Source organism: Hyaena hyaena, unplaced genomic scaffold, assembly GCF_003009895.1.
Source record: "Hyaena hyaena isolate Hyena2069 unplaced genomic scaffold, ASM300989v1 scaffold_0, whole genome shotgun sequence".
Taxonomy (NCBI): Eukaryota; Metazoa; Chordata; class Mammalia; order Carnivora; family Hyaenidae; genus Hyaena; species Hyaena hyaena.
In genome coordinates, this window is record NW_024080632.1 from 8,123,713 (window position 1) to 8,193,035 (window position 69,323).

The window sequence follows — 69,323 nt, forward strand, 5'->3', positions numbered from 1 at the left end:
GGCGAATTGGGGGAGGAGAGGTGAAACATCCGAATAGTAGTCTCCCTCCATGGCCCCTTTGCACAGTTTGTTTGTGTGTGTGTGTGTGTGTGTGTGTGTGTGCGCGCGCGCGCGCCCCCTGACCCGTATTGGAAATCTTTCAAAAGGTAGTGGAGACGGAAAGGGATTGGGGCTCATCTGAAGTCAGCCAAGTGTCCACTCTGCGTTTTCTGTGAATTTCCTCATTCAATTTTCAGCCATTTTCCTGGCTAGGGAGGTTTTATGGTCATTTTTCAAGCGAGGGAAACTGAGGCTGACCCATGAGATCAGTTTCTCAGCCACCTTGTTGGAATTCACATCTAATTCGGAGCAAATCCTTTTCTGACAATAATTATTAGTTATGACTTAATGTAACATCATTAAATTCTTATGACAGCCACCTTTGCTAAGCAGCTATTATGTGCCGGCTGCTGTTGTAAGCCTTCTACTCGGTTACTTTTCCACGAATAACCTTGTATAGTACTTTTATGAGTGATGTACTTTCCACACGAAGGAGAGGAAAATCAAGGCACAGGGAAGCTGTCGCCTGCCCAAGTTCACACAGCAAGGAAGCGCGGGTGTCAGGATTTGAACTCGGGCACAGGCACCGTACCTGCCACTCTTCATGGCTTTGGAGAACTTTTCCCAACATTATTCTGAGTCCTGTGACAGACATCGCAGGCTTACTGACCCTAGGCTGTGTTTTCTTCCCCAGGGTCACTCGGGACAAACAGGAAGATGGGGGGGCAGCAAGGAGTTACGTAAGGCGGTGGCTTCAAAGGCCGCCACCACTGGGGTGCATAGCCTTGGCTCTGGGCAGCTAGCCAGGGCCACCAGTCTGCAAGCTAAGCGCTGTCCACCCTCTGTCCCCGGACCGACCCTACCTCCCCTTAGTCTGAGGGCTGAGCTGGCTGCGGAGCAGAGGAGCAGAGATTGAGAGCAGATCTGGGAGGGAGGCCTTGAACTTGGAAGAGGGGGAAACAGATCCAGTGTTGCTAATGAGAATATAAATAATAGGTGCGCCTGGGGGGCTCAGTCCGTTAAGCATCCAGCTTCGACTCAGGTCGTGCTCTCTGCTTTCCTGAATTCGAGCTCCGCATTGGGCTCTGTGCTGACAGTGGGATTCTCTCTCTCCTCCTCTCTCTCTCCCCTTCCCCCACCAGTGCTTTCTTTCTTTCTCAAATAAACTTAAAAATTAAAAAAAAAAATAATAGCAGCCAGCATTTAACACTTACTATACTACCCATGATACATAGTTCTTGTACATGAATGGCCCTATAGATAGGGATGTAGAGTTAGTTCCTTTAAGGGACACAGAGAGGTTAAGACATTTGTTAGAGTCACAGAGCCAGTAAAGTAGGGGGTACAGAACTTTTCTGGGGGGCCCTCAGTGGGCGCTCACTTCTGGCACATTCTGGTGGCAGTCACTTCTGACGGCCTCTGATAACTGGCTGCAAAACAGCATGAGAGGACCTCAGGGCAGGCATTCTAGCTGTCTTCCAAATGGGGAAACTGAGGCCTGGGGAGGGCGGAGCATGACGTGCAGTCCATGTCAAGTTAGGAGGGGAGACAAAAGTAGAACCCAAATGGACTGCCCCTCACCATCGCTCTCCTGGGCCAGGGGACCGGCCACACCTTTGAGGGAAGAAGCCGGGGAGGGGCCTGAGACAGACCTTGGTTTTCCTTCTCTCCTCCAATCATGGTGTGACTTACTGCAAGCCAGGCACCTCTCTGGGCCTTAGTTTCTCCAACTGCAAAATCGTGGCGGTACAGGGGGTTGGATTGTTTAATTACTAAGGCACTCAGTGATGTTCTGAGAAGCTCATGAGGCCATGGGCCAAAAAGAAGATCCAGAGCACAGCAGGACCCGCCCCCACACCCGTGGTTCTGTGAAATCAAGGTTCCCAGACTTCTGGAGGGTGGGGGGCAGTGGAGGCCCAACGGATTGCAGAAGAGACGGTCATTCTGGGGTGCCTGGAGGGTTCGGTGGGGTAAGCGTCAGACTCGGTTTCAACTCAGGTCATAATTTCACGGTTTTGTTAGTTCGAGCCCCGAGTTGGGCTCTGCGCTGATCGTGTGGAGCCTGCTTGGGATTCTCCGTCTCTCTGCCCCTCCCCCATGCGTGCTGTCTCTGTGTCTCTGTAATAAATAAAGAAACTTAAAAAAAATGAGATGTTTTTTCGCAGGCACCCCCAAGGCCTCTTGGCCCCAGCCCAAGGACGGACTTTCTGGGGCTTCCACGTAAGAAGTAGGTCATAGGGCACCCGAGTGGCTAGGGAGTTAGGCATCTGTGGCTCAGGTCACGATCTCACAGTGAGTTTGAGTCCCACATCGGGTGAGCTCGAGTCCCGCCTCGGGTGAGCCCTGCTTCTCTCTCCCTCTCTCCTCCTTTCTTTGCCCCTTGCTGACTTGCGCCCCTCCTTTCTCTCAAAAAAAAAAAAAAAAAAGTAGGTTATAACCATATCACTGGGATTCTTCCAGGCCTCTTTCTCATGGGGCCGCTGAGCCGAGGGTGGGGGGCTAGAGGGTGAAGGGCTTGGCCTGGGAGATTGCGGGCTGATGCCTGCATAAATATTCACTCAGAGCAGTACTGATCTTATATGCTCATAGATGTGGCTCACCCCACCCTCCTCCTCCTCCTCCCCATCTCCTTCTCTCCCCTCCTCCTTCTTTCTCATCTTCACTTTCTTTTTCTCCTTCTTCTTCATTTTTCCCCTCCGGCTCCTTTTTCTTCTTCATTATTATTATCAGTGCTGTGATTTTTTTTTTTTTTTTAATTTATTTCTAGGAGAGAGAGAGAGAGAGAGACAGCGTGAGCAGGGGAGGGTCAGAGAGGGAGGGAGATACAGACTCTGAAATAGGCTCCAGGCTCTGAGCTGGCAGTCAGCACAGAGCCCGACGCGGGGCTCGAACCCACGAACCGCGAGATCATGACCTAAGCGAGAGTCGGATGCTTAACCGACTAAGCCACTCAGGCGCCCCAGTGCTGTGATTTTTTTAATGTTTATTTTTGAGAGAGAGAGACAGAGTGTGAGCCAGGGAGGGGGGAAGAGAGAGAGAGGGAGACAGAGAATCCAAAGAGGCTCCAGGCTCTGAGCTGTCAGCACAGAGCCCGACGCGGGGCTTGAACCCACAGACCTTGAGATCATGACCTGAGCCGAAGTTGGACGCTTAACCGACTGAGTCCTCCAGACAGCCCTCTTACTGCTGTAACTTAATGGCTACACCTTCTTTAGCCCCTGCTACGTGCCAGTGTATAGTACTGCAGCTCCTCATCCTAAATCTAGCATGGAGCTGTATCACCCTTGACCCGATCACAGATCCCCAAAGCCAGAGTCCCAGGAAGGCCTTGTTCTGCCGGGACAGATGCTACCTATGCTGTGATCATTCGCTTCAGAAACGTGTAGATGAATGTCCTGGGGCTGATTTGTTGCGACTGACTCCATGCGGGAACAGAACTTTCCCTTACAGAAATTCCAGCCTTACCTCATCTGCTCTGGGAAATGGAAGGGTGGGCGAAGGATGCCCGGAAGGGGCTGGTGCCCACGGCAGCAGATGGAAGTGACCTGAAGGCCCCAGCTGGGAGGAGCCCCTCAGGAGACCTAAGTGTGGATTTCAGTCAAGGCATCAGCCACACTGGGAGGGAGCTGGGCACGTGGCCGGGGGCAGGGGGCCAAGGGACAGATGGCTGTATAAACCCTGGTCCCTCCATTTAGAATGGGGTGAGGCCCTTAGCATTGAGTAAAACTTCGGTTTGCGAGCATAATTCGTTCTAGAAACGGGCTTGTAATCCAAGGCACTCATCCATCAAAGGGAATTTCAGGGACCATTGGCTCAGTTGTGATCACGTGATCTTTGGCGTCGCGGACTACCTGTATCCCAAGACTTCACTCCCTTATCAAGTTAAAATGTGGTAGAAACATTTGCTCGTCTTGCGGAGCCCTCGCAGAACAAGTGCTTTGAGATCCAAGGTTTTGCTGGGTGTTACAGAGCCAGAGAGGGGCCTCCGAGGGCCTTGAACTTGACCTTACCCACACTGCAGGCTGCCTAATGGCCCAGGGGGTTGCGTGGAGGTGGTCCAGCTTTGACATTCAGCCTCAGCCTCCCTATGCCCGCGCGCCCGGGGCGGGTGCACATTTTTCCACGTTATGGGCGTTATGGGCGGGACAGACGTGCCTGGCTCTCAGGCCTGGGAAGGAGGAAGAGAAAGCAAGTCCAGGAGGGAGGGCGGCGCAGGGGAGGGAGCTGCGAACAAAGGGGCTTGCGCTGGATCAGGCAGGGCTGCTGAGTGACGATCCCCAGGCCCAGGCTTGGGGCCCGCTGCCAGGACGCATTGGAGGGGCGGGGAGGGAGATCCCGAGAGACAGACGCGCACTGGGGAGACCCAGACAGAGGTTGGGAGATAGACATAGTGAGATGGAGAGAGAAGAACAGCAGAAAGGAGAGACGGAGGCGGCTTTGGAGGTCGGCGGTTGGAGGGAGAGACACAGGGACAGAAGGAAGAAACGGCACACAGAGAGATCGAAAAGAGAGACGCGAAGTCTGCGGAGAAGGAGGGACAGGGAAATAGACCCAGAGAGACAGAGAGGGCCGCAGAACCGTGGGAGGGGGAGAGAAAGAAAACCGCAGGAAAAATAAAAGACCCAGAATTAATATGGAGACAGAGAAAAACAGACCGACCTAGAGAGAGACACACACAGACAGAGAGGGAGAGATCTAGAGAGTAAAGGGGCAGAGATGGATGAGACAGAGAACCAGTCAATATGATTTGTAGCCGACGGTGGACAGAAAACTAAATCAATGTAAATTCATTTCAGAGCAGGGATCTGAGATTATCTGGGTCCTTGACAGACCCGGCTCGATGGGTCCTGGGTCCAGGGACAGGTGCCTCTCGGGCCCCAGTGTAAGGGGGCCCTTGGCCACCGTCTGTAGCGGGCTTAGTTTCCTTTCCAGATGAAGTGGCGTTTACGAGTGGTCTCTGATACCTGCCAGCCCAGCCCGCCCCACGCCCAGTTTTCACCATTGGCTCCATCAGCTCTGGGTGGGCCCGGGGGGGAGGCGGGTATGCGCCGGCTTCTAGCAGCAGCTCACTGGGGACACAGAGAAGCCATGTGCAGCTGCAGGGATGTGTGTGTGCACACGTGTGTGCATGCACCGGGTCACACAACCTCCTCTAGATGCACACGCCCTCATGCACGTCCCCCAGACACACTCACTGTAGCACGCACGTGTGGACACACATGCATTCCACACTCGGAGAGCTGGGCTGGGCATTCAAGGTGGAAAGAAAGGGGAGAAAGTGAAGGGGCCTTTCTCAGGCTCCCCCTAGAGGTGGGGGTACCAGGGTGGATGGCGTGACCAGAGGTGGGGGGGCAGGGAGGGAGAGTGGGGGAGGGTTGGGTACTGGGACCATCCCTCAGCACCCAGGACACAGGGACCACCCCTCTGACTTTGGGAAATGTGTGGCATGGGAGAGGTGTTCATCTCGGTGCAGGTGAATTTGGCACCAGTCAGCTTCTCCGAATTTAGACTGTGACCTTTCCTCACCCTCGACCACTGATATGGGAAAGCAGAGGGCCGGGGGTCCTGTCCATCAAGTCTCAGACTGGGTCCGCATCCATATCAGTGTCTTTTGGGGAGTCGGACACAGGGGCCTGCCTGTCTCCACCCCTAAGTTGGGGACCCCAGCATCTACCCCAAAGGGGATATGCGGGGAGTCGGCAAAGAGGTCCGGTCTCCTTTTGTTTTGGCGCCCGGGTGCGGGCAGGACGCACATTTCCTTCAATCCGGGCTGAGGGTAATGACAATACCTGCTCCCGGTACCAGCTGGTCTTTCTTCTTTCATTTCATTTCAAACATCCCAATGACTGTAAGAACAGCTAGCGTTTACTGAGCACGCGCACCACACACAGGGTTCTGCGCTAAGCGCTTTGCCGAGATTGCCTCTTGAAGGCTCAAAACAGTCCTGGAACGTGGGGGTGGGGAATGACTGAATCCCATTGTACAGATGAAGAGACTGAGGCCAGTGGGGGGAGGGAGGAAGGCCCATGCCCCATATCACATGGCTAGAATCGACACCCAGACAGGCCGTCTCTCCAGAAGTCAAGCTTTTACCCAACATCCAGCCTTGGAGCAAATGGCCCTCATCTACTTCGGCAGCGTCCAGAAATGGACAAGATGTGTGTGTGTGTGAGCGAGCACATGTGCACGCACACGCATGGCTGTCATGGGTGGTGCAGATTCCAGGGGTCGGCCAGGAGCTGCCCCGGGCCTCACACAGCAGAGGCCCAGGCCAGGAAGAACCTTCCAGAAAAGCAGCCATTTCCGGACCGCAGAAAGGGCCGTCCTTGCCCAAGCCCACCGGTTCATTTAAGCTCCGCTTTGGCTCTGCTGCAGGATTGCAGAGTGGCCCGGCTCTGTGCCCAGCCTGCCTGCCGTGTAACAGGATCGTTTATATTATACCGCTGAGCAGAAATAAAACTACTGAGTCAAACATTGCAAACAGATGCCGCCGGCCGGAGCCCAGGGTCCGTGGCCAGACGCTGCTGTGGGCACCCTGGGAGGGGAGAGGCGGGGGGGGGGGGGTCTGGTCCCTCCAGAGCCTGCAGGTTGGGCTGGGGGCTGCCGCTGGAATTGGAAGTTTGGGGGCCCCGCTAAGGGGCTCTCGGAAATGGAGAGGGGAGGGAATAAAAGAAGGAAAGTGGGCCGATCTTTCCCCACACACATTCCACCCTTGTGATTCGGCCAGTTTGTAATTGTTCACGGCCCCAACTCGCATGAAGTGGTGAAGCCCAGAAAGCCTGCCTGAGACACCCCAAGTAAACACGCTCTAAGTCCCCGATACCTCTTTGAAGAAGACTCAGCCTCTGAGCTCACAAGAGAGTTCTCGACCTTCTACCCTCACACTAATGCACCTCTCCTGCCACCCCGGGAGACTTCATCTTCCAGACTGCAGCCCTCTGTGAGCCCCGTACTGATAAAGTCATACTCTTACTCCCACGCCTTCTGTGGCTCCCTGTTGCCCACAGTAGAGCTTCTCAAAGAGTAGCCTGAGGAGCGTGTGCATCTGAGTCCCCTGGGGCGGGGGGTGGGGGTGGGTTGCTGAAATGCAGATTGTAGCGCCCCCTCCCAAATCTGCCCCCTTTGGGGGCTAACAGTCTGCATCGTAAACAATCTGAAAACCTTTCCGGTAAGAGGCAAAGGGTTATTATTATTATTTTTTCCAAACGAGCCCGTTGTGGAATGATGAGGTCAGTACAGCCTTCCTCATTCGGTAGCCCCACATGTTGAGAGCACCTACTGTGTGCTGGGTGCAGGAGACACAGCGTGCGCAGAGGAAGCACGGGGCTCACAGTCTTGTATTTCCAAGGACTCCAGAGGAGGGACAGCTCGGTGATGTCTGGGTGGTTCCGGAAGACGTCCTGGGGGAGGGACCCGGCACTGGGTGTGATGGTGGATTAGCCTCCGGGGTTCCGTGGGCGCCCCAGTTGGAGGTCTGGTGGGTTTGCCAAAGCTCTGAGGCAGCAAATCGCAAAACAGGATGGAGGGCGCTGACCATTGAGCAGCATCGCAGACCTGGATGTGGGTGACAAACCCGAGGAAATGGGAGCCACTAGCTTTCTCATTCAGGGGAAACTCCCAAGGATGGGGTGGGGTTTTCTAGTCTTTTCTGGATCCCCCTGGAGGCAGGTGTCTGAGGCACCCTGGAAGTGTGGGTTGAATGGATGGAGGAAAGAAGGGTGGCTGGAGGGGAAGGCAGGGATAAAATACACAAAAGAGGAGAGGGAAGGACAGAAAGAATGAATGAGGAGATAGGAGAAGGGGAAGCAGGAAGCAGGAAGGAGCCCACTGTGTTGTTGACAAGCTCCAGAAGCTATTTGGAGGAAGGGAGAGACAGCGCAAGCAGCATCCCGGTGGGTGCTTCTGGGAAACCGAGGCATCACCGGGACGGGGACCAGGCTCCTACCCCACCTGCCATTCTGTCCCCAGTGGGATGGGGGAACCTGGTCAAGGGAGGCTGGTAGAAAATGCGGTGATGGTGGTGGTGTGGAGCTGGGGAGGCAGGGGGTTGATCTCAGGGTGGGCAGTCATGGGGCTTCCAGAGGAAAGGTGGTAGTGTGTGTGTGTGTGGGGGGGGGGGGTGGCAGAGACATTGAAAGCAATCAAAATACCCCTGATGAACACTCTCTCCCACCCCCTCCCTCCCAGATCCATTTCCTCCCAGCCAGAGGCCCGGGGCAGACACGTCTGACGGTAACCCTAAGAGGCAGGGGAAGCCTGAGCAATTATTTTTACACTAAAAAAAAAAAAAATTAAAAAAGAAAAGCCCCCAAAGATGCGCGCGTGCTCAGGGCCCAGCCAGCCTAGCCCTTTGAGACTCGGGGGAGGCCCTCCCCACCCCATCCTTGAGTATCCCTTCTCTCCCAGCCTCCATATGGTCTGGCCTCTATCTTTTGCCTGCCTGTGACAGACAGGCCAGGCGGCCCCCTCCCGCCGCCCCCTCCCCCTTGCCCCAGACCACCCCCTCCCCCACCCGGGGGCCTGTCCCCTCTGAAACTGATCCCTGGCCTTTGGATCTAATTTGTTTCTCTGTCTGCGGGGTTTGGGGGGGTCTTGCCTGGAGGCGCGGTGGTCACAGGTGACATCAATCATGTCTGCGTCTTCCGAGGGATGGGGATAGGATATCAGAGAGGTGACCAAGCATTTGCCACATGATTCAAATCATCTCAGCATTGATTAATTGGGTTCATCCTGAGATTCTGAATCATAACAACTGTTTTTCTCCTTCATGGAACATCAACAGGCCCTTAAAGGGGAAGGATCCATTTACCCAGCGCATGTGGCGCGTTAAGTTGATGAGCTCCTATTAAATGTTAAATGCTGGATGCATTTTAGACAAACTCGATTTGCTCAAGATACTTTTCAAAGGTTCTGTGATGATTAGACATCTCCTTCTGCCTGCCTCGCCTCTTCCTCTCTGGCTTTTCCTGGGACGTGTTTTGGCTTCAGCCTCTGACAGATGGGATGAGGGGGACGTGTGGGCTGATCGAGAGGGTCTTTTGGAGCGGGGTTTAGGGGGTGGGGGGGAGAGCCCCCACAGGCTGTTTAAAAGTGATACAGTTTCTGAAAAGTTTAACAAGGCAGAAAACCATCCCAGATGGCAGATTCGTCTTCCAAAAGCTAACTATACGGGAATGCCTCCTGGCCCTAAATAGAGGAGAAAACAGTATTTCCAAGCCAAAAAGAAAAAAAAAAAAGTGGTTTTCTAGAGAAGAGACATTCAGTTTCTGCAGGGGTACAGGATTCTGGAAGCGGAAATGAATGGATATGCTTGGCGTGGAAGCAAAAGTCAGTTCTAATGCAAATCAGGGATAACGGGGATGTGATGGGGGCTGGAATCAAAATTCAGGCAAATTTCCCATCCCCGTGAAAAGGACGCTTAGTAGGGCGCTCAACATACCGGTTGCGTTCCCTTGGGTAAGTTAGTGTATTACTGATCTGAATCTCAGTTGATAAGAATAGGAGAAATAAGGTTCACTGGCCTACGGGGAAGTATAACCTCAAAGAAAGGTTAATGAAATGTCTCCGCAATCACTGTGCTCCTGATAGACACTTGATAGATACGTGTGTTTTTTGGGGGGGGTGCTATCCCAGGGGGACCCTGGCCCTCCATATGCGTGGGTACGTTTGGTTCATAAAATTTCAAAGTGTAGCTGAGCTCTAAGGTTTAGCCAAAGGAACATTTAATTGGGCCGTGATCACCGGTGGAAACACCATCATTTAAGAGCCAGTTTGCAAGCCTGGGCTCCGCAGCCCCCAGCCATGTTGGAATAGTGAATTGGAAGCTGATGAGCACGTCTGGAAGGTTCTTGGGGACAGGGGAGGGTGCTCACATCCATGTACCAAACCTCCCCGGAATCCTCATCAGACGTTTTCTCTCCCGGTGGTGCATTCGGACACTGGGAATGACCTTGGTCCTCTGTAAGCCCGATGCATTCTCATCGACAGAGGGCAGACGGCTGAGGCTTTGGACAAGGTCCCCGGAACCTGTGTGCATCGGGTGAGCTCTGGGTTGGGGTGAATCGCACCAACCCAAGCCACAGGTTCGAGGCTGCGGCCGTCACCCTTGCCGAGCTGTTCTCGCTTTCCTGCGGGACAGGAGGGACCAGACAGACCACAAAGAGAGGCAGAGGTGGGAGTTGGGGGAGCCCAAAGAGAGACCGAAGGAGACAGAGAAAGGAAGGAAGGAGAGAAACAGGGAGTGAGGCAGAGAGAGAGGGACAGAAAGCTACTGCGAGCTGGACAGAGAGGAGAGAAGAAGCCAGAGGTTAAGAGTCTGGGACAGCAGAGACTGCAGAGGAGAGAGGGAGAGGCCGGGAAATGAGGGAAAGAGTCAGAAACAGAGAGGGAGGGAACGGGAGCGGGTCCGACGTACATACCAGACCACACGTGCAAAGAGAAACGGAAAAACAAAGACGCCGTCTCACAAGAGCGAGAAATGGGGAACGAGTGGGCAGATGTGATGCTGGAAACAGGGATATTGACTCTTTCTTCCTCCCCCGGAACATGGGACTCCCTGCCAGTGTCACCAGGCCTCCAAAGCCCCCCGCTAGCCCCCCCCCCGGGCTCACTCAGACGCTGCTGGGATATCGCAGATGAGGCATCAGGGCTGCGGGGCTGGATTGCGTCAGGGGAGGGACGGTCCATGGAGAAGATCAAAGGGAACCAGGGCCCTGGATTCATTGGCAGGACTCCCACAGGCCTGAATTCCAGGCCAAACCCCCAGGAAACATTCTGATGGGCAGATAGAGACACTCTAACTGCAGGCTGCCCCCTCCCTCTCGCTCTCCTCCTTCCTCTTCTCCCTCTTGCGTGTTGGTTGAAATCAGTGAGGCTTGGCCGGTGCTTAACTGAACCAGAGATGCCAAGACACGCTCCTTCGAGGCCCTCCCCCCAGCTGTTGAGCCTTCTAGTAACCCCCAGGGTCTGCCTGACGGAGCCGTCCAAAGACCCAGTGGAATGACGCTCAGTGCTCAGGGGGCAGAAGAGCGAGCTGATTTGGAGCAAGGCGACCTTGGGATGCAATCAGCCTACATTGCTCGAAACTTAGTCTTTTCGTCCATGACGTGGGGTGATCGGAACACCTCCGAGGGCCCTGAGCGTGCTCCCCGGGGCTGAGGATCTGAGAGCCCCGGCGCCCGGTGCCTAGTAACCACGGGCACAAGGCGGCTGTACAGTGTCCAGGAGACAGAAGCCAGACTGCTGTCCCGGACAGGGGGTAATATATGGCATCCAGCTCCGGCCGGGAATTGAATTCAACCTCAGCTGGAGGATTGGAACATTGTGATTAGAAACGAGAAGAGAGAAGGGACGAAACAACCTGTCTTCAAGTGCAGGATGACAGAGCACAGGCCCTCCCGCCCGGCCCATTCTCCTGGGGAAGGACAGGGCAGATCATATTAATAACAATAAATTATATCTGCACTGTGATTTATGGCTCTGATGCGCTTCCCATTATGTTATCTTAAGCATCACAGAAGGAGGCCGTTCTCCTGATGAGCTTCTCAGCCGTTTTAACATAATCACTGCTGGGGGGGAGGCATGATGGTGTCTGTGCCGCCATTGATGGCATTTCTCCTAGTTTCCACATAGGAGACACTGAGGCTCAGAGAGAGCCTGGCCCACGGAGACAATTGGAGCCAAGATTTTAACACCGGCTTTGTCCTGCTGGGCCTTTTCCTGGCCTTCCCTCATCTCATCCGGGGAGCCAGACAGCCTCTTCCTCCTCCTTCTTCTTTTTTAAATGTTTATTTATTTTGAGAGAGAGAGAGAGAGTGAGTGGGGGAGGAGCAGAGAGGGTGGAGGGGACAGGGGATCGGAAGCAGGCTCTGCGCTGTCAGCACAGAGCCCGGCCAGGGGCTCAAGCTCACGAACCCTGAGATCATGACATGAGCGGAAGTCAGACGCTTAACTGACGGAGCCCCCCCAGATAGCCTCCTTCTCATCTTGCCATTTTGTCACCTCCATGGAGTGATCCCGTGGTAGATTAGTCCGTTTTTCCACTCAGCCACGGGTGAAGGGGTTCAAGGGCCCCTCCTATCCCGCCCCGAGGCCCTCCCTCTGCCCCACCAACTAGCACTCCATCCCCAGCCCCCCGTGCCCGTGAGAATAAAGAATTCTCCCCCAGCCGCAAGGGTGACCCGGATGTGGACTTGAACTTTCAGGACCCCGGCTCCTTGGCTGGCCTCACCTCTGTCTTTGAACGCAACAGCGCCCTGAGCCGGCATGTTCACCCCACCCTCCCTCTCCCCTTCACCCCGCTCAGGGGCTGAGCTGATTTGGGGACCAGGTTCATGTAGCATGTGCGGAGTGAGCTATTCCAAGAATGTGCAGATTTCGTCCTGAACTGTGGCCCCTGGAACAGACTGGCTCGGCTTCTGAGCCAGAGAACAAATGAGCCCTTTCCCTGCCTCCTGCGATTTCCTTTGTCTCCGTCCCAAATCCCCCTTTACACGATCCCAGAGGCTTCCTCATAAAACACAACTGTAACTTTATCTAAGATGAGTGCAGCACCTGTAGAATGGAGAAGTTGTAATCAATAACAGAAAATAATGTTTTCCCCCTCCTGACCTTTCACCCTCATATAAGTGTCTTAAGTTTTATGACAGCTACACACAAAATGAGTGTGTGCGTGCGTGTGCGTACGTGTGTGTGTGTGTGCGAGGTGCATGCCCCAGTGTGTGAGTTTGAGCTGCGTCGACGTGGGGCCAGAATGTCTGTCTGGTGAGAGTGTTCACCTAGCCCTGGCTGGAATTGGTTTACGTTTCTGGCTAGACTGGCCTCTCGCTGAACCCAGGCACTGCCTGAAACCGATCTGATCTCTTGAAGTGAGGATTCCGTCTAGATCTCAAAATACCCTGTATCTATTTCCATGCAAAACTTTGGGCGACGCAAGAAGCTGAATATTAAAAAAAAAAAAAAAAAGGCGGGGAGTGGGGCGTGGCAGGCGTGCTGCTTTTGGATGGTCTGTTATATTTCAGAACCGCGGTGGATGCTGGGGAGGGGATGTTGATGGTTATTTGGGCCCGTAGCGGTGGGCAGGAAACCCAGATGAGCGTTCTCTTGGTCTCCGTGCTGTCTATACCCGGGCATCTGAGGAACTCATTAGGGAAAATGTTCACCGAGGCAGTTATATAGCCCCCCGCCCCCAGAGCGGCATCATTCTTGCTGTTTAGGAAAGAATGAAAGATCTGTGCTGGGCCGGCCAGGTAGGGGCTTGGGGAAGCAGGGGAAGGGGTGAGGAGAGCCCACCTCCCAAGACTGTAGATTGTTTTCCGCAGTCGGGACTCAGGGGCACTTGAACCGATACTGCCTGTCTAGAGGGTTCCGCAGCAATGTTCGTTTTGAGTAATATTATCTTGCTTTAAAGGTCACGGGGCCGGCCCGAGCTCTTGGTTTCTCGTGATTCATGATGTTTGATATTCAACTTTTCGAGAAGTCCGCAGCGCCAGCCTCTGGGTTAATGGAAGCCACACCAGCCACGAGGCCAGTAGCTTTGAATCCTCGCCGGATGGGGAGGCCTGGGCAGGGCAGAGTGAGTTTTGCTTCCTTTTGATCAACGGCCGCTGATGTGAACCAGAGGTCACGCATGTTCGGGGCCTGTGTGTCAGCTCTAGTAGACAGCAGCAACTGGACCCCCAACATTCCCTTGCCACCCCCGGACCCCCCTCCTGCCCCAACCTGGGGAGTTTTGTTTTCCTGCTTGTCCCTCTCTGGGCTGATTTTTCCAGGACCCCTGGGGCACCAGAGGGACGGTGTTTTGGAAGATCCGGAGCCCTAAATCATTAGAGGAGGCCCCTCCGTCCACTCCTGGCTCTTCTCCTTCCATCCCTGGCTCCTTCAGAGGCAGAGAAACCAATTCCTGTCCCCCCCCCCCCCTTCCCCTGGGGGCATTCCTGCTCTCTGCTGTTAGGTGACAGGCTGGATTTGGAGGGAGATCTCTTTCTCCCAGGGGAGTCATTGGGTTGTTGAGTTCTTTTATGGGCGTGCTTGAACTCTGGAGGGCCCCCAAACCGACAGCCACCTCTGCTCAATTGGTCGTAGATTTTTCTGTCGTTCATTCTGCAAATGCTTTGGTTCTGCCATATTTTTTATAGCTCTTCTTCCAAGATGGGCCATGAACGGTCGGTCGGCATGATTTATCCGCGAGGAGAAGGGAAGGAGAGTTTCTTATCTCTGCTATCAGAAGGTGGGATTTCCCTCTTACCACCCTCTCTTCTGCTCTGGGGTTTAAAGGCAACACCAACCGGTCAGATTAATCTGTTTAAGGAGTTCTCCGAGGCCGCCAGCTTCGTAACATTGACAATGACCAGAAAGTGGGGAACTCAGCCGTCTCCTAATTTCGCATCTTCCCAGATCCTTCACAGCACACAGTCCCCGAGTTTGTTGCCAGGACAAGAAGATCTTGATTGGATTAAAATATTTCCCAGCGGAGGTTTTGAGGCTTTGGCAAACATAATGAGCCCAACAGCCCTCTTCAAAAACAGAACTTGAAAAATTAAACAAGTAATATATATTCATTATCGGAAAACGGGGAGAAGGCAGATAAGGAAGAGGAAGAAAATGAAAATCACCTGTGATCCCACCCCATGGGGCTAACTATTCATATTTCACTGTCTGTCTTTCCAGTCTTCAGTGTCTAGTAAATGCCTTTGAAATGAAAATCACAGCGAACAGAAGATCCTCTTGCAGATTCGGCCAATGTTTTCAGTAGCAGAGATTAGACATCCTCGGTGTAGAATATTTAAATAATCATTGGCAAGAACAGTAACAACAAAAACCAAAATTGCAACGCCTGTTGACTCTCCAGTGAACGTCTTTCAAAAAAACCTGAACGACACAACACGGGTGCCTTCATGCCAGCGAATCGGTTTCTACATCGTAATTTTCTGGTGGGGGTTCCGTTATCAGGGTGCACCGCAGTTTAGCTCATACATCCCCAGCAGTTGGGCAGCTAGCTTATTTCCCATTGATCATAAACTCTCCTTTGCAGCTTAGTCAATGTGTTGCTGACACTTTATCAGGTGGGATTGGTGTCCCGCCCACAGCTCATGAGATGAAGGTCATCCCCACCTGTCAACAGCTTTGCTGAGCAAGACAGAAATACGAATCCCCTAAGATGACCTGTATTAGCAGCAAGCCCGACTGACAGTAGTTTAAACAATGAAGAGTTTCTTTCTCTCATGTGATGGGTAATCAGAGGTGCTGATGTCGACCCAGCTGCCCTATAAATCGTTGCTCTCTCTGTAGCATTTTGACATTTTCTTCTTGTGCTTGTCTTCCTCATGTGCAACGATGGCTGCCTCGGCTCCAGGCATCACGTCTGCATTGAGAGGAAAGGGGAAAGGACTGACACCAGAAGGCTTTCTTCTGGAGCTTTCTCTTTGAAAAGAAGTCAAAGCTCTCCCCCAAATCCTCCTAACAGACCTCTGCTTACGTTTTACTGGCCCAGACTGTGCCACACGGCTGACTGACTGTGAATAGGCCGGGAAAGTGAATCTTTTCTTTTTCTCCAGGGCAGGAAGGTGAGAAGGATGCTGGGGATGGGTGTTTGGATCTGTTAACCCGTGGCTTAGTCGTAGCCTCTAGAACGTTTTCACGTTCTATAGGAGCCAGACCTGTGTCGGGGCATTGTCTCCCCTCCCCCACCCCTGGCCCCCCCATCGCTCTGACTTCCTATGTGCCTCATGTCTCTTAGTGTCTCCAAACCCTGCCCTCCACTCTTCCCATTTTGATCTGGGCTCTTGGTTTGGGAGATGCACTCGGACTCTGCCATGCTGGACGGGGCTTTTCACTCAACTCTTGGCCCCTGTTGTCAGGATGCTTTGGTCTGTAAGATGCTGGGTCATCGGAAGTATTTTGTTCTTGTGACCGTGGATTCGGTGCTGGGCTTCACAGTACAGGGGCCAGCAATCCCTTCCCTGAATTCCCAGCCTGCAGGAGAGCCCAGCACGGTTCATGCCCAGGAAACCCAAATCGAGGGAGGGCAGTGGTGTGTCTTCGTAAACCCTAGTTAGTTCACAGGTCTGAGAGATGCAGGGCTGGCCGAGAATGTCCTGAGTTAGATTCTCCTGGGGGGCATTTCTTTGGTGGCCTGTGGCGACTATGTGATTTGGGGTCCCTTTCCCAAGAGGAGACCCCTCTGTAGCATCAAGGTCCTGCCTCCTTGAGGATTATTATTTTTTTTTTTTTTAATGTTTTATTTATTTCTAGGAGAGAGAGAGAGAGACAGCACGAGCAGGGGAGGGTCAGAGAGAGAGGGAGTCACAGACTCTGAAACAGGCTCTAGGCTCTGAGCTGGCAGTCAGCACAGAGCCCGACGCGGGGCTTGAACCCACGAACCGCGAGATCATGACCTAAGTGAAAGTCGGACGCTTAACCGACTAAGCCACCCAGGCGCCCCGAGGATTCTGCTTTTGAGTACACATCGTAGGGTGCTTTCGATTCGGACCACAGTCCTGTGTTTTTCTTTGGCCTGAATCGGCCCCAAAGATCACGAGCTGGGTGACACCCAGGGCCGTGTGGTCAGGTCTGCTCTGGCTCTAGAACCGGATCTAGGTTCATTATGACCATTTTGTGATGCCCAGAGGTCCCCACCCCAAGGGGGTGACAAGCAAGAATGTCTCCAGACATCGCCTCGTGTCCCCCCAGGGGCCAACATTGCCCCTGGTGGAGAAACGTGGCTAGCCACTGCTCAAGTTCAAGTCCTGCCTCTGTCGCTGAAGAATCTTGGCCAGGTGGCTTCACCCGAGTAAGCTTCAGTGTCCTCGCTTGTTGAGTTATAAAGGGATCCACCGAGGAGGGTTACATTGAGTGAATATTTGCAAAGTGGAAAAAACTGTGCCTGGTGCTTAGTAAGTGCTGACTGAGCCGTCCCTCGTTCTGTTGCTAGTCGAAGATGAGATACTGGTCTTTTATCTCTGCGACCTCAGTGCCTCATACGCACTGACATTCGGAGCGTTTGCTGGATGTATGGATGACCTTTGAGCATCGTCCAACACATGCAGACAGCGGACCTGAGTGTCAGCCTGAGTAGGTCTACGGCATGAAAAGGCCTGTTTGAGGCATGGGGAACTCTGGAGATGTGCTTTCTGGTCCGGACCGCTGTCCACCTGCCCTGAGGGGAAAAGACAAGGGGAAAGGCAAAAACAGCTCTGAACGAGGCCACCAAGTCAGCCGGCGTGTGGGGCGCACAGTGTTCCAAACTCAATTAAAACCCAACCGGCGTCTGGAAAAGTGCATTAATGGCCCTCCGTCAAACGGCAGAGCACATGTGGCATAGGCATCTCTCTGGAGACTTGCGCCTTCCAGGGCTGTCCTGATGGTAGCGACAGCCTCCAGCCCCGCAGCACTCCTTGCGACCCTGAGCCTCGGGGACCGGGGTCCCTGGTGTAGGCAGGGAGCCCCAGGCCATCAGGGTCTGTGTTTTTAACTTTCAGTCTATGTAGAAGCCAAAGGGGGGGAATGAGGTGAGTCCATTCATTTTTGGGAAAGCACGTGAGAGGGCTCGCTCGCTCAGTCAACAAGTATTTCATTCGGGGACCACTTCTGGGATCCCAGCACTGGGCTAGCCCAGGGCATCTTGACCTGCAGGCGATGTCCCCAAGGGACGCTGGACATTATCTAGAGATGATTTCAGTTGTCACAACCCGGGGTGCATCTAATTTGTAGAGGCCAGAGATGCCTGGCCAGCATCCCGCAGTGCAGAGGACAGCCCCTGTGACAGAGAACTGGGTGGTCCAGGGGCACCTGGAGGGCTCAGTCGGGTAAGCATCCGAGTTCGGCTCAGGTTATGATCTCATGGTTTATGGGTTCAAGACCTGCGTCGGGCTCTGTGCTGACAGCTCAGAGCCTGGAGCCTGCTTCGGATTCTGTGTGTGTGTGTGTGTTTCTCTCTCTCTCTGCCCCTCCCCTGCTCACGCTCTGTCTCTCAAAAATAAATAAACGTTAAAAAAAGTAAAAAAAAAAAAAGAATTGTGTGATTCAAAATAGCAGTAGTGCTGAGGTTGAGCCCCTAGGTTGTGTATGTATGTATGATGCATATGTATGTGATGTACGTGTATGTGATGTATATGTGTATGTATATGATGTGTATGTATGTGTATATGTGTATATATGTATATGTATGTGTGTGTATATATATATATATATATATATATAGTGATGACCAAGACAGATGTGCTCCCTACCCTGGCCGAATTTCCATGATTGGAGTCATCTTAACTGTTTCTTTAAGTAGCCAGACTTGGACAGAGGTCCCTTTAAGAACAACATTGGTCTTCTGTCCTCTGTCCAAGTGTGGGCCTGGTGGTGAGTGTGTCTGTGCGTGCGTGCGTGTGTGTGTGTGTGTGTTCAGAGCTGTGGGGGGTATATGTTTGGACTTGTGTGGTTGTCTGTTTATGTCTGTGCGCATCGGTGTGGCTCTGTTCGTAAGAGAGATTTTTTTCCCTTGTCATTTCCTTCCTCTGTTTGCCAGAGAAGCCTGGGTGGCTTGCTAGGACCTTCTGGGGTTGGATTCATCACCAGACAAGATTAAGAAATCCTTAGGGATGACCCTTCTCTGCTCCCTTCCGTCTTCCTCGTCTCCCCCCCTCCCCGTTGCTCTCCTCCCTGCCTCCCGCTCGGCGATAAAACTAGAGGTCAATAAACTTGTCTTTGAGTCGAAGCTTTGAACTTGAAGTTTGGTTTAGGCTAACTCTGCTGGGCCTGCCTGCGGGTGTAGCCAGGAAACGTTGAAAATGGTGTTTCAGAAGAGTCAAAGCACAGCCATGAGACCAAGTGTCCCAGACAAGGGTTCTCCACCTCGGCACCGTGGACATCCTGGGCCACTTGATTCCCTGTGGGGAGGGGGGTGGGGCTGTCCTGTGCATTGTAGGGCGTTGAGCGACGACAGCCCTGACTTGGACCCATCGGAGGCACCCCTGTTGTGAGCAGCCACTGGAAATGTCTTTAGACCGAGTGCCCAGAGTCTCCTGGGGGCATGAAATCCACCCCCTCCCCACCCCCGCCCCTGCCCTATACCAGTGACCAGAACATCGTGATAGAATCTCACCGTTTGCTTTTTTTTTTTAATTGTTTTTTAATGTTTATTTATTTTTTGAGACAGAGCATGAGCCGGGGAGGGGCAGAGAGAGGGAGACATAGAATCTGAAGCAGGCTCCAGGCTCTGAGCTGTCAGCCCAGAGCCCGATGGGGGCTTGAACCCATGAACCATGAGATCATAGCCTGAGCCGAAGTCGGTTGCTTCACCGGCTGAGCTGCTCAGGCGCCCTTCACACACTTACTTTTGAACACAAGAAGCCAGATATTGAAGAGTGATGCTGTGTGATTCCATTTATGTAAAGTACAAAACAAACAGAGCCAAACACGATAGTGTTTGCCCTTTGGAGGGGGGCGGGGGGGGGCAGACAGAGCCTGAGACCTTCTGGGACATTGCCTTTTTTTTTTTTAAAGTTTATTTATTTTGAGAGAGAGACCGAGTGAGCAAGCTGGGAAGGGGCAGCGAGAGAGTGAGAAGAGAATCCTGAGCAGGCTCTGTGTTCTTTGCAGGGCTCGAACTTACTAACCAGGATGTGAGATCGTGACCTGAGCCAAAACCAAGAGTCAGATGCTTAACCGACTGAGCCGCCCGGGTGCCCAGCTTTTTTTTTTTTTTTTTCTTTTTAAATCTAGATTCTGGGTAAACTTATGCTGCATGTAAACTTATGCTGAATTGACAGTTACATGTGTGTGTTGGGGAGGAGACATAGAGGAGCGTCTTCAAAAACAAAATGCTGACGGCACAGGCTTGATCCTCTTCCCAAACCCTGGAGTGGACGGTTCTGAGCACCTTTATTCAAATGATTCTTGTACGATCCCCCCAGCTGTTTCGAAAGCTGCGAACAGTAAGTCTACTGAGCAGTGATCTGATTGAGAGCACACTGTCAGCCACACACACACACGCACACACGCACGCATGGACCCCAAACAGAGATGTCACCGGGCCTGTGTTGAATGGAGTTTCCTGCCTTTGTGTTCTCCTTTCGGAGGAGAGCATACTATAAACTGACGCATGAAATGCACCTGGAGGCCAGGTGGAGACTTAGGAAAACAAGTGGCCCCGTTAACCTTCTGGAGGGGGAAAGAAAAATAATTGCCGGGTGCAACAATCGGAGTTTGCCTCTTGACGCTTATTTAAAGGAGAGGCTCAGCCTCAGCCCTCCGTCCTGAATCCTTATCACACCAGCCCTGCCTCAGTCCAGAGGGCCCTGGATTATTACTCGCCTGGCACTTCAGGTCTTTACAAACAGCAGCCGAGCCACGTGGGGTCCCCAGAGCAGAGGCTCTAGGTATTTTGTGTCTTCTTTGGCGCTTCCCTTTCAGGGAACCCCCAGGAAGTTTCTGGAAGCGAGCGGCCCACAGGATGTGTCTGGGAGGCCCCCAGTCTTCCTCTCAGAGGCCTCCCCGGGCATCAGCACTTGGGAGAAGCTTGCTGCCACCTCCCCAGCTGGTCAGCATTTATAAAGTGGGGCACATCTGTTCCTCGCTGTGAGCGTGGCGAAGGGGAGGGATGGGGAGAGAGGAGAAACCCCAGACACGGGGATCGATCCCACCCAGTGCCAAGGGACGATTGCTTCTGAGTCGGAGTCGTGGGGAAGTGCCTCATTCCAGGGCAGAGAGTTCATCAAGATGCCCCTCTTGGCCACCTTCCTTCCCGCCCCTCCCCCCTGCTTCTTCCTCTCGTTTTACAAGTCTCCGGGTTCCAGCCCGGCTTGAGATTTGCGATGTGTTTCGCTTTGCAAACCGCAGATCGCCTGCTGGTTGGAAAAGAGAGGGTCAGGGATAACGAACACTGGGTATTTTGCAGTGTTGCCTTCACGCACCCACGGCAAGTTATAAATGCCCCCACATGGGTGAAAAGCTCAGGGCCGCAGGTTCAGAGGGCCCCTCCCCCCCCACATGCACAGAGAGGCGTGACATGCTTGCAAGTGCACACAGGAGACCCACGGGCCTGTGGGGGCATGTGCGCACACGAGCAGGCCCACCCCGATATGGAACACTGGAGGCAGGCTCCAATTCATTTCCAAGGTCGGAGCAGGATGGGCCTCTGCGCCCCACTACGCCAGGCACCTCCCTGAGGCTCCTCCGAGCAGTTTAAATGGTCTTGGATGGACCTGATTCGCTTCCTCCTCTCGCTTCATTTTCCCGGCCATGCTGAGATCTTCCGAAATGCAGTCCTGGGGCCCCGTTCTGCTTTCTTAATAGGGCCTCCAGGCCTCATAACAAAGCAGAAACCTCCACAAACGGCATCTCCCCAAGCTCGGTGCCCGGGCTTGGCCCGAGACCGTTTGGAGGCCGCTGCGCCTGCCGCCTTCACAGCTGTTGCAGTGAGCTTTCCAGGGGGAACTTGGCATTGCCGGAGCGTTCCTGCAGACCCCGGGCAGAGAGCGGGCTAAGAGGCTGACCCGAGGCCACGTGACGGAGAGGGCCCTTGCCAGCCGGCCGGGGAGTTACATGGGGGTCTCTGAGAGACAAAATAAAAACCGGCCTCCAGCCTCCCGTCCCTTGCTCGAAGATCTAATTACCGATGTCTTGACATTCCTTCTGCATAGAGTTTCCTTGCGAGATTTGCCAAGAAGGAACATTTGGAATCTGTGTCTTAGGTGTCACTCCTGCCTGGGAGTCCCTCGCGCCGGCGGCGGCAGGTGCTTGAGATGACAAAATGCCAAAGTACTGCGGGCGCCACGGACCCCAGCTTGGAAAACCCGGTTCTCCCCCAGCCTCCGGTGTCCCGCGCTCACAATGGCTTTTTGGCAACTCTCGGGGCTCTGATCTCACAGCAAGGGCTACGCAGGCATCCTCGCCGCGGGTCCCGCGTTTATGTGGTGGGGTCCTCTTGACACGTGTTCACAATAAAAACACGTTGTCCCCCCTTCCCCTGACCCCCAGGAGAAAAGAAACAAGATGAACAGTTTCCAAGATGCTGTTTTAATGGCACAAAAACCGTGTGAGCGTTCGCTCTGCTTTTGTTCTGTTTTCTTTTCTCCTATTAAAAGAGGCCTTTTAAACCAAACGTTTCTGGCTTGTAATTCCCCTTTACTTTGGCTTTTATGCCGAGGGAGAGACAGATTAGATTAGATTAAAGACCCTCGTGAAATGCATTCCGTCTATAGGCAGTTGGGTCGATAGGGTCAGCGTGCGCGCGTGTGTTTCTTCCCGCCGCTTTACCGATGGCCTTTTTACGAACGTGGTATTTTGGTTTCTAGGAATGCATTTGTTCCTTCGGCTTCCTCCCTTCAAAAGTCTGCAGCCTTTGATTATGGCCTGACTTTTAGGGGTCTGTGGCATTTGGCAGTGGGGGGAGGGGACAGTAAATCTTATTAATTCTTCTCTTGAGCTTCTCCTAACTTCCCAAAACCTTTTCCAAAAGAGCAGTGGCAGTTTCCTCGCAGGCTGCAGATGAAAGAGATCGTTTCAAAGACCGTCTCCCCTCCCCAGGCCCCCAGGTTTGTCCGATGACGTCACAGCGGTAACCAAGGTAACACTGTGACATCACAGCCGAAAGGCTACTGACCTTGGCCTGGAATTCAAAGGAAAAGCAGCCCATAAACTTCTAAAGCAGGCAGAAGATAAATATCCTTAGTCATAAAAGAACAAACGAAGTTGGGGGGGAGTGCGAGGGAAAAAAAAAACACACTCGGAACTTTTTTTGTTTTGTTTTGTTTTAAAGAAATACAGTAAAATATTCCAGGAAGTGCCGGCGGCCATTTTGATGATGTGAACTAGACCTTAAAACAGAAAGAGGAAAAATGAACATGGTGAGGAAGGGTTGTTTACGGCAGTAGAGATCATTAGGCAAAGCTCCTCCCCAGACTCTCATGTAAAACAATAACCCAACATCCGTTTCTGAGAGTGGGGTGTGGGGGGCAGGGATCAGCTACCAGGAAGACAGGGAGACGTCCAGGGAAGGTGGTTGTCGGAAAGGGAAAGTGCTCCAGGCCACATGGCACCCTGGGCTGGATCCTGGAACTGAAAGATGGGGGACATTTGAATGTAATCTGGAGTTGAGCTACGAGTAATGGACCAGTGGTGATTTCTGAGCTGTGAGCAATGTCCTGTGGTCATGAGAGTTGAGAACATGGGGGGCAGCTGGGTGCAGGGTGTATGGGGCGCCTTCAATGGAAGAGTTGTTGCTTTCTTTTTTAAGTGGCCCGTCGTGCACTGTGTGTCCTGGAAAGAGAGACTTCTGCTCACCCTGGGGGCAGACAGTGCGTGGAGGGCACGTGGCTAGTGAGACGCACAGGGGAGCGATGGAGGCCCCGAGTTACCGGTCTCCTGGGCCGTCCCTGACAGTCTTTGTCCTCAGAACCTCGCAGGGGACACCTGGCCCCAATTTCACAGGAATGCCTTTTTTTCTCCAGACGCCCAGAGGAGAGGTTGATGACACACAGCATGGGGGGCGGGGCCGGTCTCTGGAGGGCAGGGGTGGGGGGATAGAACAGCACTGAACTGGGAGAGGGGGAGCCTGCCCCCGCCTTCGCACCGACTTGCACACGTGCTGGGACCGCCATTGTGCTCTCTCTCCCCTATTTTGCTTGCCTGCCAAATGCGGACATTGGACAAGATCACATGGGCGCATAGACTTCATATCAGGTGTGGCTTTGGATCAACTGGTGGAGACTGGCCGGGGCCCTCCTGACCCTGAGATCAGTGAGAAGGACTGCTGTGATCCATTCGTGATGTCTGCCACGGATGCGGGAAGAGAGAGGGGAGGCATGTCCGACATACCAGGTCCCTGAGCGCTTGGGCCCGGACTCTCTGGCGCCCGCTGACCCAAATAGGCTCTTGTGCCTTCAGCAGTACCTGTGTGGGACGGCAGAGAGGACACAGGCCCTGGAGTCGGCCAGCAGTGACTTCCAATCCCGGCTTGCCTCTGCGCGCTGGCGGCTTGTGCATTTTACAAATACGACATTGGATGTGTCCAATCTGGCCAGGGTGGCATCTGATATTTACAAGTATGAACCACGGTGTGCCCTGCCCTGTGCATATACCCTGTCATCTGGGGGGGGAGGGGGCAGACAAGTTAACAGACAACAAAAACACTCTGTGTTGAGTGATGTGATGACATACAGTGTTTTCAGAGTCCTGAACAGAGTGACCTGACTCACGCCTAAGGGGCAGGCAAAGAAGACTTCGTGGAGGAAGTGGCATCTAAGCCAGATTGTGCAGGATGAGCAGGGATTATCCTGGGCAAGAGAGCAGGGAGAGATGAGGATGGAGTTTGGCTGGGCTCAGATCACTTGGGGCCTGGTTGGCCCTGCTGGGCAGAGTTAGGCTTTTTTTCTGAGGGTAATAGGGAGCCATGGAGGAATTTTCTGCAAGGGAGTTTCGGTAACAAAAAAAAATGTCTTTCTGCTTCAGAGTTGAATTTGGGGTGAGGGTAAGGCTGGAGGCCATTTCTGAAGCCAAGATGCCGGCTTGTGGTAGAAGATGGAGCAGAGCAGGGCAGACTGTTGAGAGGTATTCGGAGATTGGCTGGATGTGGGGGACTCCAGTTACCGAGCTCTCTGAGCATCATTATCATCATTTGTATGAGGTCATTTGCCCCTACAGTCATCTGAGCTTTCAATGAGATGAGATGCGTACAGTGCTTAGTGCAGTATGCTGTAGGTGCTAGATAAATGCTAACTGTATCCATTACTTTCCAAGGGTCCAGTGATCAGCCAGGGATCAACAGATCCATTTTAAAAAATGGTGACATCAGGGGCACCTGGGTGGCTCAGTGGGTTAAGGTCCTGACTCTGGATTTTAGCTCAGGTTGTGATCTCGTGGTTTCTGAGATCGAGCCCCGTGTCAGGCTCTGTGCCGTCAGTGTGGAGCCTGCTTAAGACTCTCTCTCTTCCTCTCTCTCTCTCTGTCTCTCTGTCTGCCCCTCCCCCACCCACACGTGCATGTGTGCACTCTCTCTCTTTCAAAATAAAGAAATAAACTTAACGAAAATGGTCAAAAATTGGTGAAACCAAGTTCCAAAAAGAGGTAACGGATCGAGAACATTGAACAGCAAGTCGATGGCATCCTCAAGGTGTGAACCCAGCTTCTCCCTGGTTCCCAGTCCAGGGTCACAGTGCTACTCCCCTCCCCAACCAGGTGGCCCCTCGGAGCTTCCTTTTTTTTTTTTTTTTTTAAGTTTTCAATGTTTTATTTATTTCTGAGAGAGAGAGAGAGGCAGCATGAGCAGGGGAGGGTCAGAGAGAGAGAGGGAGACACAGAATCTGAAGCAGGCTTCGGGCTCTGAGCTGTCAGCATAGAGCCCGATGTGGGGCTTGAACCCACGAACCATGAGATCATGACCTGAGCCGAAATCGGACGCTTAACCAACTGAGCCACCCAGGCACCCCACGGAGCTTCCTTTTGAACTGTGGTATTTGATGTTAGAGGAACATCATAAGGTCTCTGTGTTGAGTTGAATCCCATGTCCCTGCAGAAGGTACGTTCAAGTGCTAACTAACCCAGGATGTGATCTTATTTGGAAGTAAGGTCTTTGCACGTGTCGTCAAGATCAGGCGAGGTTGTCCTGGGTCGGGGTGGGTCTTAATCCAATGACTGATGTCCTTATAAGAAGAGAGAAATGGACACAGACGCCTGTAAGGAGAACACCTTGTGAAGCAAAGACAGAGATACAGGGATGCAATTTCAAGGCCAAGGATGGCCAAGGATTGCCAGCAAGCACCAGAAGCTAAGAGAGAGGCATGGAACAGAGTCTCCGTCACAGCTTCCAAAACGGGGCCAACACAGTTGAGACCTTGCTTTTTGGCTCCTTGTCCCGAGGACCAGGCGAGAATATATTCCTGCTGTTCTGGGCCCCCGGTTTGTGAAACCTTGGGGAGGCCCAAGGACATGAACGTAGCTCCCTAATGGAGGACTCTCACTCTCAGCATCAGCTACTGTCAGCGATTTGGACCTGAGGGGCAGAGGACATTGGGAAAGGAGGGCAGGGATCTGGGAGTCTGGGGGGGTGGCGGTGATATCAAGAGTACTCTTAGAGTTACCTTGACCATGGCATGGTTTCCTTAGTGTGTCCGTCAGCCGTCAGCAATGTCCAGCCCGTGGGATGGCTGGATGGTCAACCTTGAAGGATGACTCACCCGAGAAGAATGCAGCTGGTGGAGAGAGGGGAAATGGTCCACTCAGGTCCAGATGAGAGGCTGCCCCTGGCCTGTGGAAGAACAAGGCAGAAAGCCACCGCAGTGACTATAATAATCACAATAGCAAATCCAACTCTTGGCTTCTTCTGCTTTGGACCAAGCCACCTTTATCTCCCACTTAGATGACTCATTGGCCTAACCCCCTTCCCTGTCCCCAACCAGGACACGTTCTTCACTAGCTTCTGGTTTGCTCTTATTCTGTTTTTTGTAAAGACCATTTTATCGAGGTATAATTTATACAAACCCACATGCCCTCAATTCAAGTGTTCAGCTCTGTGAGTTGTGGTAAATGTCCCTGTCCCTGGAGTCACCAACACAGGCAAGATACAGAACACGTTTTACTGTGGAACTCACCTCGTTCCCCCCCCCCCCCAACCCTTCTTGTCACCTGCTCACCTCCATCTATACAATCAGGCCCTGGGCAGACACTGATTTGCTGTCACTGTAGATGGGCTTGGCCATTTCTCTAGTTTCAATTAGTGGCATCATCCAGTGTGAACTCTTTTAAGTCCAGCTTCTGTTGCTCAGCCTCATGTTTTTGAGGTCCATCCACATTGTTGCATAGATTGATAGCGAGTTCCTTTTTATTTTTTATTAAATTTTTTTAACATTTATTTATTGTTGAGCAACAGAGAGAGACAGAGCATGAGCAGGGGAGGGGCAGAGAGAGAGGGAGACATAGAATCCGAAGCAGGCTCCAGGCTCTGAGCTGTCAACACAGAGCCCGACGTGGGGCTCAAACTCACAAACTGCGAGATCATGACCAGAGCTGAAGTTGGATGCTTAATTGACTGAGCCACCTGGCGCCCCAACGAGTTCCTTTTTACTGTTGGGTGGCCTTCCATTATATGGGAGGGTCACAGTATATCCATCGACCGGTGGATGGTGATTTGGGCTATTCCCAGTTTTTGCCTATCGTGAATAATGCAGATATGAACATTCAAGTCTAAGACTTTGCAGGCATATGATTTTTTTCTTGGGTAGGAACCTAAGAACAGCATTGCTAAGATGGATAGTAAGTGTATGTGTAACTTTTTAACCTAACGTAAACGATGTAAGAAAAAAACTAAACCTAAGAGCTACAATTATGTAATTTCTAGAAGAAAGCACACTGGGAAATCTTCATCACATTGGAGTAGGCACAGATTTCTTGGGACACAGAAAGCACATACACCATAAAATACAAATAAATGATAAGTGGGACTTGATCAAGACTTTAATACTTCAACACTTTGAAAGACCTCATCGAGAAGGGTGACGTATAGGTGTGTTGAATCACTATATTGTATACCTGAAGCTAGTGTAACACTGTATGTTAAGTAATTGGAATTAAAATAAAAACTTGAAAAGAATAGAATTGTCACCTAAGAAAGAAAAAAAGGAAAAATGAAGAAAGGAAGGAAGGAAGGAAGACCCTGTTGAGAAAATGAACATGCATAGTTGGGGAGAAAATATCTGTAAATCACCAACCTGACAAAGGACATGTATCCAGAATATTTAAAAAATTTTTTTAATGTTTATTTATTTTTGACAGAGAGAGAGAGACAGGGAGACAAAGAGAGACAGAGAGAGACAGAGGGAGACAGAGCATGAAGCATGGGGAGGGACAGAGAACGAGAGAGAAGGAGACCCAGAATCCAAAGCAGGCTCCAGTCTTGAAGCTGTCAGCACAAAGCCCGATGTAGGGCTCGAACTCGTGAACTGTGAGATCATGAGCTGAGCCGAAGTGGGACACTTAACCGACTGAGTCACCCAGGAGCCCCCGTATCCAGAATATTAAAAAAAAGTCCTATAACTCACTAATAAGAAGACAGACGACCCAACTTAAAAATGGGTGAAAGATTTGAACAAACGGTCCACAGAAGATATACATGTGAGCAATCAAAAAGTTCATTAGAAAGTACTCCACACCAGAAGTCATCGGGAAAAGAAAAATGAAAATCACAGCGAGATACCGCTATCCCTCCCTCCCCCGACGGTGGCTAAAATTAAAAAGCATGACCAGTCCAGTCTGAGGGTGGACAAAGACGTGGAACAGCCAGAATGCTCCTATCTTGCTGGAGGGAACACAGAATGGTGTGGCCACTTTAAAAGAGTTTGGTTTTCTTAGAACGGTTTGCTTTTATAAAAAAAAAAAAAAAAACACAGGGGCGCCTGGGTGGCTTAGTCGGTTAAAGCTTCCAACTTTCGCTTAGGTCCTGATCTCGCGGTTCGTGGGTTCGAGCCCCGCGTCGGGCTCTGTGCTGACTGCCAGCTCAGAGCCTGGAGCCTGTTTCAGTCTGTGACTCCCTCTCTCTCTGACCCTCCCCTGCTCACGCTGTCTCTCTCTCTCTCTCCCCTAGAAATAAATAAAACATTAAAAAAAAATAAAACACACACACACAAAAAGTTCTTAAAATCCCCCAGTGGTTTTCCATGGCTCTAAAAGAAAATCCAAACAGCACTGTGACCTATCGTGCCCTCTGTGATCTGGGTCCTTCCATCCTCGATCTCATCTGCTTCTTATCTCCTGGGTCCAGTCCCTTTCTTCTGACCTTGAACATCTTTGCTGTTCCCTCTGCCTGAATGCTCCTTCTGTCCTTCACATGGTGATTTCCATGATCAAGTCTTCCCTCAAATGTCTTCTTTGCGGAAAGACCGTGTCATCAAAGGAGGTGTACACCTCCCCCCCCCACCATTTCTCATCCTTTTACCTTGTTTCATGTCTCTTTGAAAATCTAGGTATCTGCTCACTGTTTACGTCTCCTCTCCCCATTCTCCCAACTAGAAAGCTGTAAGGTGGTGGATGGCCGATAGTAGGGACCTCGTTTCTCCATTCAGTACTGTGCCCCGTAGCTCAGCTCCTGTTATACACGAGGACCTTTGAAGTGTTGAATCCCCAAGTGTCTTCCTCGGGAACAAGGAAATGCCGCTAGTTCGTGGCAGTATGGGGTTTGAACCCGGCTCTCTCTGCCTGTAAAGAGTTAGGCAGACTCCTTCTCAGAGCTCGTAATCAAGATCGGGCATGATTATCCAGAGAGCATGACTCTGATTCCAACCTCAGTTTCCGGAAAGAGCCAAAGTAGGCTCCCAGAATGGGAGTGGCCTGGGTGTGTGTGTGTGTGTGTGCGCGCGCGCGCGTGCACGCTCCCAGGATGTGTTGGTGTGGGGCCCAAAGGAGCCCAGCTCTGACTTCAGTTAATTTCTCTTGCCCCTTGGAAGTTAGCAAGAGAAACAGGGTGAATGTGGTGAAATCCTCGTTTGTTTTGCACCCCAAGAGGAAGATGCCCAAAGGAGGATTCAGGATTGGATGAGACGCGGGGCGGAAGGCCAATGCAGCTGTCAGGATTTGAGCTGGCCTCCACCCAAGGGGGCTCACCTAGTCCGGCTCCCTATTCCACAGGTGGGGAAACTGAGGCCTGGGGGTGGAGGGAGAGAGGGATGTGCAAGTCTGCATTGGGCCTCGCTCAGGCTTTGGCAGGACAAGGTTTTACTGGACTTTGGTGCAGTCTTTGTGAGCAAAGACCTTCGTCAAAGTGTGGAGACAGAGCACCTGGTCGGTGCACGGGTGGTTGAGAGAGCTTGGGGCCAGCCAGACCCGATTTCAGATTTGACTCTGCCATTCACTGGCCTGTGATCTCGGCGTGACGACTGACCCTGGGTGAGCCTCAGTTTCCTGCTCTGTGAAATGGGGGTGACGATACCAAGGGCCATTCGGTCGCATTCTTCAATTCATTACGTGAGGAAATACGTCCCGCTTAGCTCAGTGTCTAGCGCTTCACAAGGGCTTAATAAAGGGTGCTGATTATGAGAATTATGATTGGGATCATACGTGCTAGGACTGTGGTGAGGTTAATAGGGTAATCGGGATCAGAGGAGGGCTAGAAAGATGGATGGAAGAGGTCAGTTAACTGCTGGTAGCCTGGAAGTCTCCAGAAATCCAAACTCTGCATTCAAAGCAAAGACCCCTCCCCACCTCCAATACACACACCTGGAGGCCCCCATCAGCCCTGAGCATCCTTAGGGTGCTTCCTCGGGTACCTGGTAAGCTCATTCATGGATTAGGAGGGAAGGGACTTACATCAATAGCCACCACCTAGGAGCAAAGAGCTGTGTGTGTGTTCAGAATCGAGAGTTCTGCCCCTTCACTTCCTGAGACTTTGGACAAATTACTTAACCTCTCAGCTGATGGAATCTGTAAACACGGAAAACCACTCTCTTCTGTAGAATCGTGGGGACACGCGGATGGAGTGGAGTGTTGAAAAGCACCAGGCATGGCGCCGGCACTCAGGGGGTCTGGGGGCACAGGAAGTGCATGGGTCCATGCTCCGCCTCAGCTTTTGGCGTTTCTGAAACTGCCCACTCGGCTCCAGAAGAGAGAGATTCCCAGACAATTGAAGGGCCCAGGACATGCCTGAACTTGCAGGTGCCATTTTGAATCCAAGGGGCCACTGAGTTAACTGAGTTCAGGGAAAATGCGCCTTGTAACTCTATCTAGGCCCATGCAGGTTTCCTCCCCAGCCGAGGGAGGGGAACAGGAATCCTGGGCTTTTACGAGCCTTTGGGACCTCACCCACCCTTTATCTCATCTGCTTGTCACAATAGTCTGGGAGATAGCCCAGGGAGATGCTAATGTCCCCAAGATCCCCGGGAGAGATAGCTGTGGACTTCAAAGAGACTCCCATCTGACGGGTGGGCCGGAGGATGGATGATTGCAACAGCTTTGCAAGGCGGTGAGGTCCCCTGGCCAAGGAGCCTGACAGGTCTTGGGCATTCATTCAGAGCCATTGATTAGAGATGGCAATGGTTTTTTTTGTTTTTTTTTTTGGATGGTTTTCTTTTTTTTTTTTTTTTTTGGCTTCGTTGGGGTCTGCCAAGATGCTAAGTGAAACAAGGGATGTTGAACTCATTAAAGATAATTGGGAGGGAAGAAGGAAGCTGACATTTACTGAATTCCAGCTATGTCCCGCAGGCCCCATGAGGAAGGATGAAGGGTACCCATTTGATGGATGAAGAAGTGGAGGCCTACGGCAGTGAACTGCTTTGCCCAATGGCCATCCAGCTGTTAAGATGGCAGGGATTGGCCGCTGTAAATGAGGACATGCCTTTCACTCCTAAGTTTCACTGAGTTGTATTTAACACCTACCATGTGGTTTTACTTGGGCGGTGGGGGGTCCCGAACTCCCTGACCTCCTGTTTACATGCTGGGTACTCTTGACCGTGTTCTATGGATTCCAGCCACCCCCCCTTCCTTTCTTTGAACAAACCCTATTCTCTCCTCCCCTGGCAACCTCTGCTTAGAAGACCCCCTGGCAACCTCCGCCTAGAAGACCCCTTCCTACCCAGGGCCTGTCATCCTTCAGATTGGCACATCTGGGGAAGTCTTCCCTGAGTTCTCCCTGTTCTCCCAGACCCCAGGAGACATTCAGATTCCTACCTCCACACCCACGACACGATCCGTACTCCACCATGACACCCACTGCCCCGGAACATACCTGCGGCATCCTTAACTGCGTACCGCGCTCGAAGACGCGAGCCCATGAAGGTAGAGGGCTCACCTGTCTCGGCCACGGGCTGTGTCCAAAGACCGATGGAAAGGGTAGGAAAGTTCGCAGGAAGAGCCAAGCCAAGCGAAAGCATCTATGTGCACCCAGATGCAGAGGAAGAGAGAAGCACCCAGAGGTGCCCTAGAAAGAGTCTGTCTTCTAGTCCTTCTCGTGCCTTCTGTCCCAGCGACCCAGATTCCAGACAAAGGTGAAGGGCCAGACATTCTCCAGGGCTCCCATTACGAAGCCAATATGTATTTTGTATGCCATGTGTTTATGTTTTTCCCTTTGAAGGCTGCCTGGAAAAGGCTAACAGTCATGGAAGTAACAAACACTTTGTCTTCTCTTCTCTTGCCAAAAGCAATCTTTAATCACCCCACCAAGTAATGGGCTCAGAATAGCATAATGGAAACAAAGTACTTAAAATACTTTCTTGGGTGGATAAACACAGCCGAGGGGCGGCGGGGGGGGGGGGGGGGGGGGGGGGGGGGGGGGGGGGCTGTCAGCCTGGCTCTATCCTTTTCACCGTATACACAGCTAGGAGGCGCGGAAGGAAGAGAAGAAATCTTTCCCAAACAAATAGGTAATTGGAAATTACCGGAATGCAGATATTTTTCACCACAGCATGGTGGGCCAGCCATCCTGAGGACGATGCCTTAGTATTTGCTGAATTCCTACCCGCCTCCCCCCCCCACCCCCCCCCAGCTGTCACCGAGTGACAAAAAGTAGGTCTGACAGCTGGGAGGGGGTTCTCGAAGAGTCTTTGAGCAAGATCCTTCTTTCTCGAGTCTCTGTAGAGGTGGGAACATTCTGGGAAGTGGATGGGTGGTGTTGGACGGATGTCCTTTGTGACTCTCAATGATTTACTTGGGTTCGAAAGAGAGAGGAGATTCTTTGTGGATCGGTGCTCACTTTGGGTAAAGCCAAAACCAGGAAGAAAGTGGCAAGACTGGGCTATAGAATCCACGGTGCAGATTCCTACTGGGAGGCTGAGTTAGGTATGAGAGGAAACAGATGTTCATGCTGTGAAAATTAGACTCTTAAGATGACCGTCCCCTCCAGGAAGCCTTCCTGGATTTCCGCAGTTGGAATCCATCTCTCTCTATAAGACAAACAAGACAAGAACCAGGAGGCTTCCGAAATGTAAAGATGGTATTATCTTGGCCAAGTTACTTCTTCTCTCTGTACTTTGGGGTTTCTACCTGTAATGGGGAGATAAAAATACCTCCTTTGTGAGTTTCCCTAAACATAAGGAGTTTCTCGCTCAGGGCACTTAACCCAGTGTGCCTAGAGGTCACAATTACCCAGGTGTGTGTGAGGGTCCCTAAAAGTGTGTGGGCGCAGGGGAGAGAGGTGCGGACACGAAACTAGCATCTTTTTCCCTGAGCTCTTGTGTCCCGGCCACTGGGTTAGATCCCTTTATGTACAATGTCTCTGTGGTCCTCACAATAATAGCATTTTCAAGGAGGTATAATTAAGTCCGCTTTTCACATGGGACAGCTGAGGCTCAGTGCGTTCAAATAAGACGGCCAGAGTGACACACGCGTGACTGAGCCCTGCAGGGAACTTGCTACACTCTCCACTTCCCTCTTGGCCCCCTTCTGCCTGGCGAGGCACATAGGTGCAGTGGTGCTCAGTACACAGGGGTGGTGACACTTAAGATGCATCTTGCGGCTGCTTTTTTTTTTGAGAGAGAGGGAGAGACAGACTGCAGGCAGGGAAGGGGCACAGAGAGAGGGAGACACAGAATCCGAAGCAGGCTCTGGGCTCAGCTGTCAGCACAGAGCCCGACGCGGGGCTCAAACTCATGAACCTCCAGATCACGACTCGAGCCGAAGTCGGACCCTCCACCGACTGAGCCCCCCAGGCGCCCCTGGAGAAGAACTTGATCTGCTCACTTAAAAACTCTCTGTGTGAAGGTCAGTAGATACACAGCCTGTGTATAAGGGGGAAACGCACGGGAAAGATGTTTGACGAAGGGGTGAAGATCATCTTTGTACCTGAGAGGCAATCGCTGAACACAGACCATGATATACAAGTGCTAAGCAAGTTGGAAGCCCAGAAACACTGTTCAGTCCATTTGACCCTTATCGACTGGGGACAGGGCACACCAGGTGTCACTGGAAGTTGTTTCCTTTTTTAAAAATTTTTTTGTAACGTATATTTATTCTTGAGAAAGTTAGAAGTGTGATTAAGGCTTATTTTTGACACAGAGCACGAGCAGGGGAGGGCCAGAGAGAGAGAGAGAGGGAGACACAGAATCAGAAGCAGGCTCCAGGCTCCGAGCCGGCAGCACAGAGCCCGACGGTGCTCGATGGAAGTTTCATGATTGAGAGCCTGATGCCTGCAGATCGTCCGCACTTACGTGGGTCTTTTTGTCTGCGGTGAGGGCAGCCCTGGTGAGGGTCTCACATACCCTTTCCCGTGTCTTCCTCTTCTAGACCCTCCTTGCCCTCTGGCAAGGTGGAAACCTTTTGACTTTGGGCACCAAAAAAAGTGCGTTGGACTCTGCCAGTCTTGACACTGGTCACTGGATAAGTCACTTAATGTTCCTGCGCTCTGGTTTTTCTCAATCGTGAAGGTACAGCTGCCTTCCTTGGGAGGCTGAGAAGATGTTAGTAGATGGCTTCGCGCAGGGCCGGGCTCTTACCCAGGGCCCCTCTGGATGAGCCCTTACTGCTCATGTCAACACCATGCTCGTTCATCCAGGCATCTAGTCAACATGTACAGAGTGTGGTCTCCTTCTAGGTGCTGTTCCGGGCCTGGGCACCCCAGGGAGCCAGGCAAAGGGCCTACGTTGCTTTGAGGAGGAAAAGACAAGAAACAAATGAATAGTCTATCCATGGGTGCTACAAACCAACACCTAAAAACAAGCAAGGGGTGGGGCGCCTGGGTGGCTTAGTCGGTTAAGCGTCCGACTTTCACTTAGGTCATGATCTCGCGGTTCGTGGGTTCGGGCCCCGCGTCGGGCTCTGTGCTGACTGCCAGCTCAGAGCCTGGAGCCTGTTTCAGAGTCTGTGACTCCCTCTCTCTCTGACCCTCCCCTGCTCATGCTGTCTCTATCTCTCTCCTAGAAATAAATAAAAACATTAAAAAAAAAAAAAAAACCAAGCAAGGGACTAGAGATACTGGGAGGCAGGAAGCTCCTTTTTTTATTAAAAATTTTTTCCTTAATTTTTAACTGTTTATTTATTTTTATTTTTTTAATGTTTTATTTATTTCTGAGAAAGAGAGAGACAGCATGAGCAGGGGAGGGTCAAAGAGAGAGGGAGATAACAGAATCTGAAACAGGCTCCAGGCTCTGAGCTGTCAGCACAGAGCCTGACGCAGGGCTTGAACCCACGAACTGCAAGATCATGACCTGAGCTGAGGTCAGACGCTTTACTGACTGAGTCACCCAGGTGCCCTTAAAAAAAATTTTTTTTAATGCTTGTTTATTTTTGAGACAGAGGGAGCACAGGGGAGGGGCAGAGAGGGAGGGAGACAGAGGAGCTAGGGTGGGCTCTGTGCTGACAGCAGAGACCCCTATGCGGGGCTTGAACTTGCAAGCCATGAAATCACTATAGGAGCGGAGGTCAGATGCTTGCTTAACTGATTGAGCCACCCAGAGGCTTCCGGAGGTGCTATTTTACAAAGAGGAGTCAGGAGGTGGCCTTGGGGCAGAGACCTGAAGAGGTAAGGGAATCAGACTGGTGAGATTTTGGGGAATGGTGTTTCAGGCAGAGGGAACAGCAGGTGTAAAGCCTGGGGCTAGCACGTGGCTGGTATGTTTGAAGAAAAACATGGCGGCCAGAAGCAGGGGGGCCGAGAGAGGGTTCCTTGGCTACTGAAAAGGACATTATGCAAATGGTGGCCAGGCTGGAGAGGGAGGAATGGGGATGGCCCTGATCCTGTCACCCTTGAAAGAGTTTGGCTTTGCATCTGAAAGAAAGGGGAAGCTATTAAAAAAAAAAAGATAGTGACCTAACCCTTTCCACCCTGCTTCCCCGCCCCCGCCCCCACCGCAGTTTTGTTATGAAAACTCTCAGGCATATAGAAAAGGTGAAAAATAATTATTTCTAAGACATCTATATACCCACCTGGTGGATTCTACACCCAGCACTTGGTTCTAGTTGCTTTATCGCCCATCTGTTCATTTATTTGCCCCTCTTCCCATCTCTCCATTGATTGTTTTGCCCCGGTTCAATGTAAATTGCAAGTTATCCATCAATTGTAAGTTATCCATCGTTACCTCATCCCCAAACACTCTGGCATGCATATCACCCACCCAGAGCTCAGTATTTGTTTACAGATTTTTTTTAAAGGGAAAATTTGCACACAGTGAAATCTTAAGTGCATGATTCTTTGAATTTTGATGAATTTTTGACATTCCTCTGCCTCTTGCCTCTCAAACCCCTGTGGAGATAGAGAACTTTCTTCTCCCACCCTTCGCCCATCCGTTGCCCCACCCCCAGGCAACCACTACTCTGATTTTTCCCCCCATATGTTAGTGCTGCCTATTCCAGAACTTTCTATAAATGGAATCCTTCTGTAGGTAGCCTTGTGTAAGGCTTCTTTCACTCAGCATATTGCATTTGAGACTAGAACAATGTGTAACTTGTATCAGTATTTATGTATTTTAATTGAGGGATAGTGTATATACATATGCATATATATACACACTTATTTATTTATTCATTATTTTTGGTATGGATATACCACAATTTATCCTTTCTCCTGCTGATGGACACCAGAGCGATTTCCAGCTTTTGGTTGTTTTATTTATTTACTTTTTTTAAATTTCAGGGTTTTTTTTAATGTTTACTTTTTTTTGAGAGAGAGAGAGACAGAGAGAGACAGAGCATGAGCAGGGGAGGGGCAGAGAGAGAGAGGGAGACACAGAATCCGAAGCAGGCTCCAGGCTCTGGGCTGTCAGCACAGAGCCGGATGCGGGACTCGAACTCATGAGCCATGAGATCATGGCCTGAGCCGCAGTCGGATGCTTAACCAACAGAGCCAGCCAGGTGCCCCGTTAAGGTTAGTTTTAAAGATATTTATTTATTTTTGAGAGAGACCGAGAGGGACAGGGTGGGGGAGGGAGGCAGGGGAGGGGCAAAGAGAGAGGGAGACACAGAATCCGAAGCAGGATCCAGGTTCCAAGCTGTCAGCGCAGAGTCCTACGTGGGGCTCGAACCCACGAGCCGGGAGATCATGACCTGAGCCAAAGTCCTGAGCCAAAGTCGTACGCTCAACCGAATGAGCCTCCCAGGCGCCCCAAACTGTCTTACGTTTTTATTTATTTTTATTTTTATTTTTTTAATGTTTTATTTATTTCTAGGAGAGAGAGACAGCGTGAGCAGGGGAGGAGCCCGACACGGGGCCCGAGCCCACAAACCGTGAGATCATGACCTAAGCGAAAGTTGGACGCTTAACCGACTAAGCCACCCAGGCGCCCCTGTCTTACGTTTTTAAAAAGATCCCCCTGACTGCAGGGTGGGGAAAATATGCTCTGAGGGGAAAAGACAGAAGGCATAGACCAGCCGGGAGGGCTCCTGCAATGGTTTAGGCAAAAGATAATATGGTGGTAGCATTGTTTTGATCACAGCTTCAACTTTATATATACATTATCTCAGTTAACAAACATCTGATTCTTAGAAAACTCCCTTCCCCTGGAGATAACCTGTTCCTTCTTAAGGAACCACAGGCCTTAAGGCATTTCTTTCTTATTCCATCGTGTTGGTCACTGGGTCAAAGGTTTCTCAAGTCTTCTCAGTTAACAGATTTGCAAACAGGAACTCTGTAAATGGATGCCATCAGTTAAGGTACCTTGTAGGGGGATGAGTAACAGAAGTTCCTGAAAGCCTCATGCCAAATGGGAAGTGTCGCAAGAAAGATGAAAAGCTCTTAGTAGCTTTCCATCAAGAGGACTGGGGTTGGGGTGGGGTGAGGTGGAAAATACTAATAGTAACAGCTCATGGTTTTGAGTACTTACTACAAGCCAGACACGGTGTTCAGCACTTTCGATACCATTTCTTAGATGAGGCGTGACTTAGGAACGTTCCCATTATATAGAAGAGAGCTAGGATTTAAGCCCATCACATCTGCTTCAGAGTGGGCGCCCACCACCTAGCTACACCAATATCCTTTCTGTCAGAAAGGATGGATAGAGTAGATGCAGTTGGCCAAATTGATTTTCTTTCTTTCCCAACGAGGTTGACCCCAAACTGCCAATCGTTTTTCCGAAATCACCACTGAAAAGGATACTATTCAAAATGGCAGCTTGAGCTCAAAGTGGGGGGCAGGACTAGGGTGACCAGCTCATCCTATTTGCCTGGGACTTCGCCCGTTTCAGCACTGGAAGGCCCTGATGAATGGGGACGGCCAGGCTTCCTACTCATGGGAGATAGTGTCCATGTGGAATGTTTCCATTTGTGATCTGGATTGAGTGGTGAGTTCTTCACAGACTCCAGGAAGATGAATTTACCAGCCAAGGTCTTCTTTCAGTTCCTGCCCTGCTCAGCCTTAGAACAATCTGGATAAGATCCCCACAGGAACAAACCCAGCAACTTGTACTGCTGATCAGCTGGTATTTGAGGACACACTGGCAAGTAAGTGTGCCTTTTGCTAGAAGGCCGAAGACCATCCATTGGCTCTTCCATGTTGACCACAAACTCTGAGATCCTGAAAGAAGTTTTTTCTTTCCTGTACATAGATCAGTGTCTCTTTGTCACTGCCAAAGACAGTGGGCTGCTTCCAGATCATTTCCTTTCTTATTTGGATCAGGACATTGAGTTGTTAAAGGCTCTAGAAGCTTTGAAACCTCCTCACAGTAATTCTTCCCACCTACTAAGTAGATCATCAATGAGAACTGTAAAATGCATCCAGCCTCCACCTTGTTCTCATGAAGACCCTAGATAATAGAACCACACCCAGTCAGTCTGATTTCAGAGTATATCAGCTCAAGCAATATGCCCCAGGACAGTGACATAGAGGCAGAGTAGGTCTACTGAGAACTTAAAAAGAGGAAGAAAAAAAAAAGATTTGAACAGACCCTAGGGTTAGATGAGCTAAAGGGAGGGAGAGAGTCTAGACTAGCCCTTCCCAAGGGCTCTACTCCTTGTCTCCCTGCAGGAAACTGCCTACCTTTCCAATCCTGTTTCTTGAGCCATTCTTGGAGCTGTTGACTTGCCTCCATTCTTCACCCAGTGTCTTGGCTCAGGCCCCCTCCCTCTCTTACCCAGATTTCCAAGGAGCCTTCTATTTGGCTGGCTTGCTTCCTGTCCCTCCCCCCTTCATTCTTCATCCATCGTGTGACTGATCTTCTGAAATGCAGATCCAACTCTCTGGCTCCAAGCCCTGCAATGGCTTCCATGCGTGCGCAAAGTAATGTCCAAATCCTTCCAGATCTGAGCCGCGTCTCCCTCTCCAGGCCCATCTCTTGCCGCCACTGGCTTGGAAAAATATTTGAAGTTCCTCTGCTATCTCTTCCTTGGGTCTAATCGATCTAAGTTCTTCAGGTTTTCCACTCTTGAATGCCCCATCCATTCACGGATGTGAGCTTTTGGTGCGTTCATCATGTCTGCAGGCTTTGCTGTCCCCTGTCACTGAGGCTGGCGCCCTCCGTGTCATCCTGCAAGGCAGGAAGGGGAGCTGCATTTTGAGCGATGGGGGGAAAGTGAACTGGGCCTCAGCATGGTGGTGGAATTCCTCCCATAAATTCAGCTGCTGCATCCGGGTGATGCTGGTCTTCCGTAAGTGGGGCTTTAGGAACCCGCTCGCATCTAAACATCAGCATAGCATAGGCTTCCAAGCTAGGTGTTTGGGGTTCAAGGAAGTGCCCAGATATATTCCTGAAACGGGGCTATGCTTTCCCGCACTGGTTGTAATGTTACCAGCCCTTTGCCCACCACTGGCCAATGTCAGTTCAATCACATACCGCATAGGATGTCGAATGTGCAGAATTCCGCTGCGTAACCAGTCATGGTCTCCAGCATCGGCCGCTTGAAAAGGCCAGAGAAATGGGCCCTGCTAGGGAAGTGAGCATCCAGGCCAGACCCTCTGGGCGTGGCCAGTAGACCTTACACTGCATCCTGAGCCCTCTGTTCGGGCACCAGCACCTTCCTTGCTGGTAAAGGCAGACGGAGGTCCTGGCCAACTCTTGGGGAAGGAAGAACAAAAAAAATCGGCTTTGTTCCATTTTTTCTCTCCCTCTTCTTTCTCTCTCCAAGGCACTTTTTTGCTTCAGAGAGAGAGGCTCTGCTTACGCCGTCGCTGAGCCGAAAGTCGATTTATTTGGTTTTTTCTGGGAGACGTGGCCCAGGTTTTGACAGATGTGCTGCCTGTCCTGTCATTAGGGCTGAAAGAGATGTCCCGAAACGATTGGGAAAATTACAATTTTAATATCTTTTCCTCCTTCAAGCCTTTGACATATTTTCCACTACACTAGTCTCTGGTTGCTGACAGTTAAATAGAAATGAATTTTCTTCTGCTATTTTATGGGAGGACTGTTACTAGGACTGGATTGTGTGTGTGTGTGTGTGTGTGTGTGCGCGCGCGCGCACGTGTGTGTATTTAATCCATGCAAGGAAAAAGAAAACACAAAGCAATATATAAATGAGGAAGAAATAGGACAAAGAGAGATGAGAGTCCCCTCTGGAAGCCACGGATTAGATTTATGGACATCGAGACCTGGAGATTTAGCAACATCTACCATACTTACCACCTTCTCTGGGGTAGATGTCCTAATACATTTGCATTTTCTCTTATCTTTAAAATCTGAGCCGATACTTGTTTTCTATGCACTTTACAGATGGGAAAACTGATATTTGGTGAGATTACCATTTGCCCAAGGTCTGGAAAGGGGCATGCGGTCTGTATGTACGCGGCTCTGTACATGGAATGATCCTTCTGTGCCGCTCTGAACTGGCAGGGCCCAGTCCAGAGAGTGGGTGGCTTCACCTGCTTAGGGTCCCCTTTTTGTGGGATGCATCCCAATTTGCACTTTGGGAACTGCTCCTCTGCCCTGTGTCTGTATCATTAGGGGTAAGGCTGGACCCCGATCCCTAAAGTCCAGGGGCAGGCACGTGACCAAAGGCCTGGTCAACCCAAGCGTTTCTGACACCTGGCCAAGCTGATGATTGACTCATGGATGGTCGTGGGATCTAAGCTGGGACCATGTGATTCATTTCTGAGATGCTTGAGTGGGATGGTCGAGACACAGGGACACCTTTTCCGCTGGGGTTGCTAAATCGGTAGGACTTTAGCTTCAAGCCTCTGAAGGTCTGTGCCACAATGAGGGAGGAGCCTGTGTGGAAGAAAGTCCCCTCAATGAGAGATTCAGCGCTGTGTAGTCTCCGTGTGCCCATCGGGCTCTGCCCGGGTGGAGTGAACCTACTCCTAGACTTTGGAGTTAAGAAGTCATTACTTTCCCAAGGTGGTGACTAAGATCTTGGACAGAGGGGCTGCCTCTCACCCCCTCGTGAGAACGAGGACCCAGTGAGGCATTGGTGATGGTGGTAATTCATAATAAGAAATACGTCGTTGGTCTTTGTCCCTGTTTTTGTCACAGAGCTACTATGTGACCCTTGGAATTGCCTAACTTATGAGAGCGATAAAGGTGACTTTTGGAAACTCTAAGGACGGGGACTGGAGGCCCGGGGACCCAACCATGGAGTCAGAGGGCTGGAACTTTCAGTCTTACCCCATCACCTCTGGGGAGGGGAGCGGGCTGGAGACCAGAGCAATGGCTGATGGCTGATGATGTCATTGTCATGCTTGTCGTGAAGCCTCCGTAGAACCCCAAAGGGACAGGCTACTGAGAGTTTCCTCGAGGTCAGCGACCGTGTGGAGATTTGGCAAGAATGATGCCCTCTGAGGGCTTGTAGAAGCTCCATGCCCTCTCCCTATACCTTTCCGTCTGCATCTCTTTGTCTGGCTGTTCCTGAGTTCTGTCCTTGTACAATAAACGGGGAGCCTAATGAGAAAATGGGTTTCCCGAGTTCGGAGAGCTGCTCTAGGGGGTCGATCAGAAGTATCGGCGATAACCCGGCTTTCAGTTGGCATCCTCAGTTGGAGGGGGTCGTTGGAAGCCCCCAGTCTGTGGCCAGTCGGTCAGCAGCCTGGGCTTGCAACTGGCATCGGACGTGTGTTTGTGTGTGTGTTGGGTGGGGGAGGGGGGGCAGGCAGTACTGTGGGGACGGTGCCCTTAACCTGTGAGATCTGAGGCCATCTCCAGGCAGACAGTGTGCGAATTGAGTTACACTGTGGGACACCCAGCTGGTGTCTGGAAAATTCCTGGGTAGTACGAGACACCCTCCCATGAGCGGGAATCGGGATCTGGACACCTACAATACACTTTGAACCTTTACATAAAGCTTGCAAATCTCCGATTGCATGCAACAGAAAGTGACGTTCGTTAACTTACGCAAAGACGGAAATTGCTGGAAGGATACGAAGGAGTCTGCAGAATACAAGAACAAGGTCTCTGAAAAGGCAGGAGGGGGGTGGGGGGAGCTGGGCAGTAGGAGACTAGAATACTCTGCAAATTTTCAGTCCTTGCTTCAGATGCAGATTCCTGGGAAGGAGCATCTGATGGGCCGTAAGCCCGCCCTCTGATGGTGACGTCATGATCGACAGCTGGAAGGAGCACCTGATGGGCTGAGCTCAGGCCATAAGCCCGCCCTTTGGTAGTGATGTCATGACTGACAGCTTCACTGAGAGCCTGGCCCATGAAAGGTCACTGGTTTTCCCAAAGCAACGTTGGGAAGCGGGCGCCCTGGTAAGAAACGTGGTTGCTGCGGGGATGCAGGGAGATGAAAATGACAGCCTCTCTGTCCCTCCTCCCCGCCCCCCCCACTAGGTGTAGTTTGCTTTCAATCTAGAACACAAGTGATTGGTTTAGAAGGTCGGCCCGAGCCCTCTCAGAACCGTTGATTCAAGCCTGAGAGAAACGAGAAAAAAAACCACATTTCTGAAACCGAGGTTTTGCATCGTTGCGTGTGGAGGAATCCGAAAGGCGCGACACCATTTTGTCCGCTCGGCCTCACTGCTACCTGGCGGGCGGGGAGGCGCTGGCCTGGAGGGGCCCCCCAGCTTCACTTCCCTCGTGTACCCAACCCGGTGTCCTTTGTGGGGCCGTTCCGTGGTGGCCACGAGAGACACACAGCCAGTTATGTGTCAGGCGCCGGGCTAGGGGCTGCGGACGTCCCCCAGCGCGGGGAGGAGGTACACAGTAGGGGCTGACTAAATGAGTTACCTTCCCTTTGCTTCCGGCAACGGCGTGGCTCTCCTGGCCCACCCCCACCCCAGCCTCGTCCCCGCCCCAGTCCCTGCCATCCCAGCTGTTTGAATGAAATTCTTTTTTTTTCCTTAAGTTTATTTATTTTTGAGAGAGAGAGAATGAGTGGGGGAGGGTCAGAGAGAGGGAGACAGAGGATCCAAAGTCAGCTCTGTACTGTCAGCACAGAGCCCGACGCGGGGCTCGAACTCAGGAGCTATGAGATCATGACCCCAGTTGAAGTCAGACGCCTAACCGGCTGAGCCGCCCAGGCGCCCCTGGATGGAATTCTAAAGTCTGCAGAAAGGGACAGGTATGTCCGAGTCCCACTTCCTCTCCCTACAGCCAGTCTGGACAAGAGCTCAGGTGTGAGTTCAAGGGTAAGACGGAAATCCAGACTGTGGGCGTGTGGAAGTTTCTGGCATCTGTCAGATCATCTATTGAGAGGGGAGGTTCCCTCCCCATTGCTTTCCCAAAGTCCTACAATCGATGTGTTTGGAACTGCCCAGCTGACAGAGGCCGCAGCTGGAGAGAGAGCAGCTGTCTGGGTTTCTTCCAACTGCAAACGTGGGGGCCACACCTTGAAGGACACCCCCCCCAACAACAAAAGGCCCCGGCATCAGCTGGTGGAAATGGTCCCCGAGTTCATAAAAGCTGAAAGGAAGGCAAAAGGGTTTTATTGTTTTAATTGGCAGCGGTCTCTGGATTCTGGTTTAAGAGCGCTTAGAGATTAGAACCTGGGCAGGTGTGTGTGAGTGTGCATGTGAGTGCGTGTGCACGCGAGTATGTGTGCGTGTGCATGTGTGCGTGTGCATGTGAATGCATGTGCACGTATGTGTGAGTGCACGTGAGTACGTGTGTATGTGTGAGTGCATGTGAGTGCGCGTGCACGTATGTATGAGTGCACGTGAGTGCGTGTGTATGTGTGAGTGTGCGTGTGAGTGCACGTGCATGTATGTGTGAGTGCACGTGAGTACGTGTGCATGTGTATGTATGAGTGCATGTGTGCACGTGCACGTATGTGAGTGCATGTGAGTACGTGTGTATGTGTGAGTGTGTGCATGCATGCGTGTGCGCGTGTGTGTGCATGGACACACGTGTGTGTGTGTGTAGGGAGGGCTAGGTGGAAGGACAGTGTGTCTGAGAATGGAAAACTTCTGGCCGGAAGAGGCAGTGGTGTGTGTGTGTGTGTTGGTGGGGAGGTGAGGAGGGCCGAGGCCATCTCCTGTCTGTGTGTGTAAAAGAGGGACAGATGGAGAGCAGGGGAGGGCAGGAACAATCTTAAACTTTTTTTTTTAAACATTTATTTAGTTTTAAGAGATAGAGAGACAGCGCACCAGCAGGGGAGGGGCAGAGAAGGAGGGAGACACAGGCTGCAATTCAGGCTCTAGGCTCTGAGCTGTCAGCACAGAGCCCCACGTGGGGCTCGAACTTGTGAACTGGGAGATCATGATCTGAGCCAAGTCGGACACTTACCCGACTGAGCCACCCGGGCGTCCCCAGGAACAATCTCTACTCTGTGTGTGTGTGTGTGTGTGTGTGTGTGTGTGTGTGTGCGCACGCGCGCGCGTGCGCACATGTATCTATGACGGTGGAATGTTCTGGATCAAAAAGCAGGAAAAACCCCAAAGGTGCGGCGCATGAGCAGGCAGGAGACAGACCCTGGAGCGGACCTGGAACGAGCCAGGGCACCAGCAGCCACCTCCTGCCTGGCCAGAAATAGTTTCCGGGAACCGCGCTGCTTTTGCGGCCCAGCGCTGGGCCAGCAGGGAGATAAAGCGGCCGCCTCGCTTGTCTTGGCTGCCTCTCAGCTGACACCGCCGACGGGCCGCTTTGATCTTGGGCTATCAGGGCCTAACTCTGCGCCCTGGGCCTGCTCTGCCAGCTCCCGCCCGCCCTCACCTCTGGAAAGGTCACTGCCGGGGCTGGGCGAGGGGGCGGGGGCCAGCCCAGCCCTCCTGCCTGGCTGGCCTTGGAGCCTGGGTGCTCGATGCCGGGAGGGTGCCGTCTTCGATTCTCTGGCACTGATGGAAAGGGGACCCGGCTGGGGACAGGAGGCTTTTGACGGGGAGCCTTGCAAAATTGTACCCAACCATGGAGGGCACGTGGACCGTCACGTGCCTGCTTCTTCATGCTGGCCGGGCCTGGCCCCGAAATGAGGGGGCGGGGGAAAGAAACGAGGAAAGGTAGTCAGAAAACTTGCTTACTTGTCTTAGGGCTGGAGCCCAGTGCTTGGCGACCTTGGGCAAATCCGACTTCTCCCTGGGCCTCAGTTTCCACCTCCCATCTGCTAAAACGGAAGTGCCCTTAGAGCTCTGGACACCTCCCTTCAAATGAAATCACGTGCAGAAATGCCACATGAAAGGCAGATTAAGGAAGAGTGGAACCAGAAGGGATATGGGCACCTGGGACCCCAACTCGCAGCTTTGTCCTTGACCTCTGCTGTGGTGAGGGTGCAAGATTTCTAGAGTTACCAGGACAAAGTACCACAGACTACGGGGTTTTATTGTCTCGTGGTTCTGGGGGCCAGAAGTCCAAGGTCAAGGTGCTGGCAGGGCCGAGTTCCTTCCGAGTCCTGTACGAGGAGAATCCTCCCTCGTCTCTTCCTAGCCTCTGTCATTTGTCATGACTCTTTGGCCTTCCGTGGCTCACAGACATTGAATCTCCCATCCTTACATGGTGTTTTTGTCCCGTCTCTTTGCACTGTCTTTCCTGTGTGAGCACGTGTCCCAGTTTCCTCTTGTTATAAGGACATTGGTCGTCCTGGACTGGGTGTCTCTGAGGAGCTTCTGTTAACCCGATGACCTCTGTGAAGACTGTCCAAATCAGGTCGCGTTTTGAGGTGACCGGTGGTTCTGGCCTCAAGGTTTCTAAATTTCTGCCTCACAGGGTCTGGGAGCATCTGACCGTTTTCCATCCCAAGCTGCGGGGCAAGTTCATATTCATCCGTAGTAACCTCAACAGCTGTTCAATCGGAAAGACTGCGAGTTCAAGCCCAGCTCTTCCACTTGACTTTTTAATCTGTTCGATTGACTTCTCTGAGCCTGGTTTCCTCATCAGAAAAATGGGAGATTTCGATGGCGGGAATATCTCTAAAGTCTCTGACATCCTGGTAGGTTTTTGAGAAAGATCGTTTCTCGCTATGCTCCCTTCCTAAGTAACCCTCCCACTGCAGTGCTCCTGAGAGGTTTTGGAACACATCTTGAGTTTCTGAATTCTGTGGGAAGCCCCTGGGTCCCAGGAATCAGATCCTTATTTCATGCCTACTTGGATGAGGGAATGTGTTTGGAGCCCCTTCTCCGCTCAGACGTTCAAGACAATTTAGTCTGAGCTAACCTTGGTTTTCTGTTACAATCGAGACCCAAGCCTCCTGCGAGGGCCTCGCTGAGCTCCTCCGACATCAAACGCCGGCGACCCTACTTGCGTTTGGAGGGGCTGAGCGTAAAGAAATTAAAACCATACCCGCTCCCTTTCCCTGTAAGCGCACACACGTAATTTCATTACAGCGGAATGAAGGGCTGCAGGGCAAACGTGTTTGGGGCTTGGCTGAACCCGGAGTGCTCTTGGAAGACCCCGGGCTGCGGGGCCGGCCGAAGAGGGAGCTGAGTTTGGTTCCTTCCCTCCGCCCTGACTGACGACTCCTGTGTTCTAGACCTTGGGATGTAGTGATGAATGGGACCCCGTCCCTGTCTTCAAGGCACTTAAACTCTATTACGGACATAAAGAGGTACAAAACCAAGTTATTTTAGTTGCAAGCAATCAACAGAAATGCAGATTCCACCAGCTTATGTCTGAAAACTGCTTACACACCTTGAAAGGAGAGCAGGGCACCTTACATGTTAGAAAGAAGAAGGATAAGAATCGGCCAGAGACTGAAATCAGGATTCATTGCCTCCTTTCCTTGTTCCCTCTTCCCCACCTCCTCTCTCTCTTCCATTTGCCTCTGCCTCAGTTATTACCTCGGGTTTCCACTGTAGACACCACCCATGTGCTGGGAGAAATGGCTTCCAGCATCTTCAAACAGCATCTTGATCCTTGATCCACGAGGGGGGAGAAAGAATCTTCCCAGCAACAATATACGAATCCCAGGGAAAGGCTCTGATTGGCCCCATTTTGGTTACGTAACCTTCTTTGTCCAGTCGGTATCATAGCGTGGAGTTCTATGATAGACCAGGCATGTGGAATGTGCTCATTGCATGGTCAGAGGGTCAGAAAAAATGGGAAGGAAAAGATCCCCAGGCAGACAGAAAGCTATGGCGGCCTGCTTCAGAAACAATCATTAATGTCTTCATCAGGGTTTCTTGTTTGTAAGAAATAAACCCCTCTAGGGGCATCTGGTAGCTTAGTCGGTGTGTGACTTTGGCTCAGGTCATGATCTCACGGTTCGTGGGCTCGAGCCCCTCATCAGGCTTGCTGCTGTCAGCACAGAGCCCGCTTCGGATCCTCTGTCCCCCTCTCTCTGTTTGTTCTTTCTTTTTCTTTCCTTGAAGAATGGTTTCCTCTGGTTCGGCACCCAGTGGATGGCAATGGCCACTCCAGCCCCAACTATACATGACTGCTTTCAGTTCTAGCATCGGATAGAGACTCACTAGAATTTCTGTGTTTCTGATTTTCTGGGAGAAAGAGTGGCTTGGTCCACCTAAGGTCAAAGGTCTATTCCCATTCTGAATAGTGATGAGATTCTGAAATAGAGTTACATGGTACTAACTCACTCACTCACTAACGAACATAAGCATGCCTCTTCCACAAGGTTGTCAGTAATAGTGATGTGGACCCCATGGGAATCCTAGAAGATGTTCAATATGATAAAAGTAGCAATAGAAGTATCTATAAAATATAGAATACAGAAGGAGGAGGTAGCAATAGATAAAAGTAGCAATAGAAGTATCTATAAAATATAGAATATGGAAGGAGGAGGGAGTAACTTTTTCTGGAAGATTTAAAAAAAAAAACATTTATCCAATAAGGAGCCAACTTCAGGGTTAGGTTTGGAAGGATGAAGAATTTTTCTGAGGTATGTGTATTAATCAGGACAGGCTAGGGTATGATGGGGTAACAAATAGGCCTCAGTTTCTTAGCATCTTGACCCAACAAAGGTTAGCTTCTTGCTGGCCCTGCGTGTCTATCACAGATTGGTGAGGACTCTGCTCCACACAGTTGCTCAAGGACACCATCGGGTTGGCGGGAGTGCTGCCATCTTGTAAACTTGCCATTTAGAGACATGGCCTCCTTGGTCACTGTGACAGGAGGAGACAGAGGCTAGGGGGTCTTGTGTGGACTTGTCGTTGCCTCAATCTGGAACGTGGCTTCTACCCCATTTCATTGGCTGGAACTTGTCACATGGCCTCACCCACCTGCATGAACCACAAATAAATGTAGGGCGGCAAGTGGAGTGTTTCTGAGGCATGACTCTGTTTCAGTTGATGAGTAGTGAGATAATTTCCAGTCAAGATAGGAGTTCTCAACCAGGGGGCGGATTATGCCCCTCTAACTAACATTTGGCTGTATCCAGAGATGATTTTGGTTGTTAGAGCTGGGAGTACTCTTGACATCTAGTGGGTAGAGGCTGCGGACGCTCTTAAATATCCTATAATGAACAAGACAAGCCTCACCGCAAAGAATTGCCAACTGTCATTAGAATGATCAATCAATAATTACCAGTGATCAAATATCAGTAATAATGATCACTGTTGACCAAAATGCCAATAGTGCTGAGGCTGAGAAATCTTGGGTCATAGGAATACCTTAAACAAAAAATATGGTGGGTTAGAGGTGCGTGGGGGGCTCGGTCGGTTAAGCATCCGACTTTGGCTCAGGTCATGATCTCACAGTTTGTGAGTTCGAGCCCTGCATTGGGCTCTGTGCGGACACCTCGGAGCCTGGAACATGCCCTGGATTCTGTGTCTCCCTCTCTCTCTCCCCCTCCCTTGCTCATGCTCTGTCTCTCTCTCTCTCTCTCACTCAGAAATGAATAAACATAAAAAAAAATATGGTGTGTTGGGAGAAGTAACAGGATAGTGGTTAGAAATTTGGAGTCTGGTGTCTGTAAGTCATGGGTTCAAATCCAGCCTCCTCTACTTCCTAGCTATGTGACCTCCGATGAATTGCCTAACATCTCTGAGACTCCGTCACTGAGAAAATGGCAGAATCCACTGAGCACATAGCCAGACATTTGGAAAGTCTCAGCAATGGCGGCTACGTCATGACCATTTACACTTTTTTGGTTGAAATCTAACAAGGTGTGTCCAGAAGAAGTACATCTCAATTAGAAGTATACAGAATGGTATATAATAATTATACATGGCAAATGCAAACAAAATAAAGCTGGCTGAACCGTGTTGAGAATACACAATGCACGCTTGTAGAACAGGCATTATTAGGAAGGGAGAGCGCCACCATCATGCCCATTTCCATTTGTAACATGAAGTGTCTGAAGCATGAAGAAGACGGTAGCCGTGGTAGATGTGACTGGGGAGATGGGGACCCATCAGAACTTGAACCAGAGAGGGGCAGTTCTTGAACGCTACCTATGCGAGCTGACTTTTTGAAATTCAGATGAAATTGACCTACCATGGCGATTTACCATTTTCAAGTATACAATTCAATGGCATGCACACAGGTGCGTATCTACTACCTCTCTGTAGAGTCGAAACTTTTCCATGATCCCCAAAGAACACCGCATGCCCACTGAGTAGTCTTTCCCTACGTCCCCTGCCCGCCGCCCTTGGAAACCACCAATCTGCTTTCTGCCCCTATCGATTTTCCCGTCTCCAACGTTTCATATAAATGAATCATACGTGACCATTTGTGCCTGGCTTCTTTCACTTAGCATCATGTTTTCAAGGTTCATCCATGTTGCAGCGGGTTTTAGTACCTCGTTCCTTTTTATCGAGAGATGATTATTCCACTGGGCGGATGGACCACGTTTTGTGTATCTGCACATCCACTGATGTTGGTTTGTTCCCACGTTCTGTCCATGAGAAAGGATGGTGCCACGAACATTCGTGTACAGTGTGTGGGGGTACGTTTTCATTGCTCTTGGGTATGCACCGACGCATGGACTCGCTGGGCCGTGTGATAGTTTCATGTTCAAGGGCCGTGTGATAGTTTCATGTTCAAGGACCTGTCACATTATGTCCCCCAGGTTCTGAGCTTACTCTGTGCCAGGCCCTGTGCTCAGCACTCTACGTGTATCAAGTCACTGTGTTCTCATAACAGCTTTGTGAAATTGGTTACTGTGTGGGGCGCCTGGGTGGCTCAGTCGGTTAAGCATCCAGCTTCAGCTCAGGTCGTGATCTCGCGGCTCGTGAGTTCGAGCCCCGTGTCCGGCTCTGTGCTGACAGCTCAGAGCCTGCTTCGTATTCTGTGTCTCTTCCTGTCTTTGTCCCTCCCCTGCCCACGCTCTGTCTCTCAAAAATGAATGAACATTTAAAAAAATGACGAAAAAAAGAAATTAGTTACTATTATCATCCACATATCCTAATGAAGGAAACTGAGGCACAGAGAGGTTCGGCAGCTTTTCCAAAGCTGCACAGCTGGTGAGGGACAAATGGGACCCATGGAGGGGTTTTGATCAGAGAAACAAAAGAGTCAGATTTCATTCTTCCTTCTCCTCTCACTTTTCTCCGGCAGGATTTTCAAGGACCAGTGCTGGGGTGGAGGGATGGTGGAATTAGGTTGGTAGGAATTTGAGGGCAGAAGAAAGAAAATTATATCACTGCTCCTGGAAGACTTTCATTTCCTCTCATGTGCTGGGATGCAGATGCCCAGGAGGTGTGCGGATAAACAGGGTGAGACCGCACTTTCTTGCTAAATCACGAGGCTGGGAAATGACTCGGGGCCCGGACAGAGCTGCCCCGTCAGGGCAGGCTCCCCCAGCGAGGGAATGACGTCACCAACACCCCATTTTCCACCTCCTGTTTATAGTTTCCCCCTCACGAGCCTCCAGGGTGTTGGGACAGCCCTCAGCTGTGTGGATGTCGGCGTGTGGATCTGTGAACAGATGTGGGGACTCAGGGGCATATGGAGCGAGCCCTGGATCCTGTCTGTTTCCCCCAGGGTGCAGGAGAGCGGGGGTAAAGGGTAGATTCTTCTAGTTACCGTTCATTCATGGACCCCCCTCGCCCCCTACCCTGCAAGACAGAGCCATCAGTCACTTGCAAGCCTTTATTGGGCGCCTGCTGTGTACCTGCATTGTTCTAAGCACTTGGGAGTCAACAGTGAAGGAGAGATAACGTCTCTGCCTCATGGCATCCCTTCCCGGGAGGGAGATTGATACTAGGCAGGTGGACAGAGCCTCAGGACACCCCGAAGGTGCCAAGTCGTCTGCGGAATACAAGGGGCAAAGGACGAGAGACGGAGGGAGCATGATGGTTTGGATCAGATGCAGGTACGTTTTGGTAGGTACAGTGATGCGCTGAAAAAATATCCAGGTCCTAATCCCTGGAAGCTGTGACTATGTTCCCTTACAGGACACAAAGGGCTTTGCAAGTGTCATGAAGTTAAGGGCCTTAAATGGAGGGATTATCCTGGATTATGAGGAGGGGGGAATGTCATCAAAAGTTCCTTATAGGAAGGGGACATGGTGGGTCAGAATCAGAGAAGAGGGGATGACAGAAGCAGAGGTCAAGGTGATGCAGGTCCCTGAGCCAAGGAATGCAGGCAGCCCGTAGAAGCTGGAAAAGGCTTCCGTCAAACAGATTGTACCCTAGAGCTTCTACAAGAAATACAGCCTGGCCAATCCATTCTAGACTTCTGATCTCCCGGACCATAAGGTAATAAAGTTGTGTTGTGTTAAGCCACTAAGTTTATAGTCATTTGTTAGAGCAGACATAGCAAATTAATATAGACTTGATTGAGGTGAAGACCTAAGACTCTCTGGAGAAGAACATTCTAGGTGGAAGGACCAGCAAGTGCAAAGGCCTTGAGGCGCAAAGTCAGGTAGTGCAGCAGGTGACATGATAGAGATAATGTTTGGCGTGCCGTGGAAACATACAGGAGGGCCCGTGCATTTGAGAGTGGGTAACCCTGGGGCACCTAGGTGGCTCAGTCGGTTAGGCTTCGGCTCAAGTCATGATCTCATGGTTTCCAAGTCCGGGCCTCTGCACTGTCAGTGCAGAGCCTGCTTGGGTTTCTCTCTCTCTGTCCCTCCCCTACTCTCTCTCTCAAAATAAATAAACTTAAAAATAAAAGAGAGTGGTAGTGCTGGAAAAACAGTGGGGAAGAAGATGCTTGGATGAAACCCACAGAGGCTATAAGAGCACTGGCTCTTGACCTGAGTTCTAATCCTGGCTCTTCCATTCATAGGTTGTGAGGCCTGGGACAGGCCACTTCTCTTTTCAAGTCTCTGTTTCCTGATCTGTTACCAAAAGGTTAACAATAATATCCAGTGGCATGGCTGGGAGCGAACCCCGTAAAGCCCTCGGTGCTGTCTGTGGCACATTTTAAGTGCCCGGTTCACATCTCAGTTCATGATGGTGGCCAGGACGGAGAACAGGGCATCCACCTTGGCTGCAGGGAACAGCATGGGAAGAGACCAGAAGGTGTGACCGCAGCCCCGATCCCGTGATTAAGTAAGTCTGTGATGTTTCTGTAGATCTCTCTTCTCTGCTTTCCCATCTGGCGCTGTTCACGGGGTCTGAGCTGCCCTCACGCGCCTGCCCCGGGAGGGATGTTTCTGGCCAGTGGTGTGGACGTAGGATGAGCTATTGCAAGCCGGTCCCTAGAGAACAGGGAAGAGTGTGGGAAGGACTCCTGGCAATCTGGCCCTGCTGGTGAGTGGGGGGCTTGGAAGCAGGATGCAGAAGGGGTTGACCAGGCTGTGCGTTCGCAGCCTGGCCCCCTGCCCCAAGCCCGCTTCCGCCAACCCCCGAGCAACCTTCCCGCGTGGAGGGCACTTTGGATCCTGGCAAAGGGCGGCTGACTGTATGCGAACCTGTTTCGGCCCTTTTGCTGCCTTTGGGTGTTTATAGGCAAATACTGTGTCTCGATCCTTCTTTTCTTTACAGGCTGTGCAAATACCCGTGTTGAGATGCGCCCTTGGGTGGGTAGATGAGGCAGGACCAGTTTGTCGGTGTCTGCCCAGGACAAGGGCAGAGGCTGAAGGTGGGTCTGCAGGTGGGGGTCTGAGAGGGTGACTGGGTTTGGGGAAGGGACAGTGCAAATGACGTTGGCCCCCGGGAATCTGAATCTGCATTTTATTTTATTTTATTTTATTTATTTTTTTTTATTTCTAGGAGAGAGAGAGAGACAGCGTGAGCAGGGGAGGGCCAGAGACAGAGGGAGTCACAGACTGAAACAGGCTCCAGGCTCTGAGCTGGCAGTCAGCACAGAGCCCGACGCGGGGCTCGAACCCACGAACCGCGAGATCATGACCTAAGTGAAAGTCAGACGCTTAAGCGACTAAGCCACCCAGGCGCCCCGTGAATCTGCATTTTAGCAAGATGCCTAGGAGTTGTGTGGGCACCTGTTAAAGCTCTACAGGCACTGATTTGGCTGGTGGACCTCAAACTTGAGTGCTCATTAGAAATCTCCGAGGAGCTCTGAAGAGTACTCACAGGTCCTACCCCAGAGATTCTGACTTCCTTGGTCTGAGATGCGGCCCTGCCATCAGCATCCTTCAAAAACTCACCAGATGGGGCGCCTGGGTGGCTCAGTCGGTTAAGCTTCTGCCTTCGGCTCAGGTCATGATCTCACAGTTCATGGGTTCGAGCCCCGCATCGGGCTGTGTGCTAACAGCTCAGAGCCTGGAGCCTGCTTTTGATTCTGTGTCTGCTTCTCACTCTCTGCCTCTCCCCTGCTCATGCTCTGTCTCTGTCAAAAACAAGTCAACGTTAAAAACAACAACAAAAAAACCCCTCCCCAGATTGATTTTACCCAGAACAGGGGTTCTTAAGGCTTTGCATGCTTCAGAGCCACTTGGAAAGCATCTGAAACACAAACAGTTGGGACCCACCTAGGAGGGCTGGTCACTGTTGCTAACCACAGGCTCTGTGGGCTGGGCCAGAAGACCTGATCCGTAGCCAATGTCCGTGGTGTAAATATTCCCACGGTGGCTCCTGTGACCCAGGGCCAACTGGCTCCACTGGCCACGCCCGCAGGTTTCTGATTTTGTAGGTCTGGGGTGAGACCTGAGAATTCGCATTTCTAACGAGTCCCCGGTTGGTACCCACACTATTGCTCAAGGGACCCCACTTTGAGTACCGCTAGGTTAGGTGAGAGGTTGGAAACACTGCATCCTGAGAGGCAACACTAATCGACTCGTGGCTACTTGGAGGGCGAGGTCGAGTAGGATCCTGAGGCTGTATGAGGCCTCCTGAAAAAAAGCACGGTGATCGATTAGCCATGTCTGCCACGATCACACTGTCAGGCACGGGCCCCATCTCTGAGTGGTGCTTTAGGATTCTTTAATGGAAAATAGAGGGAGCAGGGGGTGGGTGTAGATAGAGTTCCCTTTTCTCAGGACGCAGGGGAGTTCAGAAGGAAAGCTTGCTGTGTTAGGTCATCTCAGCTTAGAGAGATGCTCATGAAGGTCTGAGAAAGCCTACAGAAAGTCAAGTTCACAAGTGCCCCGGGAGATCGATGTTAGTGAAACCCCTTCCTTTCAGAGAAACAGCTCCCCAGGAGAGGCGGGCTACATCCAAACACGCGGCACAGCTCATCTGTGTGGATTCGCTGGGGGTAAGGCTCTCCTGTGTCCAAAACACGTGGGAAAAGACCTTTGCGTAGAACATGGGGCCGTCAAGTGCACCATGCGAGGAAAGGAGATCAGGCAGAAACTGTGCAGGAAGTTCTTCCAGCCTGGCTGGGCCGGGCATTCCGGGAGCAGAGAGCTGGAAAACCAGAAAGGGTTGTTGAGGGGGGGGACCCTGAAGGCGGGGGTGATGGGAGATAAGAAATTCCCTGATTTTGATCTCCTTATTTCCTCTGCTTCCTCAGACCCGGGCTGTATATAAACTGTATGCAAATGTGTTTACTTTACATTTTATTTCGATCCGAGTCACTCAGCTGTCAGGAGCTGTATCAACATGTCAGTCCAGTGGAAGAAACAAGGGTTTCGAGTGGAAATCTGTCAGATAAACAGACACAATGTTATGACATCAAAACTGCCCAAACATGGGAAACGGAGGAGGTGGGGTGGGGGTGGGGGGAGGCAATGGTGGGAGACGGAGGTGAGGCGAAGCCGCAGAAAGGGGATCTGTTTACCCCGGTTCGTGCTCCCTACACTCAGCGGAAAGCAAAATATGTTCTTTTATTGCTTGTGTGGCACGGAGAGGAAAGCTTCCCTCCTCTGTGGTGTGAATGCATTTTGTCAGCCGAAGGGAAGGCCTGCTTGGCCGGGACCACGCACTTTTCTCCCTGTGTCCCTGGCGACTCCGCAGGAGGAAATCAGGCAAGAAAAGAAAAGACAAACCCATCGGATTAACTTAATTAGGGATGCCGCGACCAGTTGCTTCCCTGAATCCGACAGACAGCCCGTTCCAAGGATGTCCTCACCCCTGCCTCTCTCTTGGGCTTTTTACAGATGGGATCGAGAGGAGGCACACAGCAGTGCCCTCTGGTTTTGGGTCCAGGATGGGGATGGGGAAGGAAGAATGATCTGGGCCCCAGCCTGTTATCCCAGGTCCTGTGTGCTTCATGATTCCGTTTTTGGAGTAAGAAAGAACCTGGGTTCGGCAACCGAAAAGCACAAAAGATGTACTTGGAGAGATGTTTGCTTCTTTGTCCGGGGCACCCGTTTTTCTGTCTCTTACCACTTCCAAACGCATGCACACGCAGACACACACACAGACACACACACACACGTGTACACACACACGAACACACGTGATTATATTTTGTTGGGCAATGTCCATGTTTAGTTCCCACACCATGGGTTGATGGGGGCCTTTCGAAGAGAATAATCATGTTTTCCTTCAAAGAAGACTTCCTGCTTATTGAGCACCTACTATATGCCAGCTGTGATGGGCTAAGGTCATGGCCATTCACAACCATAACCCTGTGAGGTTGGAGTTAGTCAGCCCCGAGGCAGGGGGTGGGGGGTGAGGCGCCTTTGGGCTCAGAAAGGGGAAAGACCACATGGCTGATAAGCGAAAAAGCCAGACTCAGGTCTGTCTGGCTCCAAACACTGTGGTTTTTTTCCCCCCATCGACATCAGTGCTTGGTTAAACTTGAGAAGGAAAGGGGAGGTGGGGTGCAGGTGGCTCGGCCGTGCAGGGAGGGTGGGTGGTGGCTCTGCCATGGAGGAAGCTGTCAGCTGGCTCAGCCGGGGCTGAACTTGTCCACCCCCGAAAAAGGAACTTGCTTAGGAAAAGAACCACGTGCTTTTCCAAATGTGGGACAAGCCGGCAGCTGCCTCGGGGGAGTGTGCTTGGAAGATGTTGGCAAGGTCCCCACGGCTCAGAAATGTCTCCCCCTGCCACCTGTCACATGGCCTCAAATTCCAGCCATCGCAGAGGTATGCCCCTGGGCTTCCATTAAAGTCTTTTTTTTTTTCCGGTGTGGTTTAAGTGTAGACATGTACCCCGGAGAGGATACACCTACACCCTCCTCTCAAACTCCCCTCCCTGCAGGGCAGCCAGCCAGGACTTGGCCTTGCCGGTGGCTTCGTGCTGTAGGGATTCTGAGGGGCAGGGGGGACCTGGGAAGAGGTGAGGGCCATGGGGAGGCAGGCAGCCAGTGACGGACCCCAGGACTGCCGAGAAGCCAGAGTGGAGTGTGCGGCCATTTGCTGACCAAGATCCGCGTGTTTCCCGAGGAGGGGGGTTCTCTCTCAAGTCCCACCTGCCTCCTCGCCAGTCCTGACTCGTGTGTTTTAGGCTGGAACCCTACATAACCATGCCGGGAGCGGGGGAAGCCCAGAGTTTGTCGCTGGGGCGCAGAATGCTGCAGCTGCTCTTCCGCGAGCCTTGAACTCCCGTGAATCATTGTTCTTTCTAGGCCTTCCCCCCCACGATCACACCACCTGTAGGATTATTCCCTTAATATTTTCCTCTAAAATGGCTCACTTGAAAAAAAAAATAAACATCTATTTTAAGGCATGAGTTTCCGTACCAATAAAGGAGGTGGGCGAATCTAGCCTTTGTGTAGCAAATGCATCAATATTTTTTCTTTTCTTTTCTTTTCTTTTTTTTTGGAGAAAGACGCGCAATCGTGAAGCATTTTAAAAGAGGAAAACGTTTGTATATACATCCTGGAGTCTATATCACTTCTGGTTTGATTTGCAAATCGTATTCTTTTCAGTTAACTGATTTGTGATTTATGTATTCATTTAGAGAGAGCGCATGGGAGGGGCAGAGAGAGAGAGAGAGGGAGAGAGAGAATGCCAAGGAAGCTCCGCACCGTCAGCACAGAGCCGGATGTGGGGCTGGAACTCACGAACTGAGAGGTCAAGACCTGAGCCTAAGATCAAGAGTTTGTCGCTTAACCGACTGAGCCACCCAGGTGCCCTGGCAAATGGTAGTTTTTTCCCGGTTACATGTTAAAACAACAACTGTCAGAATAAAATTTAATTAACGCTTAGGAAGATACGACTGTACACCGTATGATATGGGTATCATATCTTGCCCCAAACTCCAATTCTGTACACGGAGCAACTGAGGCTCTAAGAGAGAAACTTAGCGCAGGGCTCACAGCTAACTGGGGGCAGGGTGAGGACTCAGGAGCATGCTGGAGAGATGTCAAAGGAGCACTGGACAGGGAGTCTGGAACCCTGGCTCTAGCTCCAGATCTACCAGCGGAAGCATCTTCTGTTTCTCCTTCAATTTCCTCAACCGTGGAAGGCATGAATGATGTTCTTTGAGGTTCTTCATTTGAGGGCCTAGAAAGAGCAGGGCCTAGGAATGAACTTGAAGTTCTTGGAAATTTCTTGAAAAATTTTTTATGTTTATTAATAATTTAGACAGAAACAGAGCACGAGCAGGCGAGGGGCAGAGAGAGAGGAAGACACAGAATCCGAAGCAGGAGCCAGGCTCTGAGCGTCAGCACAGAGCCCAGTGCGGCTCTCGAACCCACAAGCTGTGAGATCATGACCTGAGCCGAAGTCTGACGATTAATGGACCGAGCCACCCAGGCGCCTCTGCGGTAACTCTATTCTTAACTTTGGGAGGGCAGTCCCTGAGATTTTTGTGTATGTATTTGAGCATGTGTGTTTAAGGAGATGGCTCTGAGCTTTTTGTATTTTGTTTTTGTTTTTTTGTTTTTAAATCAGATTCTCAAGAAAGGGTAAGCAGCCTAGGGAACAGTGAGCCCTCTCCACCCCCAGCTCAGCGGCTCCATGCAGAGAAGGCCTTGTCTTCCTTGCTGTCTTGTTTCCCCGGCTTTCTCCAGCCTCGCCTACGCGAGGCAGCGAGCTGTGCCCGAGCATATAAATGGAAGGACTTCTTTTGGGAGCCGAGGTGGGAGCACTGGGGTTGGGAAGGCTTCCTGGAGAAGGCGATGCCAGCACAGTCTGGTGAGAGTCAGGCAGAGATGGGAAGGGGGTTTCTGAGTGAAGGGGTGGTGCTTCCCAAAAGTCCCCTTGGCAAGGCCGGGGCCTGGCTGGGGCTGCCTTTCCTTCCCGGGGAGGCTCAGAGATTCTGGAAACATAAGTGCTTGGAGACAGAGTCCCTGCAGCCCGCCAGCTCATCCGTGTGGCAGATGCGGGCCGTTACTCTGATTGCCTCTGAAAGCGGTGGCCGGGGCCCAGGGCACGTCTGAGGATTACTCGGGGTGGGGGGGCCCCCCCGGGAGGCGGTGCCCCTGAAGAGGGCCCGCCCCCGCACACCCCAGTGGCAGGTGCTCTGCAGGCTTCCCACACGGGCCTGCCAAAATCGTCCTCGCGCTCTGGGCAGGCACGCTCGCACGCAGGAGTGCTATTTCATCCCAGGGGCTCCCCCTTCCCCCTCCCCCTCCCTCCCCTCCCCTCTCCCCCCTCCTCCCAGCAGCTGGTGGGGGCCACTGGTGATCCGCTGGCGCTGAGTACGGTCTGCAGGCCCTGGTTCCCCTGCGCCTCTCCTGCTGGTGTGTCCGGCTGGTGGATTTTTGGGGGGCACATTCTTAGGCGAGGACAGGCAGGCTGTGGTTTGGAGGGATAAAGCCCGGCTGTGTCCTGCCAGTCGGAGTCGTGTGGTTAACATGTTATTTATGGCGCCCTCCTGACTCTGGTCTCATATTCAGCCTCTGGGTGGGGCATCGTGCCTTGACCAGTCAACCGACCAACCCTCCGGCTGGTGAGCCAGGGTTAACCAGCTACTTTTACCCTCTCTTACGGAGGACCAAGCATTATTGTAGGAGCTTTGGGAAATGGGCCATTCTGTGTGTGTGTGTGTGTGTGTGTGTGTGTGTGTGTAGCTGCTGTGTGTGTGCTGCTTTATTAAAGTAACTTGTCATGTGTGTGTTTGTTACTGTGGATCTTTTTTTTTTTTAATTTTTAAATTTCGGTAAAAATCATGGAATGTGAAATTCAGCATCTTACCCGTGGTTACGTGGACATGTCGGTCATGTGAAGTATATTCACCCGGTTGTGCAGTGGATTGGTACAGCAGATCTCGAAAACTTGCAATATTGAAATTGTACACTTGACTAACAATGACTCCCTGTTCCTCCCTCCCCTCGCCCCCCACCATCCTATCTTCTCTCTCTATGAACCTGACTACTCCAGGTCCCTCCGAGAAGTGGACTCTTAATGATATTTCTCTTTTTGTGACTGGCTTATTTTATCGAGTACAATGTCCTTAAGTTTCATCCACATCATAGTATAGGATCGGATTTCCTTCTTTGTCGTCGTCGTCTTCTTTTTTTAATGTTTTATTTATTTCTTTTTTTTTAAAATGTTTTATTTCTTGGAGAGAGAGAGACAGCATGAGCAGGGGAGGGTCAGAGAGAGAGGAAGTCACAGACTGAAACAGGCTCCAGGCTCTGAGCTGGCAGTCAGCACAGAGCCCGACGCGGGGCTCGAACCCACTAACCGCGAGATCATGACCTAAGCAAGTCGGACGCCCAACCGACTAAGCCACCCAGGTGCCCCAATTATTTATTTCTAAGAGAGAGAGAGAGCAGGGGAGGGTCAGAGAGAGAGGGAGATACAGAATCAGAAGCAGGCTTCAGGCTCTGAGCCGTCAGCCCAGAGCCCGACGCGGGGCTTGAACTCATGAACCATGAGATCATGACCTGAGCCGAACTCGGACACTTAACCAACTGAGCTACCCAGGCACCCCAGGATTTCCTTCTTCTTAAAGGCTAACTACTATTCTAGTGTGTGGACATACGAAATTTTGTTTATGTATTTTATCCATCGATAGATCTTTGGCTTCCTTCCACCTCTTGGCTATTGAGCATAACGTGGCTCTGAACATAGTTATGGAAACAGTGGATCCTTTTTCTAAAATGAAAACTTAATCTACGTAATTGATAAAATTAATAACACTTCTTTTATTTATTTATTTATTTTTTTTTTTTTTACAAATAGTTTATTGTCAAATTAGTTTCTACATAACACTCAGTGCTCATCCCCAAAGTGCCCTCCTTCATGTCCATCCCCCCCTCCCCCCCACATCCATCAGTCCTCAGTTTTTGTCAGCATTCAAGAGTCTCTCATGGTTTGCCTCTCTCCCTTTCCCCCACCATTTCCGCCCTTCTTCTCCCCCTTGGTCCTCCGTCAAGTTCCTCCTAATCCTCCTATACGTGCAAACATATGGTAGCTGTCCTTCTCTGCCTGACTTATTTCGCTCAGCATAACACCCTCAAGGTCCATCCATGTTGCTACACATGGCCAGATTTCATCGTTTCTCATTGCCATGTAGTATTCCATGGTATAGATAAACCACATCTTCTTGATCCATTCATCTGTTGATGGACACTTAGGCTCTTTCCATGTTTTAGCTATTGTGGAGAGTGCTGCTATGAACATTGGGGTGCATGTGCTCCTATGCATCAGCATTTCTGTATCCCTTGGGTAAATTCCTAGCAGTGCTATTGCTGGGTCATAGGGGAGTTCTATTGTTAGTTTCCTGAGGAACCTCCACACTGTTTTCCAGAGGGGCTGTACCAGTTTACATTCCCACCAACAGTGTAGGAGGGTGCCCGTTTCTCCACATCCTCGCCAGCATCTAGAGTTCTCTGATTTGCTCATTTTAGCCACTCTGACTGGCGTGAGGTGGTATCTCAGTGTGGTTTTGATTTGTATTTCCCTGATGAGGAGGGATGCTGAGCATCGTTTCATGAATAACACTTCTTTTAAATGAGTTGATTAATTGAATTATTATTGAGGTCTACTTGACAAACAATATAGTAGTGTCAGGTGTATGACATAATAATTTGGTATTTGTACATATGGTGAAATTTAATAGCCCTCTCATAAAATGTTACATCTATACAGATAAGACTGAAGTCCTTTTAGCTAGGACCTTCTCCACCCCGCCCCACCCCCCACGCCAATGACAAAGTAACTGCTATCAGTTTATCGGTTTTGATTCTGTTTATCTATCTATCCACACACACACCTCCATGCATATATACGTGTATGTGTATCTTTAGAAAAGAAATATCACGTGTAAGTCAATTCTGCTCTAATGTGACACCTGCATTCTTAAAATCACTGCACTGTGCGAAATGGAACAATAAAAATAGGGCTTGGGAGAAAAATTGGGCGAAGGGCAATACTCAAGAAAACCTTCAGTGACGCATAAAAAATAGGAACCTAATAAAAACAAGAGCACGATTTTATACATTATGTGGTTAAGAAATCTATAAATAACACGATAAATAGGGCACTTAACTTTGGAAAAGTCTTTAACTTTTCTTGTAAAGTGACATCTGAAGGCTTGTAGCTTGTGAATTCTTTTTTTTTTTTAATTTTTAACCTTTTTATTTATTTTTGAGCGACAGAGAGAGACCGAGCATGAGCAGGGGAGGGGCAGAGAGAGGGAGACACAGAATCCAAAGCAGGCTCCGGGCTCCGAGCTGTCAGCACAGAGCCGGATGCGGGGCTCAAACTCACAAACCGCGAGATCATAACCTGAGCCGAAGTTGGACGCTCAACCGCCTGGGCCCCCCAGGCGCCTCATAGCTTGTAAATTCTTATGAAGTGATAGAAGGAGATTGGTCTGAGATGGGAAGACTGTAAACCAGGTGTGGAGGGGAAGGGTGTGGCTTGTCACCCACGGAGATGCTGTAGGAAGGAGGTTTGTTTTGTGTATTTGTTCCCGTGTGGACAGTTCAGCTGGGTGCAATTTTCTGCAGTGTTTTTGGTGGATGAAATCATGCGTGAGCAAACATACAAAATTTGGTTTTGCTCACATTGTTCCCAAATGTATGAATTCCATTGGAACACATTTATGGTTTCAAAACAAACAGAGGTGACTGCATTCATGTTCACAAACGACAACAAAAAGTGATGCATTTTCAGGGTGTGTGTGAATAGTTTTGCGTAAGTGGATTCATACTGGATGTAGAAGTCTGCACCTGTTTTTTATTTTTATTTTTTTCTTTTGCTCAACACTATTCCTACGAGACTTTTCCACATTGGTGGAATTGGGCAGACCCACCGGGTTTTCTCTGCTGTATAGCTTTCCACCCGTATGAACACCTTCCATATGGTCGTTCCCCTCTGGGAGGTAATGGGTATAGTTTCCACTTGCTCATTAACACAGCTACGGGTGAATTGGCTGGGTCCCAAGGGAATATACACTTGAAACTTCTTTTCCTTCAAGAATGATGTCTTTCATCAATGACATTCTGGTAAAATTCACATAACAAAAGTTACGATTTTAACTGTGTTTTAAGGGTATTGTTCAGTGGCATTAAGTACATTCACATTGTTGTACAGCCATCCACCTCCAGGCCTTTTTCTTTGTCTCAAACTGAAACTCCGTACCCAGCAAACAGTAACTTTTTTTTTTGAAGGTTTCTTTTTTGAAAAAAATTTTAAATGTTTATTGTTTTTTTTTGAGAGAGAGAGCGCGCGCGCGCAAGTGCGAGCGGGGGAGGGTAGAGAGGGAGGGAGACACAGAATCCGAAGCAGGCTCCAGGCTCTGAGCTGTCAGCATGGAGCCCAATGCGGGGCTCAAACTCACGGACCACAGATCATGACCTGAGCCGTAGTAAGATGCTCAACCAACTGAGCCACCCAGGTGCCCCAAATAACTTCTTGAGTTCAAATCCTGGCCCATCACCTGCTCCTGTGTGACTTTGGGTCATACCTATGCCTCTCTGAGCCTCGGTTTCTTCCTGTGTAAGTTGCAAATAAAAGTACATAGCTCCTGGATGTGGGCTGAGGATTGCGTGCAGTGACCCAGGCGAGGAGCCCACTGCAGGTTCTTAAAAGCTGCTTATTATTACCGTGGGAAGATGGTCATGTGCCCTTTTATGCTCCGTCCGACATCCGGTTCCTGGGGGCGGGGGGGGTTGTCCCCTAGAGCTGAGGGACAGTGGGGAGTCCACAAAGCGTCCTGGGGGGCGAGACATTCCCCGCCCGCACTTCCCTTCCAGCTAGTGCTTGAGAAGGCCAGTTCCGGGCCCCTCCCCGCGCACCCCCGACCCCCATCCAGGGCCCAGGCCAGTCCTCGAGGCTCTTGGGAGTGACCCATTTTCAGCCGTGGTCACTGCCAGCCTGCCCGCCGGGGCCGCCAGTTGTAGCGCGCTGTCGCCGGTGCATTGAGGTCACGGAGCAGATGGCAGTGGCTGTCGGTTGAGCTGTCTGCCAGGCTGCCTTGGAACCAGTGACCTGGAGGCAGATGCACGTGCAATACCCTTTCTCCCGCTTGGGTCCCTAACCCTGAGACCTTACCCCTTTCCAACGCCCGCTCAGGCTTCGGGCGGGGGCCCCCGTGTGTCTTCTGAGGGTTCCTGGGCTCCACATTCTCAGGGGCGGCAGCCACATCCCACGCCCCGCAGCTCCCGGCCCCACCCTTTTTCCGGAAGCTCAAAGCACCTTGATGTCTTCGTCTCATTAATCGGATGCTATCCTTTTCTGGGTTGTCATTATCCCATTTTATAGATGGAGAAATAGAGGCAGGAGGAGGGCGGCTCAGGGACCCATAATGCCTGTGTGTCAAGAGGAATTTATGTGACCACGCCTAAACGCCCTGCTGGGCGCAGGGGACAGAGGAACTATTAGTCGCATTCGATCAAGTACAAACAGCGACAAAACACATTATTCTTAAGACATACTTCACGATGAAGGATTTTTCTACCTTGTAATATCACAGCCTCATAGCTTACACTCTCAGAAAATCTGAAGGAAGCTGGGGTCCTCTGTCTAGCAATATATCTTGCTCTTGACTTTATCTCCAGGGCCCAAAGCAGCACTGGGCACATTGTAGGTGCTCAGAAAATCTTGAATGAATGATGAATGAATGAATGAATGAATGAATTGCTAAAGCCATATCTTTAGCTGGATGCAATTTAAGCAAGGGAAATTAAAAGAGAAAAAAGAAAGAAGCATTTTTCTCATGCTCTTAATCTTTAAAAAAATTTTTTTAATGTTATTATTTTTCAGAGAGAGAGAGAGAGAGAGCATGAGCAGGGGAGGGGCAGAGAGAGGGGGAGACACAGAATCCGAAGCAGGCTCCAGGCTCTGAGCTGTCAGCACAGAGCCCGACGTGGGGCTCAAACTCACAAACTGGGAGATCATGACCTGAGCTGAAGTCAGAGGCTGACTCGACTGAGCCACCCAGGTGCCCTCCCCCACTGCCTCGGGGCCTCAGTTTCTTGACCTGTAAGTCAAGTTTGGGACAATAGCATGAAAACTTCAGGGTTATTACCCCAACTGGCCCTCAGACCCTGGACGGGGGAAGTGCTGGGCTCACAGAGGGGATAGAGTCCTGCTGGCTCAGAGAAATCTGAATGGTGGACGGGAGCTGGAGCCATTTGGGGTTATGACCATGGGATTTTCTTCAGGGTGTGGCAGAGGGTGCTTTTATGAGCAGCCCTCCTGGTGAAGGCTCGGCAAGCTGCTAATCTGAGGCTAATGATAGTGCTGATTAATCACAGCTTGGCTTTGCACGCCCCCTTTCATGTAGAGGAATCCCCAGGCCTTCTCCAGCCACTGGCTGCGGCCAGGACTGACCCACCTGCCCCCTACTTCTTTTATAGACTACCTTTCATCCCGGCATCAGGCAAAGCCTAGTGATCACCATCTCTGCCCCCGGGCTCCACCCCAGCCCCAGGTGCAGTGGCCACATTATTAACCTTAATATTTTCCTCCCCAGGGGATGAACAATGGCACCGGAGGAGGGGGGGATTTGCCCCAGGCTTTGCTGGAAGCCAGACCCAGCGCGTAGCCCCCAGATCAGCATCTTCTGGTGCCCAGCCTGCTACTCTGTTTCGTAGGTGCTCCCCTGGGAGGCGGAGAAGACCCAGCTCTTTATGCTTTTTATACATGCGTGATTTTATATGTGAGCATGTTTACTGGGTTTGTTTTTGTTTTTGTTCTATTATTTTAAAAAAATTTTGATGTTTTATTTATTTCTGAGAGAGAGAGAGGCAGCGTGAGCAGGGGAGGGTCAGCGAGAGAGGGAGACACAGAATCCGAAGCAGGCTCCAGGCTCCGAGCTGTCAGCACAGAGCCCGATGCGGGGCTTGAACCCACGAACTGCGAGATCATGACCTGAGTTGAAGTTGGACGCTTAACCGACTGGGCCACCCAGGCACCCCTTAAAAAATTTTTTTTAAGTTGACTCATTTTGAGAGAGACTGAGAGAGTGAGCGGGGGAGGGGCAGAGAGAGAGAGGGAGAGAGAGAATCCCTAGCAGGCTCTGCACCGTCAGCTTGGAGCCCGATGCGGGGCTTGAACTCACGAAACATGAGATCATGACCTGAGCCAAAGCCAAGAGTAGGATGCTTGACTGACTGAGCCTCCCAGGCACCCCAGTTTTTTTTTTTTTTTTTTAGAGATTGATATACTTATTTAATTGCCTACCTGTTGATTCACCTTCTTCCCTCTAGTAGATTTAAAATTCTAAGAGATTGGGGATCTCATTTCTCTTATTCTCCTGTGTTTCTGATGCCTGGAAGTGCCAGCAGCACACAGTAGATATTTAGTGAGGCTCCCGGATTCATGAAGGAAGAAATGCGATATAGCCCTTCCTATGGGCCATGCCACTGACAATGGGGAGCAGAAGGCATCTGAGATAGGGTTTGAAGGGTGAGGAATTCTCCAAGGGAAGACAGAAACATGCATCCTGGGTAAAGCATAAACCATATCCAGGGGCGTGGAGGAAGATTCGAATGTGGATGGAGCGTAGCAGATGTGAGAAGTCTGAGCGTTAGGCAAGAAGGGACAAACAATGGGAGGGGTGGCTTGACGTCTCTGTGGGGCCCAGATTCTCCAGTGAGGGGCTTGGAGTTTGCTTGGGAGGTGACACAGAATGGCATCGTCCGATCTGAATTCCAGTGACACCCTTCGGGCTCGCGTGGCGTTGATCACTCGGGCCCCGTGGCAGTGGCCCAGGAGAGAGGCTCTGAGGCTCTGAGCCAGACCAACCTTTGTAAAACCTTAACCATCCCATGCACATGGGCGACCACGCTTGTGCCACCTCAGTCGCCACTGGCTTGCAACCATTTCTCTTTCCCTTCTCTATGGGATTGGAGACAATGGTGGGTGACTTTTCCAAATTCCGTGGTCTTTCAGAAAAAGATATATGTATTTGTGCACTTATCAGGCGCTTAGTCTGTTAGCACTGAGTGCAGAATAAAAGATACCTTCTTCATCTTTCGTTTCTGGAGCTGAGCTCCATTGACGACGGCCAGTGGACGACGGCCTTCTCACCGTGTGGCGTCAAGACATTCCTGAATTCTAGCCCTGTCTCTGTCTGACACATGCAGATTCATACCCCCTCCCTGGGTCTCAGCTTCTCCATCCATAACGTGAGGGGATTGGGCCACCACTCATCTTCTGAAGTGTATTCTAAAGTTCTTCTGATAGATTCTCCAAAGGAAAGAAGGAGGGTTGGTGGTGTGTGTTGGGGACACAGTGTCTCGCTCTTTTCCTGCTGAGGTTTGACAAAGGTCATTGGTGTATGAAAGGCTCCCAGAAATCCTATAGCCAAAGAAGCCTGTTGAATTTTGTTTAAGTCACTGTTTCTTGAGCGGTGGGACAGATGGACCTCAGCATGGACAGAACTCTAAAATCCTACAGGGCTCTGGTTTTGAGATGCTCTGATTGTGTCTAGAATGTTCTTTCAGTTAAAGTAAGCTGAGATCCCATGAGCAGTTGGCCTGGACTCCTGTTGGCTTTCTTTTGTCCAAGTTTTACACAGGAACAGAGTAGCCTTGAGGGTCTGTCTCTCCCCAAACTCCCAAGAATTCACCACTAACCGCGATGAACATCAATGGCCAAGGAGGAAGGTGGGGGTTACCTCACATATCTCCATTCTGGAATCTCTTGGTTTCTCTCTTGATATCTCAGATATGTGTGTTTTTATCAACCCAAGTCTTTTTGGGATAAAAATAAGTGAGATATCATATTCTGATACGAAGTTTTCTCCAAAATGGCTCTACCCCATCCGTATTATTCCCATATTCTCTCAATATTCGATAACAACTTTCCTTTCACAAATCACTAAGAATTGGGGCTGTTATATGAAAAATGGCTCTATGGTGAATTTGGAATTAAAAAAATTCAACAGTGTTTTGTTTTTGCCTACAGACCTTTTCAGGGCCTTTAATGTACTAATCTGTAATATGAATTTCTACAAAGGGAGGTGTTAAGGATGCAAATTGCCCATGTAGCATTTCTTCCCTTAACAGAGTCTCAGAAGGTTCTGGTGAAACGGATGTCCAGTTTTGGAAACTCTGCCTTCCCAGGGTTATTTAGCTCCTAATGTCGATTTCTTGTGTCTCTACTCTTCCTCATCCATCAGTAAGAAACTCAGCCGAGGGCAGGGACTAGCTTTATAATCTTGTTATATCTTCTTCCAGGGCTCTTTGTTCACAAAACCACTCATCAAGGGTGCTTTTGGGGGGCCATGTTCAGGACTCATTTCTTCACTACATTGTTCATTTCTTACTTGTTTTGTTTTTGCTATTCCACATCTAAAGATATTTTTTTATTTGGGAGAAATTCCAAAATAGGAGGGACGCGGTCCCCATCTCCTTCTACATAAGTCAAGGGGGTCAGACCCCTTCTCCCCATTTCCCAGAAGCAAGAATTCTGTCAAGTGATTATGGTCGTGTTCATTGGACATTCCTGCCCAGGACAGGAATTTGGAAGAACATTGACCCTGTGTGGCATCTATTCCAGGGCCAGTGGGCACGGGTGGTGATGGGGAGAGCTAGAACATTCCGACCTGGCTGTTGCTGGGCTGAAGCATTGTTTGGGGTTTAAGCCTCCCAACCTCCCTTGTGTCTTACCCAGTCTCCCTGCCGATCCTTTGTGCAATCCAGCCTTCCAAACATGTATTTTCTGCTTCATTTGGAGTCAGTTACTTGGAATCAAGATTGCTGACCATCCTGTCAAATCCATGCATCCATCCACGTATCCATCCATCCATTCAAAACATCTACCCATCCATCACCTACCCATCCATTCCTCCCACGTAACACTGAGCTGGGCGCGGAGCATATGGAGAGCAGCAGGAGACAGCAAAAGACAGATATCAACTTCAAATCTGGGAGTCGGAGGGGAGTTTCACAAAGGAACGATGGGTAGAAGTGTGCACCGTGTTTAGGAAAACGAATGGCATCCCAGGACTGGAAATATTACCACCCCTTGGCCTGAGGGATGAAGGGAGGGAGTGGTTTTCAGAATCTGAAGACTGTATGTGGTGAGGCCTCTTGATAGCAACTGTAGCCTTAGGTGGAGGGACACAGTCAACCTATGGTGACATGGTAGGAAGGAGACAGAGGATTGAGTACCTTGTCAGCACGCTCCTCCCTACCTCTGATCTCCTGCCAGTGTACGAGAAGATACTGAGTTAACTTATACAGGTCAGCCTCTCAGTTGCAGAGCAAGGTGGAGAAGGGTGGAGAGTGAATCTGGAGGGCCAGACAGAAGACTCCCTGTGCGTCATCGTAAGGAGGATCATGTCATTTCTCTGTTCAAATCTTCCTTGTACGTTGAATTATCCAGTATCCCATTTATTTTCTGCCTTAGTCAGTGTCAGTAGTTTGCAACCAAGAATCTTTACTTCTGTGGCAAACATACCCATCCATCCATCCATCCATCCATCCATCCACCCACCCATCCACCCACCCATCCATCCCTCCTTCCTCCATCCATCCATCTGTCCATCCATCCATCCACCTACCCGCCCAACCATCCAGCGACCCAAACATCCATCCATCCATCCATCCATCCATCCATCC

The 69,323-nt window shown here is 50.9% G+C and overlaps 1 long non-coding RNA gene across 1 annotated transcript; it reads right to left on the minus strand.

The window, feature by feature from the left end:
* Positions 1-33,971: 33,971 nt before the first annotated feature.
* LOC120235992 lies at positions 33,972-39,023 on the minus strand. The gene is made up of 3 exons (XR_005529615.1): positions 38,909-39,023; positions 37,758-38,675; positions 33,972-34,586 (listed from the first exon to the last, which is right to left on the minus strand). It is a non-coding gene; the product is annotated as an uncharacterized LOC120235992 (long non-coding RNA).
* Between the last annotated feature and the right edge of the window lie 30,300 nt (positions 39,024-69,323).